The sequence below is a fragment of the Hippopotamus amphibius genome, chromosome 7 (assembly GCF_030028045.1).
Source record: "Hippopotamus amphibius kiboko isolate mHipAmp2 chromosome 7, mHipAmp2.hap2, whole genome shotgun sequence".
Lineage (NCBI taxonomy): Eukaryota > Metazoa > Chordata > Mammalia > Artiodactyla > Hippopotamidae > Hippopotamus > Hippopotamus amphibius.
In genome coordinates, this window is record NC_080192.1 from 65694452 (window position 1) to 65766540 (window position 72089).

Genomic DNA, 72089 nt, shown 5'->3' on the forward strand with positions numbered 1-72089 from the left:
TCTGCAGTCAGGGAGCACATCCTGTATGTCCCTTTCCTCCTCACCCTTTTGAGATCTGCTTTCGGAAAAAAAAAAAAAAAAGATCTTACTATGGGTCATTTACAACTGAGATGGGTTGTAAGTCTCAGTCTGTTCACTCTTCCAGAAGAACTGACATTTTTAGCATCATCTCACACTATGGAATGAAAGGTTTTATAAGTTAGCAAGTATCAAGCAACAATGAGCATATGGGAAAGAAATATTTTTGCATTAAGGAAACTTAGCCCATTTTTAGAAATCACAGCGCACCTTGTTTATATGGACAGATGTCCTATTAACAGTAAAAATCTGTTTCACACTTTTAGTTTCAGCAACTTCCTACCTCTGTGCCACTGTAGAATCAGTCCTGAAAATACTGGGAAGCTCAAATTAACCTGCTAGATGCCAACAAGACCATTGCATTGGATCATAGTATTCCAATCATCACTCATCTCGATTCTCAGTAGCAGTCAAAGTGACTACATTACTAGACAGATGTTAAATTTACTAAATGTTTAATATCATGAACTTATTTATCACCATACAGTATCTATTATTCTATTAAGGGCTGAAAGTCCAGCATTAAGAAAGATTAAAATCCATGGAACAACTTATAATAACTGACTAGTAAGTGAATCTGGGTTTGAGTCAAGACAGTCATTCTAGTCCCATGGTATGTGTGATGGAAAGTTTGACTGTATCTTTTTTTAACTATAGGAAATGTTCCCAGTTATTAAAATGTATATCATGCTAGAGCACAATTTGAGCTCCTTTGGTCCAAAATGGAAACCAATCTCTTTGGGTCCTCAACATATATTGAGCCCTCATGACTTAGACATTCTTTTAAGGACTTTGCATATTTTGTTTCACCCAATTATCAAGATAACAAAATGGAAGTAATCTTACTATCATTATTTTATAAAGAGAGCAACTGAGGTGCAAAGACATTGACAAACTTTCTCAATACAGTGGAGCTGGAATAGGAACCCTGATACCCCTCCCCGAAGCATCTATCTTCTCAGGACAGTCATATGGTAATATTCCTTATTACTCTATACCTTTACTTACAGTTTTTTAAGTATGTAAAATTTCTCTACAACACTTCCACCTATGATTATGTCATAATACCCAATATACAGAGCCTTTCAAAGGGTAAGCTTTTAAGAAAAATGAAGAATGAAAAAAAAAGATAAAAGAGTTAGTAGATATGAGAAACAGTTATTATCAGTGCCTATGGAAGCTGTATGCAAATATAGACTTGGACTAGAAAAGAACATATATAGTTGCTGGTTGGCCAGTGTGTTTCTGGCCATTTATCCTGCTCTGACAATTAGTGAAGTGCATCACAGTTGCCTTGTGCACCAGATGTGACACCGTGAAAGTCTTGGCTTCTTTGTTAAATTATTTCTACATCAAGCAAGTGGAATTACTACTGTGTAATTGTTTATCACATTTGGAAACTTTGGCACAGTAATAGTGTGATTGCAAAATAAACAAATAAACCAACAAACCAGGTGTATTTGGAGTGTCTGTTAAGATGAACTCTATTAAACATATATTCTAAAAACACTGTATTTACATTCTTTCCAACTTCTAACAAATTTTGCCATCTATGCATCCAAAAATCAGAGGATACTGAATGTAAATAGAATTTAAGCCAGTGCATGACAATGTTCTTTATATAATTTCCAAGTCAGATCATTCGTTTCTTACTTTATATCATTCATTCATTCATTCATTTTGTTTTCATGGACCATTTTAAGCATGGAGGTAGAGCATAAAGGTGACATGGTCAGACCATAGCTTACAAAAGTGTGAGAGTTAAGTGAATGGGGCAGGTAATTGACATGTACACTTCAGTAGCAGGTAATGGGTTGTAATTCAAAGTTTCTTAAGCAGGGGAGTTGCACACTGCAATATACACTTTAGCTCTCAGCTTCCCAGGACAGACTTTTCATAAAGAGAGTGAAGGCAAAAGAGAAAATTACTGATGCAAACATAATGCATATGTATTAAGAAGTTTTTAAAAGATCTTTTTCTTCCTTGAAATGGGGTGCCTAACTTTCCAACAATTGCAAATAATTTTAGGCTCAGCAGTGCCCTCCAGGGTAAAAATGCAGCAGTCCACATGGCAGCCTTGTGGAGGCCAAAGGAGAGCAATTTATCACTTACTGATCCAAGAGGTAAATAGAGGTTATAATCAATCTGTACCTTTCAGCACACTTCAGGGCATTAGAATTCATCCCAAAAAGGAATATGCTACAGATGACTGCTCTTTAAAACAATCATGAGGTAGAATTCCATCTGGAAATAAAAGTAACTGCAAAAAGGATGGGGAGTGATTGTAAGGATACATTTGTTTCCATTACAATAGTGAGCAGGTATTTATGTGTGTGTGTATATATATATATATTTTACTATAGAATAACACACAGAGGAATTGGTTTTATTACCTGAAAAATAAGATCATTTCAGAATCCATGACAAAGACTAATAAGAAGGGGTAATTTGGATGACATTCAGAAATGTCCTCAAGCTCTAGTCTACATGTATAACTTCTATGTAGCTATACTTACAGTGATGGATATACATTGAGAATATTAACAGGAGAAAACACCTATCATACAATTTTCATCATTTTAGTCACCGGGTAGCATGTCTTAGAGTATACCATGCATGAATCCATATTTTTTCAGAATCCTGTTCTGATCTTCTTTCAGACTTCAATCATCTTTTGGCTCTTCTTTTTCTTTGATTTATCTTATCCACGTTCCCTCCACACACTTAAAAGTTTCTTCTGGAACTTCTTAAAAAATAAAGAGGCCCCGAAACTGTATGGAGGAGGAGGATTAGAATGAATCAGAAAGGATAATCAATACGAAGGCAGCCCAGAGATAGAAGTGTGCAGAGCATCTGATGCAGAAGTGCTGCCACAGAAGCAAGGCTTCCAGAGGATTTGAGAGAAGTAACCGTAGTACCAGTATAGAACCTTGAAAGTCACACAGAGGTAAAGACTAAGTGGGTCAGAAAATAAAGGACCCAAGAGAGCAATCATTCTTGGCAGGCACCATGAAGAAGCATTAGCAAATGAGATCCACCGAGCTCTGTTCTCAACATTTCTAGTTTTGAGTGGGGACAATACTTGGTTTCTGCTTCAGAGCTGCCTCTAAGAAGGTAAACTGGGGGTCAGCTATAGGACCCTTTGGGATAGTGTCTCGAGCTTTAATGTGAATGTCAAATTGCCTGGAAATCTTGGTAAAGTGCACATTCAGATTAATTGTAAGTGAAGCAGTATCTGAGGTTCTGAATATCCAACAATATTCCAAGGCAAAACCACAGGACTACATTTTGAGTAACAAGGCTCTGAGAAGATGAATTTCATTTTCAGGGTTTTAATAAAAAAGTGGATAATATACACTAAAGCTGAGATCATCAAACCATTTCTTAAAATGTTTAAAAATAATTGAAAATCTATTTAAATATTTATTTGCCTTCATTTTGTCCAACGAGGAGAATTAATATTTATTGATACTATCATACACTAGAGACTATGAACATATTATTTTACATAAACACACAATAACACTAGGAAGCTTTGCTTATTTTACTGGTGAAGCAACTAGACATTCAATGGTTAAGATTATGGCATCAGATAAGGCAACCAAGGGATATATATTAGGAGAAACTTAGTAGTCCCTTTAATTCGCACCTCTGGTGACACACTCATGTCTAGCAATAACCAGTTTCTGGTGAGAGTCTCCATGCAGAGGAAAAGCTATCTGAGGGTTTCAGGGAAAGTAATGCCTTTAACTTTCTTCAAAACAAGGCTGCATTTAGAATCAGGCTGTTAGAGAAGATTAATTTTTCAGGTGCCTATTTATAATTCATTAAATGTTCCCTTACATGGGAGGAGTCGAATTTGCTGGCCAACAGAATATTGTCAATAAAGTATGTTTGAGAGGTAAAGCCTCAGTGAATCATGTTACATGTCACAAACTTCCCCCCTCATTTATTTAACATAGGGAAATGGGGAAAAAGCTAAGAACACAAGGTGAATTTCATGATTTAACCATTTTGTGCCATTATCAGGAGGCATGCTGAAGTCATCAGGCCTTTCTTCAATTCCTCAAATGCACCAACTTCTTCCAGCCTCAGGTCATGGGTAACTGTTCTCTCCCCTGGAAATTTCTCCATATCTCCTTTTCTACTCCCACTCTCCACTGCTTAAATGTTTTTCTCATCGGTCAGAACTTAGTTACTATTTTAACTTCTCAAGGAAGCCATCTCTGGCTCTCTCTACCAAATGAAGTCATGAAGGCACTCTATAGTTTGGTTTTTATACAATTATACTTAGGATCTTGATTCCTTAAGAAATTTTCTAATATTATCTGAAATATTAATTTAAATATCCACTTAAACCTGAGATTTCTTTAAACACCCACCTTTAATGTGAAAATAACCCTTAAAACAGTGGTTGTATACTAGTGGTCCATGGTCCAGCTGAAGTAGGCAGATGTATGTGTTAGGCTCACGCAGTGTTTAAAAAATATATAATTAGTTTCCAGTATGCAAACAACTGAAGGCTATACATAAAAATCATAATTTCCTCTCCTGAAATTCAGAAGAGTCCATCTGAGATACATCTAGAGTCCACTTTCCTGACTAAAAATAATCAACTAAAAACATGTGGCTTCTATACCATTTGACACAGGACATTTATAAGATATATTTCTCACTCACCACTACTCCTGGCTGGTTTTATATCTGACTTTCTTTTCATATTCACATTGTTTTCCTGTCTCTTGTAGGTATTTGAATAACCAATTCAGGCTGGGAGGGTTGCATCTGAAATCATCTACCATTAACCCCCTAGAACCACTGCTACTCAAACTTTTATGTGCATATGAATACAAAAGGATCTTATTAAATGCAGATTCTGCTTCAGTACATGGAGGTGGAAGGCTCTAAGTGAATTTCTAAGAATCTCCCAGTTGATGTCAAAGTTGTTGAAAAGTGGACCACATGTTGAATAGGAAGGCAGAATTACACCTACCTAGATGAAAAAGAGGTCAGGTGGAACTGCTAACAGAATAGGCTGTCTGGATCTAAGTAAAAAAATGAAGTTGGGGTCACATGTCTTGATTCAAGGAGATAGGAATGTTCTGCAGCAAAGGGCACTGAGCAATGTGAATGGAACCCTGAAAGTGAGTGTTAGCAAAGGAAAGAGTGCCCTTAGGTACTGACAGTAGACCCAGCCTAGTTCACAGACCTGCCATCTGTCTTGACAATGTGGGTGGCACTAAAAGGTCTGGGTTTTTCAGAAAGCTGTAGAATCCATGGCACAGGTCAGGTTATAGGAAGTGGTAAATTGTGCCCTAAATTGTATAACTAGATTCCTCCGATAGAGACATAGAGAAGGTATATAAGCATATTTTCTCTGTTTTTCTGACTAATCACTTTATAATTTATAGAGCATATAAAAACCAATTATTACTTCTTTGTATGTTGTATGATTATTTTTAAAAGAATCCTGAGTCTAGTTAGTGGCAGTATAATTTTGCTCCCATGAGTAGAGGAACTATTTTAAAGCATGGGGACATTTTTGGTGGTTACTTTTTGCATGCTGTCAAGGACTGCAGTGTTTGTAGGAGGAGGGAGAGGAAGGTGGAGGATGTTGATGAAAAGGTGTGGTACCTGTACTATAGCTAGAAAAGGCTCGGTGACTCACAGGATCAAAAGAGTGACTCACAGGATCATCCCCTTTTCCCAATCTCCGCACCTCATTTGTTTGTTGCCTAAACTGATTTAACATAAGAAACAGTTGAGAAATAATGTCTCCTGAAGGTCCTGGTAAAAGGAAAAAAGGAAAGAGAAAAATAAAAAAATAATAAATAGTTGAATTTAGGTTAACAAAAAACAATAAATGGAGATTATGAAGAGGGTTATCTGTCACAATTAGTAGGGCGTTAGGGCATAGATTAAAAACTTAATTGTTAATTGTGTTTTGGACAATAATCACTGCTTCCAGCTTTGCTCTTCAGAGGATTTCATTAGCTGTAACCTAGTTTTTCATTGTTTTGGAGCTAGAATTGTTTGTCTTCAAATTATAACTATGCCATTATAAAACTTAAAGGAGGGGCAATATAACAATTTTATTATTTTTATACCTAAATATATTCCTATATATTTTAAATGCAAAATAAATTTACTATTTAGTCACTGATCCAGGTTAATATTTTTTCATAGCTCTGGTAAGATTATGTAATAGCTAATTTTTTATGTGCAACCTAAGATACTTGGGTTAAAGTTTAAAAATAAATGAAATTATTCTTAAACATTGAGACCCTTAATCCCTCAATATTCATGGTATTTTTACCATCACAAGCGATTTCTTGATTGTGTATACCTGACATTGATATGCCTGTCTCAAATCTACATCATAGGGGCTGGTGTTCAATTTGCTACATGTAGTAGTAGTAAATGTTTGATTTCATATTGGGAATGTCTAGAGGTAACGAATAAACCAGTTACAAAACTAGTTCATAAATGCCCTACAGAATATAGAAAGGATGTATAAAAATGACCTATTTCTGAAATACCAAAAGATTAAGAAAAAAAAGTCAATGTACAGATTCCAGACAAATCAAGTTTTAATTCTTATTGATAATGAGAGAAAAATGAATATTTGAAATAAGAGAAGATACACAAATACATATACGCACAGTTTTAGATATGAAATATCTAGAAAGTAAAATAACACTTGCTGTTTTGCATGATTAAGCTTTTACTCAACATATCCTCCTTTAGAGAAAGTTGAGCAGAGATCATAGAAATATTTAAAGGAAATTTACCTCAATAATTGCTAGAATATCTAAAGGGCTATTGCCTGTCCCACCTGCATTGTCTAATCCCTGTTGGCTTTGTCATCTCTGCTTTCTTCCCTAGTTCATTCAAGACCTCTACCTAGCTGCTCTGCCTGCCCCTCTGCAGAAACCAGACTCAATAGAGAAAGACAGTATAGCCTCAGCTTTGCACTGCACAGAACGTAGAACTCAGCTCCTTATCCAACTTATTCCTCAAGACAAGAATCGAGCCTGGTCCATGGTAAGTGATCAGTAAGTATTTATTGAAAGAATAAATGATAGATAAATGAATTTTTTTTCCAGCATCATTTTGTTTTTGAGTATCCTTTGCTGCCAATTAGACCCGGATTCCTCCAAGGCCCTCAAACTGACTTCCAGGCTCCTAAGTTGCTCCCAAATCAGAGTTTTCCATCTTGCCTGCCTTGGGCCTGAAACTCACAGTCAGACCCACCAGTATGACCACTTGCTCTTCCAACTCAAGATATCAAACGCTGAATCAACCCCTTCGTGTTATTTTAGATTTTGTACTTCCTCTCTCACCCCATCAGAGTCATCCTCAAAAGCTTGAACAATTTATCTCTAACTTTTCTTCCAACTTGATAGTAAGAACATGTTTTTTTTTCATTCTGGTCTATACTATGCTTTGACCTTAGGTCTTATTAATGAGCCTGGAACCAAGGAAGAGTGGGAAAGGTAAACTGCTTCAGATTGTCCACAGATTTCAAAACCATCAGCATCCACTTGTGGAGAGATTGAGTTTTTGCGGTTATGTGAAGGAAATTTGCAAATATAAAATCATAAGTCAAATGGAACAAAAAACAACAAAAACTTTACAACTTATGGAGAAACACATTAAAATCAAATGCATTAACTCCTTTTGAAAATTTTATTAAATATTTTGTTAGTGCAGATAACCTTTATGAGGCTGGAGAGAGATGTGAAAATCTATGAAAAGTGCATGGTTCTTTGCACTTCTTTTGTCTGTAAGATTCAAGCACTTTGGGGTGTTTTTTACTGAATCTCTCCCACAAAAGACAGGCCAAGGCTCCCATCACTGCCATTTATTCAGTGATCATTTATTCTGCAGTGTGTCTACCCTCTCCATTTCAATGTTATCACTGTTGAGTAAATTTTCCTAAGGCAACAATATGTAATTTACCAAAGACAACTCAACCCTCTCAAACTCTTATAGTGAATAGCTGTAGCACTACAGAATGTAATTTGCAAAATGACATCCTGGGACCCTGAAATCTTTCATTCACTTCACATGTTAAGTCATTTATCTGGGAGTGGTTATGTCATCATTGCATTACATTGTGGCAGAGGGCCAAGGGCAGATCCTTTTAGCTAGTTGAGGTCATTTGGCAAGCCTGCTGACAATTTCTGGCCATGGTGAGGTTCACCCGAGTGAAAATATAAATCTTCATTTGGCAAAATAAAGACATTGTGCCCTGTTGTCTAGGCGATATTAAAACAGTCTTACTATCTATATAGACTTCTATGATAAGATAGATTTAATTTTTATATCACAGAATTATCATATAAATATTAAATGAATGATTCATTAAATCATTTATTCCCCAAATCAAACTTACAGAGTACTTTCTATGGCACTCTATTGGTATAAAGGGGGAACATTAATGAACCAATATGAGACAGATTTCTTGCCTGTCAAAAGTTACATAAGAAATTTGGAGGGCTATTTAACAAGAAATACAAAAGAATACCTATGAAACTATTTAATTACAGGTCAGCAAGCATACAGGTCCCAGAATTTTAAAATACATGCTTAATGGGGTATTTGGAAGAATCAAGTTGTAAAATAGGAGCTGGTGCAGAAGACATACTGGGAGAGAGAGAGAAAGGATGAATGAATGAGTAAGATTAGACTGCGGGGATAGCTAGACATCTTCAATGTCAATCTACCTGAAGACACGAACAATCGAAACAAAAGGTGGTAGAGAAGACGTCACTTGGTTAGAAGTTAGACAAATCTTGATAAGTCAAGACACTTCCCATTTGGGAAAGCTGTTTTGCCTCCATGAACTTCAGTTTCCTGATGTCTAAAATAGTGATAAGTTGTTATGAGATTAGATTAGATCGTATATGTGGAGCTCTGTGTGTTCCTAACAGACACCAGGCAAACATCAGAACTCCCTCCAGTTCCCCTGAACGTAGACGGCTTGCTGTTATCTGCTCCTGAGGCAGTAATCAATGCAAGGCCTACCAAAATAATCCTTTTCCCTTTGCTCCTAGAAACCAAATGTATACAATTCTAAGCTGAATTCACCATGGGAATAAGGTAAAAATCCTTGCACTTAATATAACAACTTCTAAAATGTGTTTTTATAAATCTAGTTTTTCTGTATACTTTCTGTGTGTTTGTACTGGGAGAACAGTGATGTGAGGAGTCATACTGGAGCCCAGGGCAAAAGGAAAAAATCAATAATATGGATCATAACTCCATTTTAAAGTTTGATCTATTGCTCATTATAATTCTTGCAATAATTTGGATTTTTTAAAAAAATATTGCATTAAGTATTATTATCTTGATGACAGTTCTTTTGGAACTTCCTTACATTGTGCATCTGAGGCAAATATCTCACTTGCCTTACCCTAGGCCTTGCCCTGTGGGAATTTTTTTAGATGTTGATGCAGAGATTTTGTTTTGTATCCCTTTATAATACATTTCAGCGTGAACCTCACCACAGTATATTCTGTCAAATTAGCAACAAGGATTGAAAGGAAAGAATCACCAACAGAATAAGAGTGGGATTAGTATACCCCAAACAAGGAGATGGGATCCCCTAAATTTTCCTCCTTTACTTTCAATTTTAAGTGTGACTCCTTTATGGCCTGCAGTCCAGTGATTGAAGGCCCCCGAGAGGTGTGTGGCATGAAGTTAGTGTCACTGAACAACTAGGCATCTTCTCTTTTTGTTAATGATACCCCTGATGATAAATTATGATTCACTGAACACTTACACTGCACCAGGCACTGAAATATGTACTCATGTTTGTTTCTATCTTGTTTAATTTTCTCAAAGAAGCCAATAGGAAATTATTAATTAATAACATTTCCCAGGTATAGAACCTAAAATCCACAGACATGGACCAACCCATCAAAAGCTTGTTCTCTGAATCAAGTCTCAAATATGACAGCCTTCCTCAAGATTAAAATAAAAAATTTAAAAACTTGAAAAATAAAAAAAGGAAGGGATTACACAAATTATAGTTTAACTTGACCTCTGAACTCCGGGAATAAAAATTAGACTAGAGACTACTCTGCCCAGAGTTGAAAAATCTTTATGATCTGCATAATACTAGAAACAAAATCTTCATTAGCATAATATAACATTGAAAATAGTCATCAAAGAAAGAACAAAACACACAAAAAGTAAAAATGCAAGCTCTGTAAATAGAAAAAAAAAGATATGATGCAAGGGTATTGTTATATAAGAGAAAAATTGGCAAGGCTCTATTGGTAGAGTTTGGGAAAAAGAACACTATGATTAGTCTAGAGAAGTAAGATACAGGTCATTAATCAAATAGAACTTGCTCTTTGCTTATTAAAAACCAAATATAAAGAAGGAGCATAATTATCAGAACGTTAGTGAATGACAAACCATCCTCATTTACCTGGGACGGAGACAATTTCCCAAGATACAGGTTATAAAGTGCTGAATGTAGAACAGTCCCAGAAAACTGGGACAGTGCTAGGCCATCCAGGATAGTTGGTCACTCTAGAGTAGATTGGAGGTTCAAAGTCTTACCTAGAACTGGTTGAACTCGATGAGACAAGCAAAGTCTAGTGTGCGAATTTGGAGACAGAGGGGTAGGCAAGTCAGTGGTGGGATCGGCCAGATTCAGACATGTAAGCGTAGGCAAGAGAGTCAAAGGTCTCAGTCACTCAAAAATCTATGAGAATAATCGAGTAGATCATACATATACATGATGTTGCAAAGTAAAAGATAATAAATTTCATAACTGAGAAATATAACAAATGTTATTGGAATTCAGAGAGGGTAGAGAACATCCAATTTCAGTGATATGAGAGAGGAGGCATTACAACTGAGATTGATTTGTCGTTAAGAAAAAAGTCAGAAGATGTAACATCAGAATGTACATAAGATGTACAGTTTATACATCAGATCTGCCCTTCTACTTGAATGGAATTTGAAGGCGAAAGAGAGTTGTAGAAGGCAGAGTTTGGAATTAACTTTAGGATTGGTCTTTAATGTCAGGTTAAATATTCCAGGTTGTAGCCATCAAACATCAATGAACTAACAACTGAAAAGAGTTTGATCAGGGAAATGGGCAATGAAGCTGAACTATGCATCAAAGGAATTACATAGACAATGGTAAACATATAGTTTTGAGATGGGGAGTCACCTGATATAGACAGTTATTGTAAAGAACAATAATAGCTATACTGAAATGAGGAGAAACAAAGGCTTGAGGAAATCAGAGGAAGATGAAGGAATGAGATAGTGAGAAGATTAGAATTCAGGGCAGTGTAGTGAAATGGGATAAACTCAGGCTTTAGAGACAGACGGACCTCCACTGATTTTCCTGATCTTCAGCTTACTGAGAATGTGATTCTAAGAAGAATTATCAACCTTTTTCAAGCCTTGGATCTCATCTCTAAAATAATGATATTAATACCCATATCAGGTGCTTGCTACAAATTATCAAAATTTGACAATAGATGTAAAGTCTATCTTGCAATGCTCAGTACCTAAACCTTTAGTGAACTGTAAATTAACAGAAATTGACAACTGATCACAGTCAACAGTAAATGGCTTAGAAATGTCAAAGATATCTTCAAAATTTTATTTTAGAGTTATACGAGATTCCTCAAAAGTTCATGATATAGCTATCAAGGGTCTCCTTTCATAGTTATAAATAATTTATCTGGCTTCAAGTTCCTGTCTTTGGTACATTCTAATGCCCAATAGACTTGAAAATTCACCTAATTATTACAGTTATTATATGCAGCATACATGCACACACACACACACACACACATATTTTTCTTTCATTGACTGATAAATAGCCTACAGAATACTTACATTCTTAAATTTTTCTTGAGGACTAGATATTGGTGTTTGGCATGTCAAACAAACAAAAAACCCAAAACAACAAAAGAATTCACTCTCTAAAGAAACTGACTCTCAATTATTTCCAACATAAAATAGGTGATAAGGTTCTTATGTATTGCCTGACTGAATGGTACAGAGTTAAAATCTAGGTGATGCTCAGAGAAGGAAGATTGCATTGTGTGATGCGTAATCCCATGGGCAAATGCGTGGAGGATGAGGGAGTTGTGCAGCAGTGTATAGAAGGATGTATTTGATGGGATTCTTGAATAGGAATCAGAACAGTTTTTGCAATATTCCTACTTGTTCCATCAGAGTGAAAATGCCTTGGTCTGTGCTAAATCCCCCTGGAGTCTCTTCCTTTTCCAAATTCATAAGCTAATTCTTCTTACTGCTTGGAGATCCTGATGATGGAGATTTGCATGTTAAGGTGTAAAGTGGGACCAAGAATTTTCTAGGAGCAGTCGCCCAGCACAAAGTTATAAAAATGTCTTGAGTGATGACAACTTAGAAGACCTAATGATCCAAGCTAAATGAAAAATAAACCTAAATGTAGTGCAGAACCATTCTCAAGAAATGTTGACTTTGAAAGGAGTTCATTTTGCATGCCACAGTGGTCCTTTCTGAAGATGATTTTTTTTTTAAAGAGGCAAACTGAAGGCATTCTGTACTCCCCATGCAGCCCATAGTAAAATATGAGAATACCAGTGCTCACATTGGAATTTCCATAATGACTAGAGAATATATATCCATATGGCTTAGGACTGTCCCTGAGCCAATAACTCTTAGAAGGAAATTATAAGTGCACTAAGGGACATCATTAACAATGATGTTCTCTTAACCTTACAGCAATGTATTTCAGTTTATGGAACTTATACTAGCATTTACAGACCTTTGGGGAAAGTACTGAATGTGGGTTTAATCACCATGGTTAAAGATGTGAATGTCCAGGATGGTGAAACTGTTTCTGCAAGCATGTGTCTTCTTTCCATTTCCACAGGTGTTGAGAAAGATGAATCTGTATGGAATATCAATGTCCTTGTGTAAATACATTTATCTAGTAAAGAAAATGAAAGGGGCTTCTGTAAGAATCCATTATCAATATGGGCACATTAAGAAAACTAAATTGTTGGTTGCTAGCATAAAATCAATTGTGCTTTGTTAGGAAAAGCTGAATCCACGAAACAACTCTGAAGATATCCACAGGACTGTAGGCATTTCTGAGCTAGAACGGCTCAAGCTAACACACTTTTTATAAGAGGTAGATACGATTCAATCATTTGATGGTAAGTAATATTCCCTTCCCTCTCTCTGCTGATGAAACTGTTGCCTTAGCAACACAGGTGCCCAGATGACTCATCATGAATATTGTTTCCTCTTTTCCTCAGCTTTGGTCTGCTCTCTAATATGTGAGGTTTGAAAAAAAAAAAGAAAGAAAAGAGAGAGAGAGAGAGAGAGACTTTAGAAAGTGCTTTGAGGATATTCATCAAGAAAAGTCTTAGGAAAGGCGAGTTTTAGACACTTTTTCCCCCACCACCGTGCACTTATTTATGTTGTTGTGATGTGTGATGTGGGCATCCTTCCTGCTCCTCTGTAAAGTTTCCCTGGCACCACGCTCACTCAAATCTCTTCTGCCCCTGAAGTTCTGTAACAATTTGCATGGGGATCCTTCATTCGGCTGCCCTGTCCTGTGGTTCTTGTTTTTGGTATGATAATGCTGAATAGGTAGGGCTCCAATAGGAATAAACCTCATGTTTCCTATGACCCAGTTGACCAAAACTCACCCCATGCCCTGGAAGAGCCATCACAGGAGAAAGGAAACAAGCCATTATTGCCCTGCTCCCTTTCATGAGCAAAAGATGGTCATGCTGATAATTTTCCTTGCTAGCAGACAGAAATGGTATCTAACATGTAGGCACATAGGTCTAAATAATTTCCCCAGAGGTTATTGCCACAGAAGGATTATGGGGCCTGGATTTTACCTATACTTGCTATGTACACAGACTGAATTAACTAATTAATTGTCCTGCACGTATGTTTCAAAGAATCTACACTTAATAGAGATCTACATCACTTCTTCCCCACAAAGCTGCTGCAGTACTTTCAGGGATTTTAAATATGGCCATGTCCTATGCATTTTCCCATTAGCAACACATTGTCTGAACCACATCCCTCATTCCCTGATGCTTTATGACTGCATCATCCCCAGAGGGCATTTAATCTTCACCACAGTGGTATGATGCTATTTGTTGATCATATTAAATGCATTCTCTCTCAAACATAGCACTTTTGTATTGCCGGGATCAACTCGGCGACTCGAGGTGAGTGACGGGTGCCGCAAGCTTGAAGAAGACACAGACACAGACTGAAGAGAAAAGTGGGACCGGGGGGCTCAAGACCTCTCGGATCAAGAGCCTCGCTGATTGATCCCACGTTGCTTTTATTGAGTTCTCGGCATAGCCTAAGGGTCTGACACTCCCAGGTTAATCCCATAAACAATCAAAGGCCTCACATGACTGGGGGCAATGATCTTTGTTTGCCTCCTGGGTCCTGATTTGAGCAGGGTGTGGATTTGAGCTGGGTGTGGCATGGGTTTGAGCTGGGCGTGGAGAGCAAAGCAGCCCTGGGGGCAGGAGACCTCTCTCAGAAGGATTAAGGGTCTGTGCCCCACCCGTGTTGGCCCCTCTGCGACTGTGCCTGTCTTAGGTTGTTCCTCCCTTGAGGAATCTTACCCGTCTCTGGCTAACCAGTCATCCTCCAGGGCCAAACACGGTGATATAAGGAAGGCTCTATGCACCACCCCTGCTGGCCCCTCTGCGGCTGTGCCTGTCTTAGGTTGTTCCTCCTCTGAGGAATCTTACCCGTCTTTGGCTAACCAGCCATCCCTCAGGACCAAACAGGGTGATATTAGTCTCCACGCCCCGCACCCTCAGCTCCTCCACTGCTCAAGCAGGACATTCTGAATCCCATCGATCGGCCCACATACTTCAACATTTTCAATGTTTCAAAAAGGTTCCAGAATGTCTTCCCACATTGTATGTAATAAATGTCTAATGGCACAACTGTTAGGACTTATGGAGGGTTTGTGGACAGAGGACTTTTTGCTTCACTCTGAATCCCATAGAGTGAATGGCTTTCTGTGGCACCAAGCTCTCTGTGACTCACCTGGTGGTACAGGTAAAAAATATCAATTGGTTAAGGTGAACTGTTCCTAGGAGAATGGGAATCTGCATGTTTCTGTCTTTTTCTCCCTAAAAAGGATTGCTCCTCTCACATGGACTGGTGAGGTGCCCGCTCCCTAAAAACTGCAAAACTGGCTCAGGGGATTATGACTCCGGATACATTGTGAAATCGCTTGTTAGAAGAGAGGGAAGCAGTGGAGCCTTTTAAATGCTTTTTTTTTTTTTTCTAGTAAGTTAACTGCATGGTGCAGACACGATCATATGGGTCTAGATCTCATTCCTTTGCAATTCAGGACCCATGTGATTCATAAATGTTCCATGAATCTGTTCTAGTAACACCTATAGAGAAACATAAACACTCTGCATAAATCAGCCTGTGAAACAAACTTTTGTAGAAACCATTTTCTCTGTTAAAAAAAAAAAAAAAAAGGTGGGAGGTGGGGGCATGCTGCTCTATTACTGATTCTAACCCTTCCAAATGCCTGAGATTTCACTCCTTGTACAATTTGTCACACTGTCTCACCAATACTCATTTTTGGTATAAAAAGTTCCACACAATTCTTATTGGGATTCTCTTCTGTGACTCTTCATAGGTGTCTTTATGTTTTATTTCCTTTCTGCTTCCTGCAAAATGTGAATCTTAGATCAATGGAAGTGTAAAGTAACCCAATGTTACTTGTCCTTCCTTCTCTCCATCTACCCACAGGAATGTGTTTGTACATCAAATCTGATGTCACTGTGTAGCTCACTAAAAGACAGTGATGCTATAACTTTAGAGTTACAACCCTCTGTATCCCCTCCCTTAGGGCTCTGAAGCATGGAGCAGGTGGTAACAGCAGAGGTAGGCAAAGTGCTAAGAACATGTTACACCAGAAATTATCTGGGCACAACATTGAATCTCTTTGTTAGAAAGGCAGCTTCTTCCCCATTTTCCTTAAACTCCTTTCATTTGCAGGGTAGAAAGACTTAGTGTGTGGCTACTCCATCTTTACTATCTCTCTTTAGTATTACTTGCTAGACAAATCTCTAAGTTATAGTTTCCTTATCCTTAAAGGGATAATAAAGTCTCCAACCTCAAGCAGTTGTTGCCAGCATTAAACATGGCATCACACGCACCTCAAGTATTTAAAAACCAAAATGGCTCACACATGATATATTAGTCATATGTATTAATTGTATTCAATAAGTCATTATTAAAATCATTATTACATTCTGTTACAATAAAAGAAAAAGCAGACTCCTGACTCAGACTCTTAGCTGGGCATTCAGGCATCAGTTTCTTGCTAGAATTCAGAAACTTGCTTTGCTCTCACCTTATGTTATGGTTTCTTACCACTAAAGCATGTCTTCTGTTTGTAGATGTGCTACAGTGGTTTCTTTATGAATAAGTTTATTCAAGGAAAAAAGCAAGTCAATATAAATGAAATGTTAAATAAATCATATTTCAGTTCATCCACTGACATAAAATCTCTGAACAAAATGACTTACACTTGGGATTGCACAATGTACAGTGTGCAGTTTCCCTCTTATCTTCTTATTGTCACATGGTTACCCCGCCCACCAGGTGCCACATTCCTGTCTCTGTCAGTCATGCTCCTGTCCTTCCTAAAATGCTTCCACATTCCCCCTCACAGTTTGGTTCATTTTCTCCAGGAAATCATCTCCAATTACACTGATCTGTAATTATCTTCATTATTTTCTCTGAGTCCAATTTTGTTTTTATAAAAAGAGCTTTGTGGTCAAACAGCATGATGGTCACTCCTGACTCTACACCTTGCTGGGTGTATGACTGCGGGAGTGACACTCCACTTTCTTCTCATTTTCAGTATAAAGAAGATAAAAATAATGACTAGTATTTTAGTGTGAGAGTTAGGTGACATAAAATGTATGAAACTCATAGATGAACCGCTCAAACACAATAAAAGTTCAGTGAGTGATATGATGGCTATAACTGTATTTCAGAAATGCATCTGTTTTTATGTTTCTTCTATTTGCCTGCCTTCCACATTTCCTTCCTTCTTCTTCCTTTTGCAACTATTCTTTGAACCAGAGCCTTTTCTAACTAATATGTCTGTAATATAGACAGGACAGTCTCAGTTCTTATCCCAAGCTCTCTCACCAAAACCATGGTTATTCATTTAATTTTTGTTTATTGAAGCTTTAATTTAGATCTCCTTTAAATGTTTTTGAGTTTGTTTACAATAGAAGACATTTAAAATAAGACCACTTAAATTTACATGTTAAATTTAAATATTATATGGAGGGAATGGGTTATAAATATGTCAAATACTTCAGCTTGTAGAATTACTGTAATTGAACATAAATTCAACTGTGCAGTCTTGGCAGCCTGGGCCTCAGGGGGATTGTAACAGGTTATGAATCTGATGAGTATTTTAAAAGTTTTCCTAGACCTGTTCCTGGCCCTGGAGGCTGAAAGTTGCCTTCAACATGTGAGATCAGGAATAGTTAATCTATAAATTTATTTCCCCAAGTTTTCTTCTGTTGGGGGATATCTGTCATATAAAATGGTAGAATTTCATTAAATATAACTAAGTCAAGCTACATGTTTTGCAGAACATATGTCCAGTTTGACACTGGTTTTTGTTTTCTTATAACACATTAAACTATAAATTAGAATTTGATATATCACCCACCAAGTAACCAAACAATGCATTATGCAGTATTTGGAGCTAATACTTTTTGGATAGCTGGTATATCAACAAACTGATCCTGTCCATTTGTTTAGTATTTTACAGTTTACAGAGTGTTTTGGAATATATTATCACTTTTGGAAGCACAGCTGAAGTGTATTAGAAAGAGCTCTAGGCTTGAAGTTAGATGATTTGTATTCAACTCTGCCCACTGCAGACTTATAACTGTTACCTTATTTTTTAACTTCCCCTTTCCAACTCATCCCTCAAGAATGATTCTTCAGATAGGCACCTCCAAGGTAGCACAAATTTTAATTTTTATAACTTCTTTTATGAAGTTTTTTCCTATGGCACAATGCTAGTATAGACCATTATAAAAAAGAGAACAATTACATTTATAGCCAACCATAAAAATGGTCGAAAATACTTGTACATCTTATTCCCCTGGGTTTCTTTTTGGCCAATGTGCCACTGACTTCATACAGTGGGTTGGAATTCCTTCATCTTCTGACTTTTTCAGTCACCTCCCCTCTTGGAACTCTACCCCTCTGCACTGCTGGCAAGTGGAAAACTTCCCTAGAGCCTGGTGCCCATTGTTAAAAACAATCAGTCAACTCTGGTCTTTTAGATAATATTTGTCACTTCTTTTTAATAAGTTTAATGTTTTATTTTACTAAAACTTTTCTGTCCAGTTTTACTGCATGACCAGTGATAACTTTCCTCCCTTCTCCACAGAGTTAGAGGAGGGACACCAGATGCTAAAGAAAGGGAAAAGTGTGCATGAGCCCCCCGTGGACAGCAGAGACCTTGGAGAAAGGACCAATGTATTCAATGCTGCTGTTTTATCATCTAGGTAACTCCATTTAAAATGGGTTCTCTATAATGTTCAATCAGTAAAAAAAATGAAAACGAGTGAAACAATGAGAGGAGCCGTAAACTTCAGGATAGGAAAAGTAGTTTTCTCAGCTCCTAATTCTAAGAGGACTTTTTGTTTGTTTTCCCCTTCAAGTACACAGCATTGATTTAAATATAATTTTCAGTATGTGGTACAATATGCGCATAGGTACCTGATGCTAATTCAGTCTCTCTATCTTCTGTCTCCATCTCTATGTCTTTATCTCTGTCTGTCTCTATCTCTTTCTCATCTCTATATCTGTCTAGTTTGTTTTTGGTCTTCCTCTCAGATCTTCACCCCATTCATTCCTGACACATACCTGTACAAGCACCAATTGCTTCCACTGGATATTTATAAAATATATGGTGTTAACTAATTATTTTGCTTAATTTACAGGAAGAATATTATGCTATAAATTTTTTCTTCTTACTTTAGTCCCACAATGACTTATTTTTTCCCTGCAATGTCTTTTTAGAACAATGTATCTATGCTGCTCTAGACTATCAGACTCATTTCTTCATAATTATCCATAGATGTATTCCTGAATCTTCTTTGCTATTCCACAGGTGACAGACATTTAGACTGCCTCCAATCCCTTGCTATATTAGGTGCCATATCCCTCCCTGCGTGTATCCCTCACAAATTATGTGAAAGTATTCACTGGGATCACACCTAAGATTGGGACTGCTCTATTATGGGGTGTACATACTCCTCATATGACAAAATGTCACTGGATATCGCTACCATCAGCAGTACACAAGTATGCCTGTTGCTCCAAAGTCTTGCCAGCAATTGGGTATATTAAACTTTCTAATGTTTGTCACTAATGGGTATATAGTATTAGCTCATGCGCATTTTAACTCACATTTGTCTAATGATACGTTAAGTTGAATATTTCATATTCCCCAATGCCCAAAACTAAATTCTTAAAGACTATGTGCTAGAGTTTTCAATTTACAATAAAATTGAGGTAAATGTAAAGGAATTTTCCATATACTCCCTGCCCCACACATTCATAGCCTTTTCCCTTATCAACATCCCCCACCAGAATGGTATGTTTGTTATAACTGATAAACCTACACTGACACATCATTATCATTCAAAGTCCATAGTTTACATCACAGTTCACTTTTGGTTTTGTGCAATTTATGGGTTTGGACAAATGTATGATGACATATATCCATCATTATAATATCAAATAGGGTACTTTCACTGTCCTAAAATTTCTCTGTGTTTGGAGAAAAAGATGGCAGTGAAGTAGAGAGATGTGGAGTGCATCCCTCTCCACAGATGCATTGGGAATGCATGGAAGGACGCAGTAATTCCCACAGAGAACCAGCTGAACACCAGCAGACGGCCTCGGACACCAGAAAGGGCTGCGGGGAGCCCGACATAGCCGGTAGGGAGGCATCTACGAGGGCTCAAAGAGGGTGAAGCGGCGGAGCTGTGGCAGACGGGAGGGAGTGAGAAACATATGGAGGCTCCGCAGCGCAGCTCAGCATTCCCGGAGCGAGACATTGATCCGCGGCTGAACGGAGGGTCCAGGAGCGGGAGCGTGGGAACCAGAGAGCTGGTTCAGGGGGAGAAACATTGTTGCCAGTAGGGTGACGGACCGAGAGCACAGGAGGGAGGAGGTCCGCGGAGAGGAGTGCCCGTCCCTGAGAGCTGCCCTGCCATGATGGCGGCTGGAGGCTGCAGGCTCATGGGCGGGGGGGAGGAGCCGAGCGCTTAACCTCTCCCTCTCTTTCGGTGCCTCTGCAACAGGCAGTGGAGAGACGCCCTTCAGGCCACCTAAGGCGCTCAGGGATAACAAGCACCCTCAGGCACTCGGGCGGGGTTAGATTAAAACCCCTTGCAATGCCAGCAGCAGGGAGGCTGCCGAGAGAAAAAAAAAAAAAAAAAAAACAGCATCAATAAGAAAAAAACCCCGAGAGAGGCCCAACTCTAAGACTTTCTGTTTACGCCTGAGCCACCAGCGTCCCTCTGCAACAGGCACCTCCAAGCCTGACTGAAACAACAGTGCACTGCTCACTCACTCCCAGGAGAAGGAGCCACTATTGTACCCTCTCCCTCCCCACACACCGAGGCTTACAGACGAACAATAAAGGAACCTCTGCTGGTCACAGAATAACGCAAAAAAAAAAAAAAAAAAAACCAAGGCAAGGAGAAGGACACTTACAGCTGAGACACTAAGGAAACAGAAATAGTAGTATCAATACCTATTGAACTGGTCCATTCTGGGATCAGTTCTGGATTTTTTTTTTTTTTTCTTTCTCTCTCTCTCTTTTTTTTTTTTTTTTTTTTTTGGATTTATTAAATACGATCTTAGCCCTAAGGGATCTACAAGTATAACATAATTTTTTAATGATATTTTTTATTCTTTTTTTTTGCCTTTTTATATACTTTTATATCTAGCTAAGTTTTTGGTAGTATGGACAAAGTATCTCTCATACTTTCCTCTCATCCCTATTTTTTATACATTTCTATTCCTTTCTTTTTATTTGCATATTTCCAACCACAGTATGCTCTTCTGTTCCCCTTTCTTCCAGCCTTTTTAAGTTTATTTTATCTTAACATACTTATAAGCAAAACTATCGGTCTGCTCAGACTCCTTGCTCTATTCTCCAGATGACGCACTGCCTTGGTATTTAATATTAGGCTTTAGTCTTTATCTTAGTTCTTAGTACAGTTGTCTAATTACATTCTGAGAATCTCCATTCTCTCTGTGGTACTCCAGCTCTTTTCTATATTTGATCCTAGCTTACAAAATCTCCCTGGATTGATGTTTGTATGTGTAGGGTGTTATTTGTTGTTTGTTTGCTTTTGCTTTTGTCTCTGATTTGTTCTGTTTCAGTTGTCAATTTCTGTTGGGTTTCTCTTTGAATATCTGATAGCACACTCGGGTTCTGTCAGGTCTTTCTAGAGCCTTATGTCCTAACGGATTCAGTAATTGTGTGTCTTATATATGTATGTGTTTCCTAGACTTAATATTCGTTTAATCCAATACTTGGACATTAGTCTGAGGCTTGGACAGTCTTCTATAAACACCTCTATCGCCAGGACAAGTAACCCCAAAAGTTTGGACAACCATAAGGAAACAAAGAAACACCATGCAGGCAAAGGAGCAGGAAAAAAACCCACAAGACCAAATAAATGAAGAGGAAATAGGAAAAATCCCTGAAAAAGAATTTAGAGTAATGATAGTAAAAACGATACAAAATCTCAATAACAAAATAGAGAAAGTACAAGAAACAGTTCATAAGAACTCAGAAAAACAAACAGCAATGGATAACAAAATAACTGAAATTAAAAATACTCTAGATGCTATAACCAGCAGAATGACAGAGGCAAAAGAACGAATAAGTGAGTTGGAAGATAGAATGGGGGAAATAACTGCCACAGAGCAGGAAAAAGAAAAAAGAATAAAAAGATTAGAAGACAGTCTCAGAGACCTCAGTGATAACCTTAAACGTACCAACATTCGAATTATAGGCATCCCAGAAGAAGAAGAAAACAAGAAAGGGTCTGAGAAAATATTTGAAGAGGTTCTAGTGGAAAACTTCCCCAACATGGGAAAGGAAATAATTCACCAAGTCCAAGAAGCACAGAGAGTCCCATACAGAATAAACCCAAGGAGAAATACACCAAGACACATATTAATCAAACTAACGACAATTAAACACAAAGAAAAACTATTAAAAGCAGCAAGAGAAAAGCAACAAATAACATATAAGGGAAAACCCATAAGGATAACAGCTGACCTCTCTACAGAAACTCTGCAGGCCAGAAGGGAATGGCAGGATATACTGAAAGTCCTGAAAGAGAGACACATACAGCCAAGAATACTCTACCCAGCAAGAATCTCATTCAGATTTGAGGGAGAAATCAAAAGCTTTCCAGACAAGCAAAAGTTAAGAGAATTCAGCACCACCAAACCAGCCTTACAACAAGTGCTAAAGGAACTTCTCTAAGTAGGAAACACAAGAAAAGGAAAATACCTACAAATACAAACCCAAAACAATTCAGAAAATGGTCATTGGAACACACATGTCAATAATCACTTTAAATGTAAATGGATTAAATGCTCCAACCAAAAGACATAGACTGGCTGAATGGATACAAAAACAAGACCCTTCTATATGCTGCCTACAAGAAACCCACTTCAGACCAAGGGATACGTATAGACTGAAAGGAAAGGGATGGAAAAAGGTATTCCATGCAAATGGAAGTCAAAAGAAAGCTGGAGTAGCAATACTCATATCAGACAAATGAGACTTGAAAGTAAAGACTATTACAAGAGACAAGGAAGGACACTACATAATGATCAAGTGATCCATTCAAGAAGAACATATCACAATGGTAAATATCTATGCCCCCAATATAGGTGCACCTCAATACATAAGGCAAATGCTAACAGCCAGAAAAGGGGACATTGACAGTAACACAATAATAGTGGGAGACTTGAACACCCCACTTACATCAATGGACAGATCATCCAAACAAAAAATAAACAAAGACACACAAGCTTTAAATGACACATTAGACCATCTCGACTTAATTGATATTTATAGGACATTCCATCCAAAAACGACAGAATACACTTTCTTCTCAAGTGCACATGGAACATTTTCCATGATAGATCACATCTTGGGTCACAAATCAAACCTTGGCAAATTCAAGAAAATTGAAATCCTATCAAGCATCTTCTCTGACCACAATGCCATGAGACTAGATATGAATTACAGGGAAAAAAAACTGCAAAAAATACAAACACATGGAGGCTAACCAATTCAGTCTTAAACAAAAAAGAAATCACTAAAGAAGTCAAAGAGGAAATCAAAAATATCTAGAAACAAATGACAACAAAAACAAAACAACCCAAAACCTATGGGATGCAGCAAAAGCAGTTCTAAGAGGGAAGTTTATAGCAATACAGTCCTACCATAAGAAACAAGAAAATAATCGAATAAACAACCTAACCTTACACCTAAAACAACTAGAGAAAGAAGAACAAAGAAACCCCAAAGTGAGCAGAAGGAAAGAAATCATAAAGATCAGAGCAGAAATAAATGAAAAAGAAAGGAAAGAAACCATAAGAAAAATAAATAAAACTAAAAGCTGGTTCTTTGAGAAGATTAACAAAATTGATAAACCGTTAGCCAGACTCATCAAGAAACAAAGGGAGAAGGCGCAAATCAACAGAATTAGAAATGAAAAAAGGAGACATAACAACGGACACCTCAGAAATACAAAACATCATGAGAGACCACTACAAGCAACTATATGCCTATAAATTGGATAACCTGGAAGAAATGGATACATTCTTAGAAAAATACAATCTTCCAAGACTGAACCAGGAAGAAATAGAAACCACGAACAGACCAATCACAAGTACGGAAATTGAGGTAGTGATTAAAATCTCCCAACACACAAAAGCCCAGGACCAGATGGGTTCATGGGCGAGTTCTATCAAACATTTCGAGAAGAGTTAACAGCTATCCTTCTCAAACTCTTCCAAAATATTGCAGAAGGCGGAACACTCCCAAACTCATTCTACGAGGCCAGCATCACCCTGATACCAAAACCAGGCAAAGATGTCACAAAAAAAGAAAACTACAGACCAATATCACTGATGAATATAGATGCAAAAATCCTCAACAAAATACTAGCTAACAGACTGCAACAGCACATTAAAAAAATCATACACCATGATCAAGTGGGGTTTATCCCTGGGATGCAAGGATTCTTCAATATACGCAAATCAATCAATGTGATACATCATATCAACAACTTGAAGGATAAAAACCATATGATCATTTCAATAGATGCAGAAAAAGCTTTTGACAAAGTTCAACATCCATTTATGATAAAAGCTCTCCAGAAAAAGGACATAGAAGGAAATTACCTCAACATAATAAAAGCCATATATGACAAACCAAAAGCCAACATTGTTCTCAATGGGGAAAAACTGGAAGAATTCCCTCTAAGAACAGGCACAAGACAAGGGTGTCCACTCTCACCACTATTATTCAACATAGTTTTGGAAGTTTTAGCCACAGCAATCAGAGAAGAAAAAGAAATCAAAGGAATCCAAATTGGAAAAGAAGAAGTAAAATTGTCACTCTTTGCAGATGACATGATATTATACAGAGAAAACCAAAAAGACTCTACCTGAAAACTGCTAGCACTAATTGATGAGTTTAGTAAAGTAGCAGGATACAAAATGAATGCACAGAAATCTCTTGCATTCCTATACACTAACAATGGAAGAGCAGAAAGAGAAATTAAGGAAACTCTCCCATTCACCATTGCAACCAAAATAATAAAATACCTAGGAATAAACCTGCCTAAGGAGGCAAAAGATCTGTATGCAGAAAACTTTAAGACATTGATGAAAGAAATCAAAGACGACACAAACAGATGGAGGGAAATACCATGTTCATGGATTGGAAGAATCAACATCGTGAAAATGTCTGTACTACCCAAAGCAATTTACAGATTCAATGCAATCCCAATCAAATTACCAATGGCATTTTTCACAGAACTAGAGCAAGAAATCTTACGATTTGTATGGAAACGCAAAAGACCCCGAATAGCCAAAGCAATCTTGAGAAGGAAAAATGGAGTTAGTGGAATCAGGCTTCCTGACTTCAAACTATACTACAAGGCCATAGTGATCAAGACAGTATGGTACTGGCACAAAAATAGAAAGGACGATCAATGGAATAGAATAGAGAACTCACAAGTAAGCCCAAACACATATGGGCACCTTATCTTTGACAAAGGAGGCACAAGTATACAATGGAAAAAAGACAGCCTCTTCAATAAGTGGTGCTGGGAAAATTGGACAGCAACATGTAAAAGAATGAAATTAAAACACTTCCTAACACCATACATAAAAATAAACTCCAAATGGATTAAAGACCTACATGTAAGGCCAGACACTATAAAACTCCGAGAGGAAAACAAAGGCAGAACACTCTATGACATACATCAAAGCAAGATCCTTTTTGACCCACCTCCTAGAATCAGGGAAATAAAATCAAGAATAAACAAATGGCACCTCATGGAACTTAAAAGCTTTTGCACAGCAAAAGAAACCATAAACAAGACTAAAAGGCAACCCTCAGAATGGGAAAAAATAATTGCCTATGAAACAACGGACAAAGGATTAACCTCCAAAATATACAAGCAGCTCATGAAGCTTAACACCAAAAAAGCAAATAACCCAATCCACAAATGGGCAGAAGACCTAAATAGACATTTCTCCAAAGAAGACATACAGATGGCCAACAAACACATGAAAAGATGCTCAACATCACTCATCATCAGAGAAATGCAAGTCAAAGCCACAATGAGGTATCACCTCACACCAATCAGAATGGCCATCATCACAAAGTCTGGAAACCACAAATGCTGGAGAGGTGTGGAGAAAAGGGAACTCTCCTGCACTGTTGGTGGGAATGTAAATTGGTGCAGCCACTATGGAAAACAATTTGGAGGTTCCTTAAAAAACTACAAATAGAACTACCATATGATCCAGTCATCCCACTCCTGGGCATATACCCAAAGAAAACCATAATCCCAAAAGAAATATGTACCATAATGTTTATTGCAGCACTATTTACAATAGCCAGGACATGGAAGCAACCTAAATGCCCATCAACAAATGAATGGATACAGAAGATGTGGCATATATATACAATGGAATATTACTCAGCTATAAAAAGGGATGAGATGGAGCTATATGTAATGAGGTGGATAGAACTACAATCTGTCATACAAAGTGAAGTAAGTCAGAAAGAGAAGGACAAATATTGTATGCTAACTCACATATACAGAATCTAAAAATGGTACTGATGAACTCAGTGACAAGAATAAGGATGCAGATACAGAGAATGGACTGGAGAACTCGAGGTATGGGAGGGGGCGCGGGGTGAAGGGGAAGCTGAGACGAAGCGAGAGAGTAGCACAGACATATATATACTACCAACTGTAAAATAGTCAGTGGGATGTTGTTGTATACAAAGGGAGCCCAACTCGAGGATGGAAGATGCCTTAGAGGACTGGGGCAGGGAGGGTGGCGGTGACTCTAGGGGGGGGAGTCAAGGAAGGGAGGGAATACGGGGATATGTATATAAAAACAGATGATTGAACCTGATGTACCCCCCCAAAAAAAAATTCTCTGTGTTCTACCTATTCATCTCTCCCTTCCCCACCCCTGGCATCCACTTTTCTTTGTCTCCATATTTTAGCCTTCTCCAGAGTGTCAAATGTTGAAATCATGCAGTATGTAGACTTTCATAAATTGACTCCTTTCATTTATTATTATGTGTTTAAGGTTTCTCCACATCTTCTCATGGCTTCATACCTTATTTCTTTTTAGTGCTGAATACCATTCCATTGTCTGGATGTACCACACTTTATCAATTCATCTACTGAAGAACATTTTAACTGCCTCCAAGTTTAGTCAATATGAATAAATCTGCTCTAAACACCCATGTGCAGATTTTTGTGTTAACATAAGTTTTCAACTTCTCTGGGTAAATACCAAGGAGAGCAATTGCTAGATCATATGGTGAGAGTGTGCATAATTTTGTAAAAAAAAAAAGAAAAAGCCAAATTGTCTTCCAAAGTGGTTGTATACCATTCTGCATTCCCACCAGCAGTGAATGAGAGTTCCTATTGCTCCACAACCTCATCAGTGTTTGGTATTATCAGTGTGCTCGATTTTGGCCAATCTAATAGGTGTGTGGTGGCATCTTACTGTTTTAATTTACATTTCCCTAATAGCACATGGCATAGAACAGCTATTCATATGCTTACTTGTCATCTGTATATCTTCTTTGATGAAGTATCTGTTAAGTATTTGGCCCATTTTTTAAAATGAGTTGTCTGTGTTCTTATTCTGAGTTTTGAGTTCTTTGTATATTTTGGATATCAGTCCTCCATCAGATGTATCATTTGCAAATATTTTCACTCAGTCTGTGCCTTGTCTCCTAATTCTCTGGATATTACCTTTGGCAGAATGGAAGCTTTTATTCTTAATAAAGTCACCTTATCAATTATTTCTTTCCTGGCTCTCGCCTTAGGTGTTGTATCTAAAAAGGCACCACAATATCCAAGGCCATCTAGGTTTTCCACAGTGTTATCTTCTAGGCATTTTACAGCTTTCCATTTTCCATTTTAATCTGTGATCCACTTTTAGTTAGTTTTTGGCAAGGTCTGTATCTTGATTCACTTTTTTGCATGAAGATGTATAGTTGTTCCAGCACCATTTCTTCAAAGGACTATATTTGCTTCATTATATTGCCTTTGCTCCTTTGTCAAAAATCAATCAATTATATTTATGAGGATCTATTGCTGGGATTTCTATTCTATTCCATTGCTCTATTTGTCTATTATTTTGCCAATACCACACTGTCTTGATTACTGCAGCTTTATATTAATTCTTGAAGTTTGGTAGCATCAATTCTCCGACTTTGTTCTTGTCATTTAACTTTGTATTGACTATTCTGGGTATTTTGTTTCTCCATATAAACTTTATCTTATTTATTTATTTATTTATTTACTTTTTTGGTAGCACTGGGTCTTAGTTGCAGCAGGTGGGCTCCTTAGTTGTGGCTTGTGGGCTCCTTAGTTATGGCATTCAAACTCTTAGCTGTGGCATGCACGTGGGATCTAGTTCCATGACCAGGGATCAAATCCAGGCCCTCTGCATTGGGCGTGTGGAGTCTTAACCATTGCACCACCAGGGAAATCCCTCCATATAAACTTTAGAATCAGTTTATCAATATCCATCCACAAAATAACTTGCTCAGATTTTGACTGGGATTTCATTGACTCTACAGATCAAGTTGAGAAGAACTGACTTCTCAACTATATTGAGTCGACTATATATCTATCTCTTGCCAATGTTTATAACAGCTCTATTTACAGTAGTTAATACATAGAAATTACCCAAGCGCCCATCAACAGACTACTTTTTAATCAAGGTGACTGATACTATGAGGGCTACTTATTTTATTTTCCCTTCTGTAAATTTCCTATTTAAACTCTTCCACTCTTTTTACATTGGATTTTTTGTCTTTCTTTCTTGTTGATTTTGGGAGTTTACTGTAAATTCTAGATGTTAATTTTTATTGGTTTTAGACACAAATATGTTCATCTACTCTGTGAACTGTCTGTAATCTTGTCATTTGCCAAAGAGACATCTTAATTTCACATGAGTCTTTATCTAGGCATAACAAAATGGTAAATAATATTTTCAAAGCTACTTTGGCAAAAAAGTGTTAAAACATTCTTCATATTCCTGATTCAAACATGACCCTTAAATTATGAAAGCACAGAGCTAGGTTCTAGGTAAAAGAAAGGGCAGGCTAAATTTGTTTGTTTTGATAGTTGATTGCTAGATTTATTAACATTTCTACACCCACCGTCTAATGTATGCTAATGTTATTCTACTGCTGTAGTGATTGTTATAGTTTCTGTTTCTTCAATAACTTTGCCAAAACCCATAAAATAAAATCCATAAAATAATTATAAAAGAAACAGAGCTGAAACTTAAAAAGGTCTATAAAAACAGACATGGAAAATCATGAAAAGATATATGAAACAATAACCTAAGCCAAAGCAAAGTCATCTTATTTCTAAAAAAAATTTCTCACAGAATATGGCTGATTAAGTTATCTTTAGAAGACAGAATACACATTAAAGAGTTTTAAGTTTTAGCCTTGAATATTGCTTTCCAGTGGCCAATAAACAAAGTTATCCCTTTGGACTCTTTAGACTTTCTGACCATATGTTATTTTTTCCAGTTCAATAATCTCCAAAATATTTGAAAAACTTAATTTACCTCTTCCCTTGATAATTCCATGGCATGTAAGGCTCTACTCAAATTTTAAGTCTTTTCAGAGTGATGTTTCCATTAGGCAGGAGTTCTGAAGAAGGAAACATACTCATCCCAAGAACCAATAGGGTCATATCCACATGATACCAAAATAATAAATTGATTTTAAAAATATTGGTGAGGAGTCTGTCAGTCTGGATTTTAGTGTCATATTAAACCCAGGAAAATATTAACAGACAGTATGTAGATGATAACACGACATTTCCATCAATTATTTAAAAAACTCTCAAGCATGGCAATTTGACTTGTTCTAAATTGCCTCAGAGGAAAGAACTAGATACAGGCAGTCAAATTTTAGCTTAATTTAATAAATTATATTGTAACGATGAAGTCATTCAACAATGAAATAGACTGACTCAAAAGACACGGAGTCCGTTACAAAAATTAAGCTGACCCTGAAATCTTAGCAGCAAGATATGGAAAGGAGAAGAAAATGGTGATTAGAAAAGAAACAAAATCAGATATTTGGTAATTTTCTTTTCCAAGTGCAGCCTTTTTTTTTTTTTTTTTTTTTTTTGGAGAGGTGACGAGGTAGGAAAAATTGTCTTGTTTAAAATCACGTATAATGCTATGATCTGCATATTCTTTACCTCTCCTCCTGTTCTTTCTTCAAAATACAGGAAACCAAGTGTCCTCTGCTCTATTCTCCCTTCTCCTTTCAATTAATCCCATGCTTATAAAATAATCTGAAATTAAATACACAAAGTTCTTTAAAAATAATTGCATTTTAACCAAGATGGATGTTTCACATGAAATTAATGTAATGTAATGTTGAAATTTCTGGCATCGTTCATTGAGATTAGAACCATTAAAAGAGCCCAAATAGCCAGAATCAAAGCTTAGAGCATTTAATAATGGAAGCACAGTTCTAAATGTTAACAGATTGATCACTAGTGAAATTGTCTTCAGCCTTGTTAGGGCATGTTTACGCACTCCCTGTTTAACACACACATGTGGATACACACACATTCACACCGCATTCTCACAGAAATTCTGTTCTTTGTGTCTAATATATAGTTACCAAGAAATAAAAAATAATATCTGAGCCACAACTGCCTGTTTAAATTCCCCAATTTTAGGGGTTATTAAGGAATCAGTATATGCCATTAGTCCACATCTCTCAAATAGAAAGGCTTGGGTCATGTCAGAACCTTCACTATATCCAAATTTAAGATCCATTATTCATATTCAAATGCCGTTGTTTCTGGAAACCCATATATCTAATCTTTGGTTCCCTTTGGCTCTGTGATGACTTACCCCTTAATGTGATTTTGTTTCCAGAAAATCTAGTATGGGAAAACTAGAAAACTAGTTCATTTATATGAAGTAGTTTTGAGTCATCTTTAACTCTATTTTCTGGAGTTAAATCCCGACAATATACTTTTGCTTAATGGGCCTCAGAATATTATCCTAAAGGTGTTAAGGAACCAAATTCAGCTGAAGGGGGAGCGAATGTGAATTATGGGAAAGGGCCTGAGCATCTCTTTACATACTTAAAAAAAAACGTCAAGTTCAAATAAGATCCTAGACAACCTGAACCTAGGGAAAGATACAAACCCAATAGGCAGGCAGTCTAAGAGCAGGAAAACATATAGGTGTGGGGATATTAAAAGCTGATGGGACAATCAAGTTCAAACTCAAGAAACCATTAGAAAATATAAATAAAGCACATATAATAAAGAACCTAATCCAAAGGAAAGAACTGGAATAAATAGGTAAGAACACAGCACACAGGCATTTGGCTCTGTGTAGAGAAGAGCTTTTTCAGAGAACCCGTTTATGGAATGGGAAGGAACAGACAAAAGGACCTGGATTTCTAAGAGGCACAGGCTTAAAAAAAGCAGGTGGTAACACTTGGCTACAGCATGGGATACACTGGGAAGACCTCCAGCAGACATTTCTTAAAGTGCTCAATACAGCTGTCCAGGAAGATGTCCTAATCAAATACTGGCACCATGGGGGCTAATCAACGCCTCTTGTTCCGAGAGGGGAAGGTTAGTCTGCAGAGACCTGGGTGCTCCTTGGATAGGCACAGGATGGATCTACACTGAGGAAAGAATATATGTTCTCTTTGTGCTACTTTATAGGGACACTTTTTCACAATCCTTATAAACTTACTTTCTTTACATATGTACTATTATAAAGCATATTTTTGCCCTATGTAAAATCTTTTAATTTTAATCTTTTAATTTTAGCTTGTACTATTAACCTCATATGATTTCACAGGGAATGAAGCTTAAGCTTTGTCAGTAAGCCTTCCTGTGTGTTCACCAGGTTAATAAACTGGAAAAAATAAAATTTCTGTTGGCCAACATTGCTTCCCTTCCTTTGACTAATGGAAGTTGAAACTACTCAGTGGCTAAGAATCGTTTGACTTTATTTAGTCACAAAATCACTGAAATATTGATTTCCTTTTTTCTCAAGACATGAAGAATGTTGCCATGGTTATCTTTTAATTTTTTAAGCATTATCTAAATTACCATCCACTCAAAATAAGTTGTGATCAGGAGCCTATAATCATCAATTTTCCAGAATATATACATCAACATAACACTTTTGGGGAAAATTATTTTGAGGTTGGAATTGCAAAATCTGGGAATATAACTGGTTAGAAATGGATAAGAAATAAAAAATATAAACAATATGACAAGCTTATTTTGAAAAAAGTAAATAAATACATAAGTTTTTTATTGGCTTTCTTGGCTGCTGTGACTTTGGCTCCAAAACAGAGTCACTTCTAAGAATAAATGTGTTTCCCTGCTGTCACTTTTGTTCCCAAATTGTGTGAGTCCAGTGCTCCCCAGGTGGACTTGAAAAAGAGATGATGAAAGACTGAATCAAAATAATCTTCTTTGAATTTTCTTATTGTTAGTTCTGTTGTCAGGAGATGGTCTAGGGAGCAGGAATCATTGTGGTCCTTATTTCTACTAATGAGGCTTCTTCCCCTTTACCCAAAATCAATATTTTAGAGTCATCTTGATATTTCTTTCTTGCTCCTCTCTCCACATGTCAGCAAGTTGTATTTTTTGTTCTCCTTCAATAATCTCTCTCATAAATGTCCCCCTTTCTCACCACACCAAATAACAGAAATAATAAAATCATATTAATGATTAACTATTGAGCACTTGTTAAGTGCCAGGCAGGCAGCTAAGTAATTCACATCCATTGTCCCAATGAATCATTACAGTGATGTTGGTCTCTTCTGCATTTTACTAGTAAAGAACATGAAGCTTAGCATACACAAACAAATTGCTCCACATCACACAGCAAGAAAGTAGATTAGGATTTGAATCAAGAAAAGGCTGGGCTTTTGAGCACTGCCCCACTGTTCTTCTTTCGAGGTCACACCTGCTGCAGACACTTCCTAGTTTAAATTTTCCTCAGTACTGCCACCTGTTTTAATCTTCGTAATATGCCATATCCATGCCAGTCTCCTTTACAATGATTGTTCCCATTTACTGCAGTGATTTAGAGCCTGGGCTCTGGCAGTTGACTGGGTTTGAAATTTTGTTAAAGTACATCAAAGCCCCTAATGTCCTCTTTGTTGAATTTTAAGCTTTTTAAGTTTAAGACTGAGCCTTATTGATCTGCACATCTGTGATAAGTACCTGAGCTTAACTTAAGAGAGGTGAACATTTTTTAAAAACATATAATTTTGATTACATAAAAGAGGCTAATGTTGCCACTTTTTGAATGCTCTTGGCATCCATGAGATAAGAGTATTGAGCTCTTTGTTACATGGTGTAAGAGAAGAATACAAATAACAAATATATAATGATGCAGTAAAATGATCACAAAGACACAAAGTAAGGTCAGTCTCTAATTTTGCTGTGAAGGAGTATAGTTTGTTGGATAATTTAATGAGCCCTGTGCCCTAATCAAGATCATCATTTGAGCAGGATTTTCTCCCTTTGAATACCCTATCTCCTAGCACCCTCTCACTCTAGCCTATGTCCCATTGCAATCATTCAGTCTAGTTTATGACTTCTAGGATCTTCTAAATCAGAAAACTATTTTAGGTCTTCCAGAATCTTCTCTACTTTTTGGATTCTGGCAGTAAAGGAGGGATTGTCTTATCCCTTTGCTCCAAAAAAACTAGAAATTGTTACTGAAGAACATAGTCCTGTTTCACAGATTTATCACACTGTGCCACCATTAAAATTTCTTGAGACTGAGAAACCCCATAATGTATAATCTGGATAACTTATTTCTCACATATAAAGCATAGGACAAATTATTTCTTAAGGGGAATCTACTTTATATTCAAGAATGCATGAATGTTCTAGGAATCTTGCAAATGTTGAAATAATATTAATCTGCAAGAGTGGGTCTGTGAACATCTTTGCAGAGTACTTAAATCTAGGGAGCTGAAACTAGACTGCTTCAGCTAAAATCACCAACTACCACTTACAATCTGTACGATATTGAAAAACATATTTAATCTCTCTGTTCCTCCATCTGTAATATGGAACTAATAATAGCACTCACATGATAAAATTGTTTTGAAGATTCATGAGAAATTAATTGTGAGCAATATCTCCAAACACATAAAAAGTAGGCAATAGAATAAACATCATACGTTAAGTTAGTTTTTGTTATTATTAAAAAGTATTACCATGTTGTTATTCTAAGCTTGACTTTACACAGAGTGAGTGAGACTAAGACACTTCTAATGGTATTTTCAAGGATATGAAAAAACCTCTGCCTTCTATAACTAGTGCTAGTACAACGCATTGGTTAGTTTAAGTTGTACAGAGGAAGCATCAGAAAGGAAAGATCTGACTCACAGAGAAGACGTAGGGTAAAGTGTCACAAGGGAGAAATCAGTTATTTAAATCATTTAATTATATGTATATACACATATTTATGTGTATATGTGTGTGTGTGTGTGTGTGAAGAGAGAGGACCAAAAATGTGCCAGGTTTTATGCAAGATGCTGTGGGACTGTGTATTCACTATTAAACCATCTACCTTAGCATACTCAAGGAACATACACTCCCCCCCTAGAGAAAGACAAGCAAGAAAGCAATTGCACAAGTGCCCTAAACTATATAAATGCAAGATCTGTAGAAAATGAATGCCTAATATTTTCCAGGGAAGGTGAGAATGGTTTGCAGGGAAGGTGACATTGTCTATGTAAACTGATGCTTAAGAGTCAGTTTGTCAGGCAAACAAAAGGAATCAGTATGTGCAGATATAAAGAAAATGCAAGAGATCTCTGGAGATTCAAAAATAGTTTGGTTTAGCTAAAATATAGTGTATGGTATAGGGTAAATGGAATCCAGGGGCTTTAGCAAGAGGAGAGACTGAAACTAGAAACTGGGCTTTATTATTAGAGATCTTATACAGGAAGAAGTTTGTTCTTAATTCTGCCTGAGAATTGCAAGAAAGGGGCTGATATTCTCAGAGTTCACAAATTACTTCTGTCTGGTAAGTATGAGGAGTGTGGGTGAGGGAAGAGAACAGAGCCTGGAGTTCTAGAGTGGCTGTTCTCCAAATGTGGTTTCCAGACCAGAAGTATCAACATCACCTGGAAACTTGTTAGAAATGCAAATTCTCAGTCTCCAGCTCAAAGCTCCTGAATCAGAAACTCTGGGGCAGAGTCCAGTCATGGGTGTTTGAACAAGCTCTATGGGTAATTCAGGCATTCACTAACATTTGAGAACTATGATTCCAGATGAATCTGTTGTCTTCCTTCAGGGAGAGTTATGTGCTGTTTCCTATCAGCAGAGACAACAAAAATGACAGTTGGGAAATAGCCGAGTGTAACATGGGCTATAATTGGGAATTTCCTGGTGGTCCAGCAGTTAGGACTCTGTGAGCTCTCACTGCTGAGGGCCCAGGTTCAATCCCTGGTCAGGGAACTAAGATCCCACAAGCCATGTGGCATAGGCAAAAAAAAAAAAAAAAAATGAATAAAGAAAATTTTTTTAAAAATGTGCACTATAATTGAGGGACCAGGTGACACAAGTTGGTGAGAGGGAGACGCTGAGAATGAATTTGGTTGGGATATTAAGTCTATAAAGACTAAAAATGCAATAAGGAATATAAAGTGAAGCCGTGGGGCAATCTGGAATGGAAAGGAGTTTTAGAGACCTGTAGTACCAAAATAGTACAGTCTGAATCTTGAACATCTTGCAGAAAAAAGTACCTACTGCAGTCATTTGGGATAAAGGAGAAAAACAGCTTCGTCTACATCTTGGATTTTGTCTAATTTTATCTACATTCCTCAAGAACTTTCATGGTTTTGGTATTAGTCTGTATGAAAATAATGATTATGATTTTTAGTAGGGTAGGGTCAGAGCTGGAGAGGAATTTGTGGAGCTGTATTACATTCATTGAAATCTTGGCAAGTAATAAACACAATTTCCATTCTCTTTCCCACATTACTGCTAAAAAATTTTTGAATCCTATCTTCCACCAATTTACTCAAACTCAGATATTTGTGAACTCCACACACTTCAGACTGAAGCTCTTTGTTTCTGCCTCTTAGGCCCTTGCCAATTCTCAGTTTGACAGTGTTCTTTTTCCAAGCAATTTGAACCAATTTTATACGTGAAACTTCATAAGACACTTCAACAAATTCTTTGCTTCAGCCCAGTTATACAGCATCCATTGCATACTCTCAGGCACTGATCTTATAATTCTGTCTCAGTGAGTGTGACTGGCAGGGTGTCCTCTCTCCTCCAGTTTCATGTAAACCCCATGTGAAATCCTGGCCTCAAGAACAGTGGGCAGTAGAATGGGGAGCAGGCAAAAGAAGCCAGAACAATAATTAAGGTGAGCAGCTGGGGGACACAGGAGAATCTAGAGCAGCTATAAAGGGAAATAATGCTAATGAATGGTTATGCAGAGTGGAGAAAGGAGGAAAAGATCTAGCACTGCTTTCACAAGATGAGTGAATACATAAAGAGTATGTATGTTTCTTTTTTGCAAATAAATAATTTATTTTTTATTTTATTATTTGGTTGCATTGTGTCTTCGTTGCTGCATGCAGGCTTTCTCTAGTCTCCGGGAGCGGGAGCTACTCTTTGTTGCGGTGAGCAGGCTTCTCAATGCAGTGGCTTCTCTTGTTGTAGAGCATGGGCTCTAGATGTGTGGGCTTCAGTGGTTGTGGCATGTGGACTCATGGGTTGTTGCTCACGGGCTCTAGAGTGCAGGCTCAGTAATTATGGCGCACGAGCTTAGTTGCTCCGCATTATGTGGGATCTTCCCAGACAAGGGATCGAACCTGTGTCCCCTGAATTGGCAGGTGGATTCTTAACCACTGCACCACCAGGGAAGTCCCAAGAATACGCACGTTTCTGTGGTCAACGCCAGGGGTTATAATGGAAAGGTAGTCTCTTGTTTGCAGTGATCTCTTTTTTTTTTTTAGTAAACAAGCTTATTTATTTATATTAATAAGAAAAGATGTGATCATATCAAAGTTATTAATGATCAGTGAATCACTGTCTTAGCCATTTTTCCTTCCTTTAATATATGTATTAAAACTACTAATGCATGCACATATGAAATGTTATACATACAGTGAATTTGGGTATAATAGATTGGTGTATATTTCCTAATATGAGTTTCATCTTAAATAGTTTGATATATGCACAAATTTTTAAAAAGTGTTGGATACATATAAATTAACACGTTGGCCCTAAAATCAATAACAATGGTTTCAGATTTAGGTATGAACTCATCAGTGATCTCCTTTAAGCCACAAGAATACAAGAGACATTTTTCTCTTTTTCACCACTCTGCCCTAAATGCTTATTGCAGACCTTGTCACAAATTAGGCCCTCTTAAGTGATTTATGGAAACACATTAATGAATCCACCTTCATAGATTCCCAGCTCCATCTCCTCCTAGCCCTGGTATTCTACCTAATATCCACAGCATCACTGTGATGTGTGTGTTGCCTGCTGGATACTTCTGATGACCCACTACCTTACCTGGGGCTGGAAATCTTGCCACTGCATCTGAAAGCTAGAATGAGACAGGTTGTTCATTCTAAAGTACAAGGTGCTCAGTTATTTTCAAGTGATTCAAGAGAGAGCAATAAAGTCTACAGGTTGCCAAGGGTCATCATATTTCTCCAAAGGGATAGAAAGTAAATATTTTAGTGTTTACAGTCCACACAATCTCTGTTGCAACTGCTCAGTTTTGCAATTGTAGCACAAAGGCAGCCACAGATAATAAACAAATAGACATGGTTGTGTCCCAATAAAACTTTATTTACAAAGACAGATATTGGGGCAGACTTAACCCCAGAGCTGCCTCCAGGGATAGACAAAGTCTTTGTTGCCTATGTACCTGAGCAGTTCTGACACTGTTGCAGAACATGGTATCAAAATATTAGTATCCATGCTCCAAATGAATATTGAAACAAGCAGAAGTATTTGAGGCTAAAGTATGGATTGTGAAAACATGAATTTGAAAGCTAGACTGCCTGATTTTATACCCAGCTTTTCTGTTTATTACATGCCCTTGGATAGCAGACATACTTTCTCTCGCCTCGGTTTTCCTGTCCACAGAATGAGAAAACACCATGTCCTATATTTAAAATAATCCATGTCAAACATGGAAGGAAGTGACTGGAACAGAGTAATAACTCAAGGGGAAGAGTGCTGGAAAACAAATTAAAGCTCACAATCAAGTGATTTGCTTAAGTTTCAACAGCTTTTGACAGGTGATGGTCATTTAACCACCATCATGCTTTTCCTCCAGGAAATGGTGCAACTGTGCCCTGCAGTTTCAGAGGACAGAGAAATGTGTTTGCCCTTTCTGGTACATTGACATGTACCAATACAACTGAATCTATTCCAGAAATATGGTGTGCTGATGGATGAAGATATCCATTTAATCACTGATGACAATTTGCTACAATATTGTGATGTCTTTCTAGCTAATGATCAATACCAGGCAGCATATTCTTGTGTTTTTTTATCATCTGCTTTCACACTGGCTAAGGATATGTCCCATTTCCATCATTTTATGAAAAAAGTTAATGGAACAAGAATGGGGACAAACAAAATTGCTGAGTCATCATGGAGCCAACAAACTGCATGCATTATTTTGCTCCCCGCACCACAGTGACTCAGAATTCACTATTTAGTTCCTATGTAACCCGACCTTCCAAGACAGCTGATGAGAGATATCAATTTCAGCTTGATTTGGGGGAACAGAGTAATATGTTGCAGTGCGTGCATGGTCATATTGTAAAAGGTAAGGTGCAATTAAGTCTGACAGAGTCGCCAATTTATTGCCAAATGCAATTGACATGTTACATGCAACATACCTGATACAAGACTGGAATGAGGGAAAAAAAAACAAAAACTACTGTTAAATGGAAGAAAAGCATCCTTTATTCACATAAGCTCATATTAAAATGTTTTTAAAAAGTGTTTGATGGAATCATCAACTATTAAGAGTTAGCAGAGATTTGGTCTTATACATAACTGCAAAGCAGGTCATATACCTCCTGGTCTGTATTTTGTCTGTTAAACTACACCATCATAGAAATCATATACATCTAACACATGTATATACTTATTCGATATAAGAAAAACTTTAAACATTATTCATCCTCTGTTGAATTATATCAACAAAAGTCTAAATTAGTGAACTATTCAAGATCATTTTCATATATGGAAAGTTTTTTAGTGTCTTAACAATACCACTCTGACTCTAAGTATTGCACACCCTCTTCAATAATTGAATTGTTTTCTCAGAGCCTTAGGCTCCAAGACTGAGCTATCACCCTAGGAAGGAGAACAAAGAGGTTACTATGCAGTTGACTTATTTGTCTGCTTTTAGGAAAATTACAGTTTTTTTTTTTTAATGCCAGCATTTTACAGTAAGAGAACAAATATTAAATTTGAATACTACTTAATGCCACAAAACCCAGGGCATATTAGGCCTTGGAGTTTACACCTGCCAGGTGATGACTTGGAATATAAGAAGAATCTGCCTTTTCTAGGTCAGAGATTTGAGGGAAAAAGAAAGAGAGGTAGGCACACATAACTGGGCATGCCCCTCTTTCCTCTGGGAAAGGTGGGAGGGAGAGCCACATGGCTGTGGGAAGTCTGAGACCAAAGCACCGGAGTCTTAAGAGGAAGCCTGCTAGTGATTACTTCAAGGAGGTGAGGGGCAGTGGCAGGGACTGGAGATGTGACATGTCTGCATAGATGAGTCTGATGAGTTTTTCCTGGCTTCTCCTCAGCTACCTGGGCAGTGCGGGCCCCAGGTGTTCCTGTTTGCTTTGGTGAGTGCCAGTCTGAGGCTCAGTTTCTGGTCCCAGGGACCAGAGTGTCTGTGGTGTAGGAGAGAAAAAAAATCTCCTCTACCTTCTTTAGGTCTCTCGGCTATTCCCAAGAATTAAACTGATGTAAGAAATTACCAAGAAAAAGCATACAAATTAAATTAAAATTTTACATGTACGTGGGAGACTTCACAAGAGAATGAAGATCCAGGAAGCTTTTATACCTTTTAGGCAAAGAAACAATAAATTTGTAAAGAATTGACAAACAAAGGAGGTTTGGGCTGGGGTAATAAATGGTGGAAAAGGTAAATAGGAAAACAAAGATTAGTTTAGTAAAGTTTGTATAGATTTCTTGGCCCCAAATTCCCTGTCTCTGGTGATAAGAATGTCTGGTACAAGGAGTATATATTTCACACTGGAGTTTTATCTCCTGCTTTCAGAAAGACAAAGGAGGGTCAGAATGTCCTTCTTATACCTGCTGTTTCTTAAGTGCCATTATTTCAAAATAATCATTATGCCAAAGTGACATTTTGTGGTGACATATCTTAACCCCTTCAGTGGCTTAGCAAGCATGAGAATCTGCTTGGACCAAGTACTCCAGCATGTCACCTTGCAATGTTACCTCAGCTATCACCTCTGAAAGAGAGCCTTCACTTAGTCAATATGCAACAGAGAACAATGAAGACCCAGGAAATATTGCACTCTTGTAAGAGCCCCTTCTCACAACTACAAAATACATCAAATCCCTGTATATGTTCAGATTCCATGATTCCATGAAGGGGATTCAAAGTAGAGGACAGAACTCGGGGGTGAATAATTTTTCTAAATGCATTGAATCACCTAAAAGTGATTATTTAAGCTATGTATGATAAGGGACATTTCAATATTTAAAATATTATTAAATATTTAGAATATTTAGGTAAATACTTAAACTGAAGAGATTTTCTTTCTAAACTGGAACGAATGAGATGTTTAGATTGGGAAATATAACTTTCTCAGCTAATCTGTGGGAAAGGGTTCACAAGGAAGGGAAGATCAGTTCTAGAAATAAATAAAAGAATGTGGTAGATTCTAGTAACTCAAAGGAACCACATGAGCTTGATATAGTCATTTTGAAAGACTGGAGGTTTTATAAGGCCTAACTTGTTCCACAAACTGATAGTTTAATTAGGGGAGGATAAAAGGGATAAAACTCATGACATCATTTCTATGAAATAGATACTGTTAGCATGTATTTTAAGTAATAAGATTATCATTTCTATTTTATCAATATATAGGAGGGAACTAAGTCTCAAAGAGGTTAAACAATGTTATCAGGACCACCTGTCAGTGACTTGACTTATTTGACTGCTTGAGACAACTGTAGATCATTTGACAGTGTAAATCTCAAGAATCTCTCTAAGTCTCTTCTCAATAAAAGTTCTTAAAAACAAATAAAAGAACCTCTCTAAGTCTCTGTTTTTTGGGGGTATCCACACCAACCAAATAATCAAATATACACTTGATTATTTATAATATATATTTATGCTCATATCAAAAGAAATTGGGTTTTAGATGGTTCAACCTGAGTTAATATAAGTGAATATATATAATCGAACTAATGTGTCAATTTCTGAAAAGATTCTTCACTTTAAAAAAATGTGTGTCTGTGTGTGTGTGTGTGTTCTAATGCCCAAGAAAGTGACAGGAGAATAAATTGATAGAACTCATCAATCAACCTTCAAATGTAGCCCCAAAACCTCTAGGCTAACATGTTTTTCAAAGACCTTAGATGTTTGTGGATACTTCTTCTAAAATAAAGTCCCAGAGGTACTGGAAGACGGACCCCGTGGCCAACAAACTTCTCTGCAAACTTTCTGGGAGAAATTAGAAGTAGAAAATATGATAAGGTGATGATGACCACAGTTTAGTTTCTTTAATCACAGAGAAAATCTGGGGAGAAAAATAAACCTGCTCTAGGATAGTAAAAGATAATCAAACTTAAAGGGAAACATTGTACTTTAATTTACAAGTTATTTCAGGTTACAAAATATTAAGGTCTTTTTTAAGTTCTTCTACTCTATCTCTTCAGACTTAGATTTAATCTTTCAACCTCAGGAAATACCAATTTGTATTAATTCAATAACATTTGCTCTTTTTTGGGGGGAGGTATGGGGGGCAACCTCAAGGTTAGCAATTTGGAACTTCTGTATTAGTCCATCATGATTTTTGTTTCCTGACCTCTACAGTAATGCTATCATATTCTACATAGAATTCTTAATGCAAGGTCAAATATTCAGAAAATATGCCTTTTCATTTAATTTTTATCTCTTTCATGAAATACTATTGACCGTTTACTCTTTATATTGTACTGACCCTTTTGAATCAATATTCTGCCAAGTAGTTGTCCTATTGGCTGATATTCATCATGTACAAGATGTTTGCAGGTAAGAGCAAAATCTTCTTCGGAAAACGTGTAACTGAATACTACAGAGAGGGAACCTGTTACTCTCATAAAGAGTATCCGCATGTATTAATAGGATTATCACTAATTCCATGATTATCTTTCGGTAGAAGCAAAGAAAAACAGTCAATTCCAGAGACACAAACCGAAAAAGGCCAATATCTGGTTTAATTTGCATATTTTAAATAAATCAAGTTAATTATAATTATAAAATGCTAAATTCTATAAATGTCTTAGCTTTTCAGGATTTAAAAAGAATTCCCAAAAACCTCAATTGAGGTTTTTTTTGAATTATACTTTAAGAAGTTAATATCCACCTATTAGAAGATATATATAGATTAGACACATTATGTTCTTTAGCTCACACCAGAAAATGAATATTTGAAGGATAAGAAATAAAAGACTCAGTTATACACTTAATCAAGCAAGGTACAAGGAGAGCGCTGTTCCCCATGGACAGAACAGTTCACCTACCTTCTGAGATTTTAAGGCATGAATCAAAGAAATCCTATTTTTAAAAATTGAAATCTGAGTCAATCAAGCAAAAATGTAAAAGGTGAACTTTCAAGAAAACATGCAAGTTCTGGGAACAGAGGTACTTTTACAGGGCTATTTTTTTTCCTGCTTAACTAGCTGTGTGACCTTGGACAATTTAATTAAGCTCTCAGGCTCTCAGTTTCCCATTGGATAACATTCTAAACATATAAAATATATTTTTACTATAACAAAAGGAAACAATGTGAATACCTATTTAAAATGTTGTCAGTTTTTAATTACCTTTATATGGATTGTTTTATTATAATATTATGTACATTATTATATTACATAAATCATACTAATTCATGTTCCAGATTAGTTCATAAAGACACTTAACCTGTCATCCACTTACTCTGAGTTTTTTTCTGTTTGTCACTTATTAACCCCACACACTAAAATGTATAGTCCATTAGAGCAAGAACATTGTGGGTTTTTATGTTTTTTAAACATTAAAGCCTTTTTTAATGTTTTTTCTTTTGTGCCGACTGATGTATATAAAATATTATTAATGGTAATTAATGGTATGTCATTCAGAATTCCCTAGGTTATAATGCATTAACTAAAACCCTCAAATCTTAGTCATTCAACAGGCACAAAAGTGTATTAACGTTTTGTTACACTACCTGTCCATGATGAGTAAGCAAACGGGTTTGCCTAAAAGTAGTGTTACTGGCTGTGCTGTTTCCCCTCCAAGTTCATATGTTGATATACTAAACCTCAGCACCTTGCACTGCAACTGCATTTGAAGGTAGGGACTTTAAAGAGGCTCTCTTCGTTTTTAAGATTTTTTTTCTATGTACTAGCAATGAACAAACCAATAATAAAATCAAGAAAATAAATGTATGTATAAGAGCATCAGAAAGAATAAAGTACTTAGGTATAAATTTAACAAAAAAAAGTTCAAGACATACACTGAAAAATACAAAACATTATTAAAAGAAACTGGAAAAGACTTAGATAAATGGAAAAACACCCTGTATTTATGGACTGAAAGCCTAAACTTGCAGTATGATGTATTCCCTAAGTTGATTTATAGACTCAGTTTAATTCTATCAAAATCCCAGCTACCATTTCTTTCCAGAAATTTATAAGCTGATTCTAAAATTTGTATAGGGGACCTGGAAAAGCCAAAACAATCTTGGAAAGAACAGTGCTGGAGGACTCTCATGTTCCAATTCCGAAACTTACTAAAAAGTTATGTAATCAAAATAATGTGGTACTGGCATAAGGAGAGACATATAGAACAGCAGAATAGAACTGAAAGTCCAGAAGTAAACATACAAACGTTTGTCCAACAAGGTTGTAAAGAAAATTTACTATCCATTGAATGCTGTGTCTCTTCAAAATTTACATGCTGAAACCTAATGCCTACTGAGATGGCATTTGGCAGCATGGCCTTTGGGAAGTGATTAGATTCTGAGGACAGAGCCCTCATGAATGGGACCAGTGCAAGAGAGCTCTCTTGCCCCTTCCACCATATGAGGTTACAGGGGACAATGGCCATCTATGATCCAGGGAGCTGCCTCTCACCAGACATTGAAATCTGTTGGCCTCATTACTTTGGACTTCCCATCCTCCAGCATTGTGGATAATACATTTCTATAAGCCACCCAGTCTATGGTATTCTGTCATAGCAGTCCAAACAGCCTAAGACAAAATTTAATGGCAAAAAATAGTCTTTTTAACAAATGTGTGCTAGGACAACTGGATATCCACTTGCTAAAGAATGAAGTCGGATTCCTACCTCACAACACATACAATTCAAGTAAATATGAATCAAAGAACTACATTTAAGAGATAAAACTATGAAATTCTTAGAAAAATACATATATATCTTCATGAATTTGGATTATGCAATAGTTTCTTAAATATAACATAAAAACAAAAGCAACCAAAGAAAAAAATAGATAAATTAGAGATGATTACATTGATTTTTTTTTTCTTTTTCAAAAGATAGTATAAAGAAAGTGAAAAGATAACTCCGGGAATTGAAGAAATACGTGCAAATCATGTATCTGTTAAAGATCTGGCACCCATAGTATATAAAGAAGTGTTACAACACAATAATAAAAAGACAAATAACCTTATTCAAAATGGATTTGAATAGTCATTTCTCCAGAGAAGATACACAGATGGCAATTAAGTACATGCAAAGATGCTCAATGTCCTTCATCAATAGGGAAATATAAATCAAAAGCACAATGTTCTACCACTTCACATACGCTGGGACAGCTATTACCAAAAGGCAAACAATAACAAGTCTTGGGTGTAGAGAAACAGGGACCTTAACATACTGCTGGTGAGCATGTAAAATGATTTATCCATTTTGGAAAAAAGCCTGATAATTCCTCAAAAGATGAAACCGAGTTACTATATGACCTAGTGATTCTATTCCTAGGTACATACACGAGATATGAAAGCATATGCACACACAAAAAATGTTCATAAGAGCATTACTCATGATAGCCAAAATGTGGAAACAACCCAGACGTTCAACTGCTGAATGGCTAAACAAATGTGTTATACAGTGGAATATTACTCGGCTATACAAAGGGAAATAAAATACTAACTCATGCAAGAACACGCATGAACCTTTAAAGAATTATGCACAGTGAAAGAAGCCAGACAAAAAAGGCCATGTATTGTGTGGTCCCAATTATATGAAATGTATAATATAGGAAAAGCCATAGAAAGAGCTAATAATTATCTGTTTTTTGTCTCTCTATCATCATAAAATGAACAATGATCAGGAATAGTCACCATTAGAGGTTTTGAACTGGGAAGTCTCATGGAGACATGTCACATAAGGCTTTTTTTAAAAATTGTATATGCTATGGACAATTTCAGATGAAGATGGCAATTCATTCAAAGAACACAAAAGGAACTAGATTAGTGGAGATTCTCAACTTTTAGTTAGCTAACTAGTTACCTCAGATATTGGAAGTTTAAAAGATGCAGGTACCTAGATTTAACTCAAGAATTAATGAATTACAACCCATGTAAGAAGTTATGATGGGAGAGTCCTAGGGGTCTCTATTTCTGAAAATGCTTGCCAGGTATTTCTAATGCTCAGTGACATATAGGAACCACTCCTATATCCAGTCTCCTGGAGGGCAGGAACCAGGCTTCACTTATATGTTTATCTTTTGAACCAAGTCCAGAGCAGTTTTTCAATAGAATATGAACTGAAGTTCTCACCATAACTTAATATACACATGAACAGGTAAAAGTAACTTACCCATTATTTAAACAGCAAGGCCAAATTATATCAAAGACTTTGGCCAGAAATAATTCCTTAACAATCAAGTTACTAAATGGATAGCCAATTGCAAAATTCCCATTGATCTTGACAAGTGGTTTTATTTTTAACCAGTAAACTCTACTGGTTTGGCTTTTTTTTTTCAGATCTGAGTCTGAGCATCTGTATACCTTATTAATGCCATTAGCTCCCATATTTCAATGCAAGGCATTTTATGGGAAACTGTCATTAACAGTATAAAAAACTAATTGCAAATTGCATGCTACATTAATTTCCCCCATAAACAAACATCCGAGAAGTAAAACATATGCTAATCGAGAACTGGTAATTTTCTCTACATACCTGCCAAGACAGATGGAAGGCACCTCAGACAGAATTTTGATAAGTGGAGGACTGAAAGCCAAAACCTTCTTTTCCAAGGTCTTGACAAGTTCTATGTAATCTGTTTTCAGAGTTACAACATCAAGTGCCATTTTTCCTACAGCTTATCTTTATTTTTGAACTCCTACTGCATTATCATCTGATGAAATATGGACATTTTAAGTAAAGGACAGGCCTGTGTGATGACTGCAATGCAACTCAAACAAATAGCTTTGATTCTTACACTCGTGGGCTAATAGTTGCCTTAAGACATCACCTGTCCTTCCTCCTGGCTTCACACTGGTGAAAGTCTAGGTCAGCTGGGATAGGTCATTCTCTCTTTTCTTCAGTTAATTAAAACACACATTCTTTGAGTGTTCTTCTGGAGGGTTCTCCAAGAATAAAATCTCATATACAACCTGACTCACATAAAGGGACTTGCTGATAAGTGAATACCCATACACATTTTCCAGGCCATGTTAGAGCAAACAGAATGATAAATCTCCTCTTTGTTGATGGAAAAGAAGAACAATAGTTGGGTATGCCACTGTTTCCATTTTTATCATTGGAAACTCTAAGAAGGTAATACGAAGCTAAATCTATACACATTTTTAGGTTGATTCTTATTTCCCTTTCAAATAACTGTTTACAGTTTTGACTGCTATTTCCTCCCCACCCCCCAACAGGATTGAACAATTTAGGAAAAAATGGCTAAACTGGCTTTTGGTATTCATACAAAGTTGCAATAGTGAAAGATAAAGGAGGAAAGAGGAACTTTACAGATTTTATTTAATCTTTCTAAAATAGCTGCCATTGAAAAGAAATACTCTAACTATAAGTAAGTACTGAGAGCTGGATCAGCAATTAGCTGCATGCTATAGAATGTAAGTATACCTACCCAGTGGTAGCCAGACATACATGTGCTTTACCTCAATGCCCAGTATTCTTGCAGTCGCATGTCCATGTGCCCAGCTCTTGCCAACTAACTCAAGAGAAAGGGACAAGGATCTATTCCAGGCCAGAACAGAGAGAAAGGTGTGATTTCTCTAGACACTTTCTTCTCTTCCTCCTGTCACCTTGGACACACACATTGAGACTGCAGGACCCTGAATGGTACATGTCATAAATAGCCATGTGCTAAGCTCCTGAGACTTGGGGGTTATTTTTTTACTTTAGCAGAACCTCGTTTATCTGGATTGACACCAATGAATAACAAATTTGGAATTAAAAAAAAAAAGCTGAGTTTGAGTCTAACTTCCTTATAATCTTTATGATACTAATAGCATCAGGCAACTCAGATTAAACTTCTCGATAGAAGTTAATGCTCACTAAAGATCTACTTTTTTCTCCTATATTTCTCACCTAAATTATACTTAATGTGCAGCCGTATGACTAATTCTGCTAAATGGACTGAGAACAGCAATGGCATGCATTCTTTATCATCAGAAGCAATAAAGAACTGCTGTTCTTCCTCCATCTCTCTTTCCCTCTGCCACGAGGATCCAAAAGCCAAGTGTTCCAAGTGGTATGAACTATAAGACAGAGGACCATGGCTGGAAACACAATGGATTCTGAATGGCTGAGAAATCATCATTCAAAATTAGTTTAAGCCGTTAAGATTTTATGGCTTATTTTTAAGCTCAGCGTAGACTGGCCTATCCTCATCAATCAAATGGTCTTTTTTAATGTCATTCTTTGATTCCCTTAGTCACCACCATATTTTCTAGAGCAATGGTATTCTAAGTGTGATCTGATCTGCAGACTTGGGTTTAATCAAAAACCATGTGTTACCAGTTAGAAATTAGATAAGTATGGAAACTGAGTGTAAGACTAGACATTTTTATAGCAATTGAGTATTTCCATGATACCTAAGTATTTGTGATCATGGTTTCAGCGACTCATTTATAATGTATTTCGCATATGTGATATACTTCATTCTATTGCATTTGGTCCATGACAGGTTTAAGGAACAATAAGGAAACTGGCCTCTATAACATACTAGACATTTGAAAATGTTGAATGAATAAATTAAAATGCTTGTGTTCCTCAAATACAGAGACACAGTTTGGCACGATTTAAACTGAGATTTATCATTTTTGGTAAATGTGATATGTACTCAGATAATGTAAATAACATACCAGAAAGCACAGAGAAGAAAGCAAAGCAAAGCAAGCAAGCAAGCAAGCAAGCAAGAAAGAAAGTGAAAGAAGAAAGCAAGCAAGTAAGCAAAAGTCATCAAAATTTCATTACCATTAACATTTTAGTGAATTCTTGTAACACACACACACACACACAAAGTACAGCCTTTCAAGTATAGGCTTGATTGTACCATAATAGACAATTTATGCAATATGCCTTTTCAGTCAAATATATATCATGGACAAATTTATCTGTCAAAAACTTCAATTTTAGTCAACATTATTGACACATATCTAGTTTTTTTTTATTGTATGTATGTACCATAGTGTATTTATCCAGTCCCTCAATGATTCAGATTTTGGTTATTTTCAACCATTTGTCATCCCTAACAGATGGTAAACTTCCATAAACATACTTACGAATACATATTTTCACATGCAAATGATGTTTCTGGGGGTAAATTACACAGAATCCCTGAAAATGGGCACATCTATCTAACATACCCTATTTATTTATGGCCCTTTTGAACAAAACCCATTTCTCGACTGTTTTTTCAAATTAAGAATTTTACATATATATTCCTCACATTTGGCATATCAGGAATCCATTTTCTTTATCTATTCATAGACAAAATATAGTTCTTAGGGCCTGCATACAGGTGATACCTAATGGTCAGCAATTACTATAATTGACTTTTATACTATTGGGAACAAGCCAAGGACAAACCCAGCTGGCCAGCAAGGCCTGCAGAAACATTCTCTTGGATGGATATAACTCTATGAACTGGATAGAGGCTGTTTTGTATCTCTCCCTTGGCCAGCAGGTGTAATGGGATGAGACTAAATGTTCCTCGGTGAGCCCATACTTTTATGACCCATCTGTTCAAGTAGGAAGGAATGAGGCAGGTGGGATTCTTCATGTTACAATAGGGCTTAGATAGAAGCAAACGGAAACAATGATTTTAATCATCTTTGCAGAGTTATAACTCATATTTTGTAATTCATATTAAAATTACACTTACATTGCCATGAAAGCAATAACTCATAAAGAATGAACTTTTAAAAAATTCTTTTTCTTTAATTTGACATACTTTTTCATGACACTTTACATCCAGTGGAGGCCGAGGTCCGGGGCGAGCCTACCTAGCACAGCAGTGCTGGAGGGCGGCAGCTTGTGGGCACTACAGCCTTGGCAGAGACCAGGTGCAGCAGCTACCATGTGAATTAGGAGACTGTGAGGCCCTCCTAGAGGTCAAGAACATCCACTGCAGCTGCGACAGCCTGGAGAACGTGGAGCAGGTGCTGGCAGAATTCTGGGCCCTGACCAGCCTCAAGCGGCGCCACCAGAGCCTCGTGCAGCTTGAGTGTGTCACACAGTGCAACAGACCAGCACGCACATGAGCAGTGGTCATGAGAGCACGTGGCTTTATCTGGGCCTGTTGAAGACCTCCCTCAAAGGAGGAACGATCCTGGGTTATGCTGAGGGGCCTGGCTACCCTTACTTTGTCATACACTTGTGTGAAGGTGGAGACCTGAATCAGTCTGCCCTGTCCTGGAGGCCGGACACAGCCACCGACAAAGCTTCATGCTACCGCTCTGGAGGGCCAGTGCCTTCAGACTACATCATGAGTAGGGACAAAGCAGGAGGACAAGCTCAACACGGAGAGGTCTGGCATCCCCCCCACCCATCCTCAAGGTGGCAGACTTTGAACTAAGCAAAGCCTGTGGTGGGCTTCCCTCTTCCCCCCAGCTCCCCAAAGCAAAGAGGTCAATCAAGACAACACAGATGTGAATGTGAGTAAATACTGGCCTCCCTCAGCCTGAAGCTCAGACTTGTAAATAACTCCCTGAACTCTGGGAAGGATGCCACACAGCCATGGCCAACATCTTTGCCCTGGGCATTATCATCTGGGCAATGACAGAAAGAATTACTTTCATTGACTCTGAGACCAAGAAGGAGCTCCTGGGGTCCTGGCCAAGATCTCCCTGTTGGTGAAGTGCTGCTAGAAAACGCAAAGATGGAGTTGCATATCCCCTAGAAAGGCGGGATTTCCATATCTAAGGGAACTAAGCAGCTCTTAAAAGAAGTCAGCTGATAAACCAGGGACCTGTCTGATTCCTTTGAACTTGACACCAGCATGGACCAAGCCACATGTGCCACTTAAAATTCAGGGCAGCGCATCCTGGGTGTTTTTAAAGTAGGTGAGTGTACTTTTTGTTCTTTATCCTGGGCCTTGGGCTGGGCCCTGTGTAGTTGGGAGGAAATGTAGGGTTGAAGGGAAAAGTGCTTGTTGTTAACAGTGTCCCACCTTTCAATGAGAGGATATGTGGAGTTGTTTGAGTATGAGTTGGAAAGTCTAGAGAAGTCTTCTGAGTGGAGGTTGCACTTGAGCTGAGTCTTTTTTTTGGGGGGAGGGGGAGAAACACTTTATGTAATAATTAATTAATGTTTACTGTAGAAAATGCAAAAACTAAAAAGATTGGTTAGTTCGTTTGACCTGTAGAGCAAATTGTAAGTTAAAATGATGCTGTATTATTATCCTCTTTAAATGAAAGAGGACTTTCATTTCCCCTAGTTCCATAGCATGTAAGTGGTACTTTGATTTCTTTCCTTCAAATTTCAGACAGCTTTCTAATGCCTCTTTTTATTATATATACACAAATGTTCTATATCAGCCCATTATTTCAGTGGTATCTGGAAAAAAAGGAAAGAGAAGTAAAAAAAAAAGAAAAAGACTTGATCTTAATAGGCAACACCAGAAATAGGAAATGCATTCCATAGGAAGGAAGCACTTATTGGCTAAAGACCCATTTTGCAGCTGTGGAAATAATTATGGGAGGAATATATATGGAGGAATATAGGAGCCTGCCAGGAGTTATAATTGTAAGGATTGAGAGCTCTTATCTGGAACTTGGAGTCTTACTGTCGAACTGCCTGCTAGTTGAACATTAATCAGAGAACTCTGGTTTATCTTGATGGATGTCTAAGAAGCATACAAACAGGAATACAAATGTCATCTATCTCAGAAGTAGACAAGGATTCTCCAAGACAAAAAGAAAATGAGGTCATTTCTCTTGTAACAGTGTCATTGCATTTCCAGCCTTAGTGCCTCTGTGTGTGTGTACGTGTGTGTGTGTGTGTGTGTGTGTGTGTGTGTGTGTGTAATTCACACCTTTGGCACTGGAACTAGGCCTGGGGTGGAGACTGTAGGACCACAGAGACTGGACACATTTTTAGGAAAAATGAAGTCTACTTGTCACTATAACTGTCATATATAGCACAGTGGTGCTTGTTCAGGAAGATCATTTCCAAATTGAAGTGGCTGATATAAATATTAAGGATCCAGTTTTCTAGAAGAGGATCTGAGATCCCAGCATTCTTTGAGTCAGTGTGAAGTCCATACAAAGATGTTTAGTTGACTCACCCTTTTCAGGGACCCAGAAAGTTTTTTTTTTTTTTTTTTTTTTGCCAGCTTTATAGAAATATAATTAACATTGTGTAAATTTAAGGTGTACAATGTGATTTGATACATGCATATACTGTGAAATAGTTAGGATGGTAAGGTTAGTTAGCACTTCCATCAACTCATATAATTACCTGTGTGTGTGTGTGTGTGTGTGTATGTGAACATTTAAGATCTACTCTCTTAGCAACTTTCAAGTATATAATACACTGTTATTAACTATGGTCACCATGCTGCACATTACATCCCCAGAACTTTTTCGTCATGTAACTGGAAGTTTGTACTCTTTGATCAATTATCTCCCCATTTCCTCCACCCCTCAGTTTCTAACAACCACCATTCTACTTGTGAGTTCAGCTTTTTTAGATACCACATATAAGTGAGGTAATACAGTATTTCTTCTCTGACTTATTTGACTTAGTATAGTGTCCTGAAGTCCATCTATATGGTCACAAAAAAGCAAAATTTCCTTCTTTTTATGGCAGAATAACATGCCATCGTGTGTACTTATATCTATATCTAGATAAAGATATACATAGAGAGAGAGATATTTCTCATTTTCTTTGTCCATTCATCTGTCCACGGACACTTAGGTTGTTTACATGTCTTAACTATTGTGACTAATACCGCAATGAACTTCGGGGTGCAGATATCTCTTCTGGATCCTGATTTCATTTCCTTTGGGTATATAACCAGAATGTGATTACTGGATCATATAGCGGTTGTGTGTTTGGTTTTTGAGGAAACTTCATACTGCTTTCTAGCGTGGCTACACTAATTTACATCTCCACCAACAGTGCATAAAGGTTCCCTTTTCTCTGCATCCTTGCCAAACCTTGTTATCTCTCTTCTTTTTATAATAACCATCCTAACAGATGTGAGGTGATATCTCATGGTTTTCGTTTGCATTTCCCGATTAGCGGTGTTGAGCACCTTTTCCTGTATCTGTTTGCTATTTGCATGTTTTATTTAGAAAAATGCCTATTTAAGTCCTCTACCCATTTTTAAATAGGATTACTTTATTTATTTATGTATTTATTTATTTGATATTGAATTGTATGAGTTCATTATATATTTCAGATATATGACTTGAAAATATTTCTTCCCATTCAGTGCGTTGCGTCTTAATTCTATTGTTTATTTTGCTTTGCAGAAAACTTTTAGTTTGACATAGTTCCTTTGTTTATTTTTGCTTTTGATGCTGGCACTTTTAGTGTCATATCTGAAAAATCATTGCTGATCCCAATGTTGAAAACTTTTTCCTACATTTTCTTCTAGAAGTTTAACAGTTTCAGATTTATGTTTGTCTTTAGCCCATCTTGAGTTAATTTTCATTAATGATGTAAATTGTGGTCCAGTTTCATTCTTCCACATGTGATTATCCAGTTTTGCCAACACCATTTATTGAAGGGACTAGCCCTTCCCTGTTGTATATTTTTGGCTCTTTTGTCAAAACTTAATTGACCATATATGCAGGGTTTATTTCCAGTGTCTCAATCCATTCCACTGGTCTATGTGTCTGTTTTTATGCCAATACCATACTGTCTTGATTACTCTAGGTCTCCACAGCATTTGGGTCTGCAAGGCAGACTGGAAGGTGAGAGTGCAGGTTGGGAGCCTCAGTTTTTGAGTGCCAGCCTGGAGCTTGAGATCAATGGAAAACAGCCGAGCTCTGGGGTGGGCCGGGTGCCTGCATCTTCTGGAGCCAGTGTGGAGGCTGGGTCTATGAGGACTGGCCTAGCACTGAAACAGAGGAGGATTCTGGGTCTGGAGGAGGTGGTCTAGAGACCATGTCCATGGAGGCTGATCTGGTCCTGGGGTAGGCTATGAGTCTAGGACCACAGGCCCTGGGGCTATGGGAGCCTGCCTGGTGTTGGGGTGGGTTGGGAGCCTGGCATCACAGGAGCCACTGGTGCTGGTGCAGGCCTGGTGCTGGGTTCCCTGCAGTGAGGTCAAGTGGAAAGTGCCTCTCTCCACGCTGGGCTGACTGGGTCTGGAGCGGGGCTCACAGGGGTAATGTGAACATGTCTTTGCTACTTTCTTTGATGTGTCCTTTATCTGTGCTTCACCCAAGTGCTGTAATCCCTAACTCCTGAAATCCTTAGTGCCTGTGAAGGCATTTTCATGGGCAAATGTATGTTCAATGATATTTCTAGGAGGAAACAAGTACTAGAAATTTCTATACCGCTATCTTGCTGCCCCCAGAAATGTTTTTTTTTTCTTTTTCCCAACCAAGTCATGAACTCATTCACACTGCCCTTGCCCCTTCTTGTTTTCTTTTATGCTGGGAACATCTTAGATACTTAGATGCATATTTTACCATTCATGGCTTGCCTCCATGCCCTGCATCTATAGAGCAGAAAACACTGTATTAAGTTGATCATAATATCAGTTAATAAAAGATTAATGTATAATATTCAACCACAATAGGGATTTCAGATTATCACTACATGACAATGCTTATTAGGTACAAGTGTGGTGGCTTGAGGGGAGGAAGAGGGCTCATGGGGAATCCATGCTGAAGCATGAAACTTTGACTTGATGAAAATAATTGCTCAAAAGAAATTCTAAAATAGTAACAAACCAAGACAAGTTATTCTTAATAATTTATAATGTCAGCCTGAACTCTCTGTGTGATAAATTTTAAGTGTGTAACTGCTGTTTGGTAGAGCATATAATTTAAGTAAAACCTATATCCTTTAAGTATTAATAGCTATGCATCCCTTTCTCTGACTCCCTATCATGTCTTTAAGACTTTCATGATGCTATGTCCATACTCATCATCTCCTTCATAATTTTATAAACTTTGATATTTCCTCTTTCCAGAATGGATAGTAACAACTTCTCAGTCTAAGTAGAATCATGTCCTGTCTTCATCACTACAATAAAAACACCAGAATTCTCCATTTTCATATGCTTTTACTATTGCCTCACATAGAACCTGAGAATGGTAGATTCAGCAACAGGTGTCCTTAACAACTTCCTGGTCTTGCATAACAAAACTTTTTAAAAAATTCATAAATTGAATCTATACTATATCATGTGGTTGCTGACTAAGCTGGGACTGAATTTTGAGGTCTGGAAAGGGTTCCTTTCTCTTCCTTTTCTTAAATCGGTTGGGACTAAGAAGAGATCAGAGTAAGCATTAAATCACAGGATTCTTCAATTCAACCCTAGCTCTCTGTTTTCCAGGAATAGCTTTTTTGAAGAAATACTGCTGTTTTGGATTCTGCATCCAGATGGCAATGAAAAACGAGAACTTGTCTGATCATCTCAGAATCTTTCCAAATGTTTGTTTTCAGTACTAAGAAATAACTTTTAAGGCAGAACATGTGGTGGTGGAGAAGGCACAGGCAGCTTTTCTAAATTGATTCTCACTCACATAAGACAAATTTGTTTGCCACGTGACTTTTAAAGCCATTCAGTGATTTTATAAAGCAAATATTTCTATTACCAAGAAAGGATTGCTCATCATGCTGTGATCATAAGTGTGTAATCTCCTCAAATTACTCTTCACCTGCTGAATTTAGGTGTTAGGAACACACATAGGCATTGTATATTAATTTGGAAGTCAGTTCTTAAAGATCTTAAATGGATAAATCCCTACCCCTCCCTCTTGGTTTGAATGATATCTCTTAATCTGGCACCAAAAGCCAATATCCTATAAGAGAAATGATCACATTATCAAATTCCATAGACTGTATCAGATTAGCATATATGGCAATGTTTATTTGTGCTTATTGAGGACACAGGTTTGACATCTAAATAGCCAAAAATATTGCATCCTGTATCTCTGACTTTAAATAATTACTGCAATTTCAGGGTGAATCTATCTTCGCTCCTACTCCTTTAAAAATTTTTTTAGTTATAAAATTGTCATTAGAGTCTTTAATAACTCTTCAGTGGTATCAAATTATTTCTTCTTCAACTGTAATATGGGTTATTAAGCCCAGCAGGACACTTTTATTCTTTCTTTGAAAATAAATTATAAATATGATGGTTATTGAATCTGGTCTCTCAAACTCAAAGAAGCCAACTAAATGCCAGGGAGACAGGAGAAGTTTGGGTAATTAGAGGTGAGCAATGACTCTTTGATTAGAAAGGAAATGGCACCCATAGGCAATATGTACCCATGGCATTGGGTGATGGTAGTGTGTGTGTGTGTGTGTGTGTGTGTGTGTGAGAGAGAGAGAGAGAGAGAGATTAGTTTATTATACAGCAAATATTCGTCTCATTGTTGACCACAATGGAAGGTATACTTGCCTTTGCTTTTGATTTCAGGTTTTCCATTAACTTACTTTAGCTAATGGAATGGACAACAAAGAGAAGATCCAAATGGCTGTGCAGCTGTGTTTAATTTTTCAAGCTATCTGAAAAGTAGCTTATTCTTATGGTGAATAAGAAGAATAGGCTTCAAGTAAGGGCTGGTTTAAAAAGGATAAGAGTTACATAAAGCAGATTGTGAGCTAACATGAAACTTGGAAACTAGCAAAGTTGAGTTCTGCTTAAATCAGTCATATTCCAGATGATCCACAGACACACAAGTGTAATGTTTATTGCTGTATATCACGAAATTTGTAGAGTTCTTCTTATGCAGAATTATTGTGAAAATAGCTAATATGATGAACATGTGTTTATTTTTAATGTCCTCCTTCCAATAGAATTTTCTCTGATTATAATAGTGATGTGAACATCAACTAAGACTCAAATAATAATCTATGAGGAGCAAGAATCTTATTAGTTTCTATGGGACTTTGAAGCTTAACCTGCATTAGGTTAGAGTTCTAATTCACAAAATTCTGATAGTGATACCTACCCTATGGAGCATTTCTGTGTTAAATTTGACAATATATGTCAACTGTGAACAAAATATCTGAAACATATGATGCAATGCATAGTTGTCATTCTTATTTTGATTACTTATACTGAGTTCATAAGCATATGGTATTAAAATGTATTTATTTTAATGTAGCATTACACTTAAGGCCAAATGCTCTGAGCTCTCAGTTACCTATCTACTGAGTGAGCCATTTGTGTGCAAATATACATCAACTGGTAGATTGACTTCAATTGCAAGTTTAAGGCCCAGGAGGGATTAATGTGCATTAAAGGACCACTTCTAGCAAGTTCAGTTCATTTGCATAGCAGCGAACATGCCAGACCCGGACAATTTTGCTGTCATAATATTTAGGCATCAAGTCCCTTCACAAGATTAGTAAGTGACATCACCGTATCTCAAGTATAAATGTTGCACTGAAAATATATTCAAAATATGTATTTATTCTTAGTAGAAGAAGCAAATCAATATTTAAATTTTTCTGGTATCTTGTTAACAAATGTTGAAGGGATAATTTATAATATTTTGTTTAGTCTTACAGGGTTACTATTATTAAAATTACTAACTTTTTTCCATAGAATTACCTTTGCCCTTTCATCAAATATAAGTTGACTATATTTGTGTGATTCTATTTCTGGACCCCCATTCTGTGCCATTGATCTATTAGTCTATTCTTTCAACATTGCCACAGTCTTGATCACTGCAGCTTTATGGTAAGTCTTGAATTCGTTCAGTCTGTATTGTCTTGGCCTTTCTGGGTTTTTGCTTTTCCACATAAGATTGGGAATTAGTTTATTAGTATTCACAAAATAACTTGCTAGGATTTTGATTGGGATTGTATTGGATGTATAGATCAAGTTAGGAACAATAGACTCCTTAATAATGTATCTATATCCACGATCATGGAATATTTCTCCATTTATTTAGATCTTTGAATTATTTCACCAGAGTTTTGTAGTTTTCCTTATACAGATCTGTGATTTGTCCATGTATTGCTAGAATTATATCTATCTCAATTTTTTGTTATTGTTAATGAAATCAGTGTTGTGTTTTTAATTGCAATTTCAATTGTTCATTGCTGCCATATAAGAAACAAATTGACTTTTTATATATTGACCTTATATCTTGCAACTATGCTATAGCTGCTTATTAGCTCCAGTAGGTATTGTTTTGTGTGTCTGTGTGTGTGTGAATTATTTGGGATTTTTTTTTTTACATAAACAATCGTATCATCTGTGAAGAAAAGCAGATTTATTTCTTCCTTCCCAGCATGTATGTCTTTTATTTCCTTTTCTGGTCCTATTGAATCAGCTAGGATTATAGGGGGAAAAAAATGTTAGCTCTAGGTTTTCTTGTAGATGCTCTTTATCCAGTTGAAAAAGTTCCTTCCATTCCTGGTTTGCTAGAATTGTTATCATGAGTAAACATTTGATATGTCACAGGCTTTTTCTGCATCACTGATATCACCATATGATTTTTCATATTTAGACTGTTGATTTGATGGATTACATAAATTGATTTTCAAATATTAAACCAGTCTTGCATACCTGAAATGAATTCCACTTGGACATGGTAGTGTGAGGGTGAGTCAAAAATTATCTGCACTCTGGCTGTAGAGTTTATTTTAATCAACTTTTAGAAAAGACAAATACATCACTTTTCAACATAATCTCCTTGCTTTTCAACACACTTTGTCCATCTGTCAACAAGCTTTCATATTCCCTCATTAAAAAATGTTATAGGCTGTGTTGCAAGCCATAAATGCACCACTATCTTCACATCTTCAGCAGAAGTGAATATTCATCCTCGTAGGGCTGCTTTCAGGAAACCAAACAGGTGAAAGTCCAATAGAGCAAGATCAGGACTATGGGGAGGATGCTTTAACACCTCAAAACAAAGCTTTTGCGCAGTGTCAACAGTGTGGGCAGAAGTGTGTGGCAGGAACACCCTCAGACCACAAAAAATGAATCTGCACGCTGCTCTTCTTTCGTCCAAATCACAAGTGGGGCATCTGTATTTTTGCTTGCACCACAGTTACAAATGAACTGATGTAACACATTCACACCTGCACAGCAGTGACTGGAGAGACAGTAGCCTTGAATGGAAAGCTCTAATAAGACAGTGCAGCCAACAGAAGTTTTAATGTAACCAAGAGTGTGGATAATATTTGACTCACCTTTGTAATATTTCCTATATATTGTTGGATTCATTTGCTAATATTTTGTTGAGGATGTTTACATCTATGTATATGAGTGGTATTACTCCATAACCTTCCTCCCTAGTAATGTCTTTGTATGGATTTGGTGCTAGAGTAATGCTGGTCTCCTGGAACATGTTATGAAGTATTTCCTCTATTTTCTGGACAAGATTATAGAGAATTGGAATTGTTCCTTAAATGTTTGGTTTCTACCAGGGTGAAACCATTTGGGCCTGGTTCTTTTGTTTGTGGAAGATTATTACTTGTTGCTTTAATATCTTTGATATATATAGGCATATTTGAATTATCTATTTATTCTTGTGTCCATTTTGGTGGATTATATCTTTCAAAGAACTGGTCCATTTCATCTAACTTATCAAATTTGGAATAGGGAGTTGTTCATAATATACCTTTATTATCATTTTAATGACCAGGATATGATTTTTGTTGGTCCCAACTTCATTTCTGATAATTTGTATCTTCTTCTTTTTTTTTCCTGTTTATCTTGGCTAAAGTTTTACGAATTCTGTTTCTCTTTTCTGTGACCAGCTTTCGATTTCATTGATTTTCTTAATTTTCTGTTTGCAATTTCATTGATTTGTATTACTCTTTTGCTTACTTTGGATTCAACTTGCTCTATATTTTCATATTTCTTAATGTTGAAGTTAAGATTTTCATATTTTATGATATACATACTTGATATTATAAGTTTATCTCTGTCTAATTTTCATGCATCACACAAAATTTGAAAAGTTCTATTTTCATTTTCATTTAATTCAAAATACTTTTTAAAGTTTCCTTGGTACATCCTCCTTTACCCATATATTACTTCAATGTATGCTGTTTCATATCCAAATATTTTGGTATTTTCTAGCTTCATTCTACTATAGATTTTTAGTTTAATTCTGTTGTCATCTGAGAATATACTTTATATGATTCCTACTCTTTTAAGTATGGTAAGATGTGTTTTATGATTCAGGATGTAGTCTATTTGGGGGAATATTTCATATAAGCTTAAGAAGAATGTGTATTTTGATGAAATATTTTATAAATGTCAATTAGATTCAGTTGATTGTTGGTGTTGTTCATTTCAACTGTATAGTTAATGTTTTTCTGCCCTCAGATCTGTCAGTTTCTGATATCAGTGCTTAAAGTCTCCAACTATAATAATGGATTTGTGTGTTTCTCCTTTCAGTTCTATCAGTTTTTTCCTCATTCATTTTGATGTACAGTTGCTGAGCACACACACATTAAGTATTGTATACCTGCTTGAAGAATTAACCCCTTTATCCATATGTGATGCCCTCTTTATATCTGATATTTTTTCTAACACTAAAATCTGCTTTGGCTGAAATTAATATAGCTATTCCTGATTTCTTTTGACTAGTGTTACTACAGTATATTTTCTATCCCTGTGTTTAAAATTAAAATAGGTTTACTGTAGACAACATACACATTTTTGTTTTGTTAATCCATTCTGATAGTCTTTATATGTATATTAAGACCATTTATTTTTTAAATGATTATAGAATAAGTTGCTTTAATATTTACCATATTTATTACTATTTTCTATTTGTTACCCCGTCTTCAATTTGTTTTGTTTCTTATTCTTTTTTCCACATTCTCCCTTTCTAATTGAGCATTTTATATGACTCAAACTTCTCACTTCTCTTAGCATATTAATTATATGTCTTTTAAAATTTTGTTACTGGTTGCCCTAGAGTTTACAATATACATCTACAGCTAATTTAATTCTACTTTTCAAATAAAACTCTACCACTTCATGATTAGTTCAGGGACCTTATTTCAAATTTCTTCCACCTATTCCTTATAATATTGTTGCCGTATGTTTCATATAACCATAAGGTATAATCATCCAAAATATTATTACAGTTATTATTTTGAACAAACTGTTATCTGATAGAGCATTTATGAATAAGAAAATTGAAAAGATTTTATTTTACCTTTATTCATTCTCAATTTTGGAAGGTAATTTTGCTGAATCTTGATTTCTATGACTATTTATTCTTTTCACACTTTAGTATTTCACTCCACTCTCTTCTTGCTTGAGTAGTGCCTAAAGAGAAGCCTGGTGAAACTCTTATTCTTGTTTCTCTATAGATAAGGTATTTATTGCTCCTGCCCCCATCCTGGCTTCTTTAAATATTTTCCTTATCTTTAATATTCTGATGTTCGACTTTAAAATACCTAGATGTATATTTTTTAGTATTTATCTCACTTGGTGTTCTTGGAGCTTCTTGGCTTTGTGTCTATCAAAAATTTAGCCAGAAAGAGAAAAATGTATACTGTATGCTAATGCATATATATGGAATCAAAAAAAAAAAATGGTACTGATGAACCCAGTGGCAGGGCAAGAATAAAGGTGCAGATGTAGAGAACAGGTTTGAAGACACGGGGGGTGGGGGGCAAAGGGGAAGCTGGGACGAAGTGAGAGAGTAGCATTGACATATATACACTACCAAATGTAAAATGGATAACTAGTGGGAAGCTGCTGCATAACACAGGGAGATCAACTCGAGGATGGATGATGACTTAGAGAGGTGGGTTAGGGAGGGTGGGAAGGAATTGCGGGAGGGAAGGGCTATGGAAATATATGTAAAAATGCAGCTGATTCACTTTGTTGTAACAGCAGAAACTGGTACAACAGTACAAAGTGATTATCCTCCAATAAAGAGCTTAAAATTTTTTTTAGAAAATTCTTAGACAGTATGACTTCAAATATTTCTTCTGTTTCTTCTTATCTTTCTTCCTCTTCTTCTGGTATTTCCATCATATGTACATTTCAGCATGTGCAATTGTTCCAGTGTTCTTAGATATTCTGTTCCATCTTTTCCATTATTTTTTTTTCTCTTTGCATTTCCCTTTGAGAAGCTTCTGCTCTTATATGTTCAAGTTCACTGTTTCTTTTCCTGCCTGTATCCAATCTATTGATGAGCCCATCAAAGGCATTCTTTATTTCTGTTACAGTAGTTTTGATTTCTAGGAGTTTTTTATGATACTGTGTTAAAGTTTGCATCTCTCTACTTACATTACTCATCCGTTCTTGCACATCATCCACTTTTTGTGTTAGAGCCTTTAGCATATTAATCATGGTTATTTTATGTTGTTGGTCTGATAATTTTAAAATCTCTGTCATATCTGGCTCTGGTTCTGATGTATGCCCTGTATCTTCAGACTGATTTTTGTCTATTAGCATGACTTGTAATTTTTATTGAAAGCCAGATATAGCAGGTAAAGGGAAACAAGGTAAGTTGGTCTTTACTGTGTGTTTTTATGTTTATCTGGCTGGGAGACAGGCTCTGTTTATTGTTTGCTGTATTCATAAGTGTGAAAGCCTAAAGTTTTCTCTGGTGACCTAGTTTTTTTTTTTCCCCTGCCATCTTTATGTTTCCCCAGAGACTTCATAAATAGCGTCTAAGTTGAATTTTTTTTCAGCTTCAATCTCCAGTTGTTATGCAGGAGCCTTATTATTGTGATAGTAAGATGTAGGGATAAAGGAGATAGTCTATTATCAGATCACCTGTGCTGTGACCTTTCTAAGTGCTTGTCAGCTGTCTACTGCGCTCCTTAGATAAGACAGGAGTACTAGAAGAGGCTGGACTTGGATAATTCCATTACCTCACATTGGTTAGGTTTTATAAAATAGTTTCCCTTAATGGCAAGCATTTATTAAAGAGGACAGAAAGGTTTAGGCTTAATTCATAATGGCTACTTTTCCCTTCTTCCAGCTAGAAGCAAGAGGGAATTTTTCTCCAATCTTTACAGAATCTGTTAGAACTCTTGGAGGTAAAAATCACAAATGTGTGGGGATGCCTCCAAGGTCAGGCCTCCATAAAATTTTGTCTCTCAAGCTAGTCCATATTCAATATCCAGCAGTTAGTCAACTACTCTTTAAATATCCCTCCAGCAGTGGTTTCCGCTCTTTGTAAAATGTAATTTTCTATACCTGCCTATCTCTCCAGTTTTCAGTCACATGTTCTATGACCATAATTCTCTTTTGGATCTAAGAAGAGTTGTTGATTTTTAGTTTTTCAGGTTTTTTTTGTTATTGTTGTTGTTTTTTGGGGGACGGAAGCTCCTTTTTGTTGTTGTTGTTGTTTTTTTTTTGTTTGTTTGTTTTTTGGTGAGGATCCAAGGTGTTTATATGTTAGACTGGAAATTAGAAGTCCATTTTTTTTAAATATATAAAAAGAAAACTCTCAAAAAAAATGCACTTGAAAAAGGTATGGAACAGCATTTTAGAGAAATAAATAAATAAATAAAAATCACTTCCTACAATTTTATACCCAACAAATGTATCTTCTAAAATGAAGGCAAAATAGCAACTTATGAAGAAAAAGAAGCACTAGGGATATGGAGAATCACATGGATACACAAAAAAGCCTATGGCAGAGAGGGTAAATACGATAATTTAAATGTCTGAGTGAGAAGAAAGGCACTCAATCTGTTGATGTTCTGGGTCAGATCAGAACATATGCACTGATGTAAATCTTTTCCAGCTCCATCACTTACTTGTGGCACCTGTCACTGTCCATTAATGGACAAGAACTCAAGTCATATGGCTCATCTGTCATGCGGGGATGACAGTCCAAATTTGTCACTTACCAAAAAAAGTGCTGGTCTGGCATGTTCACATGCAGGTCTCTGTTTGGAGGGATGCTGGTGACCAAAAGATTGAAAAATGAATAGTAACATGATGCATATGCAAAGAAAGTTTAATTACCAAATTATTTCTACATAAAATGAAAATTATTTCCCTACCCAGCTCAGATTCATAGGAATTAAACAGTAGGCTCTATTTTTAAATCCTGAAGCAATTTGGTTATCGAAGCTGATATCATTGAATAGAGATGGAAAGAAACAATGATTGGAATTTCACATAACTTCAAATCAAATAATATATATAAGGTATCCTACCTCACTTGCATTACTTTTCTACAATAGGAATTTCGAGTTTTAGAGTTTAGAGGTTAAATTGGAGTGGGAATAGATTATTAAGGAGACTCAAAAGAACAGGGAGATAAAGAAGGTGTGAGTACCAATCAAGCTGAGCTTCACTTAGAAATCTACCCAGCGCACATGCACTACTTTGTAAGGACTCCCCACACCTAGCTCAGTCCTGGTTCATGTACTGATTTTGGAAAGCCATGTTAGTATTAGGTGACCCTACTCTGTAACTACCAGTGGTTATGTCAGTGGTAGATACATGACCCCATCTGAGGAAGGGATTCTTATTTCCCTAACTCCCTGTGACCCTATGGTCAGGTTGCCTGAGCTACTATCCAGCAACACAAAGATAACTGTAGGTTTATGTTTCAAGAAATGAGAATAAGACCTTGTCAGGGATCCCATTTGGTAACCTGTGGCCAATATATATAGTTCTCGATAGATACAGTGACAAACAGAGATGAGATAGGATAGAGACAGAGACAAAGATAGAGATATACGTCTATATAGATGTACATATATGTCTATATATGCAGATCTAGAGAAACAAATTTGTATTACTGTTTTTAGAGTAGAAGAAATTCACCTTTTTAAACATTTATTCAGATAAAATTAACATACATATGCTAAATAAATTTGAAATATGTAATACAGGTAGACACATATATATACATATTTGTCTCTCAAGAGTGGAATTGGACATCATCCTCATTCACCTTGGGACCTTTCTGTACTTCTACCTATTGGCTCCCATGAGATTTTTTTTATTCTTTTATATAAATATATATATATACACACATATATATATTATGATAAATTAAATTATATGTAAGCTACCGGGACAGAAGGTAAGATTTCTACCTTCTGGTACGAAGAATTTTTTTCAAAATCTTTCTCATCACTTTTCTCCTGCCATGAGGAGGTCTGTAATTATTTTTCAACAACATGATTCCACAATCATGTTTGCTTTGTCTTAGACAAACAGCTACATGTTTATTTCAACTATATTTCAGCCTTCTTGGAGCTAAGGTTTTAGATTAAGATGAGAATGTTCTAAATTTAAGTGCTGTAATAATTTACAGTCTTTAGAAACACAGTTCAGGTTCACATATACTATCTGTGATAGATGACTGGCTAATTTCTTCTTCAATACACCCAGAACCTAAAATCTAAAGATTTGAAGCCACTATATCAAAAATCTGTGTGTTCAATTAATGTGGTACCTTAATTACTGCAAATACTTTTTATTTTGTGTTAAAATTTATCTCTGTGTAAATTTTATTCATCAGTCTTACTCATATTCCCTTGGAATATCACAAAATATAGCAGAGGTTAAATAACAAATGTGGACCCTGACTAAGTGAGGGTAGCAATTAAGTAATGTAGGTAATTTTTTTTTTTTGATCACCCTCTTTTCTAAGCTTGTGTCTCTGCTTCAGATTGATAATCGGAAATGTTTGTTGTTGTTGTTGTTTTGGTAGAAGTTTTATTTTAATAACTCTAATTTGATAGCTAGTTTGAAAAGACAATCTTGTGTTTCATTCCTCAACTGAAGCTGAAAGTCTTCAAGTTATCTTTGGACCTCTTGATCTGTATTCCAAGGAGCAAATGCCCTGAGTATAACGACTCAGAACCTGTTTGTCCAAGTTGGTGGTAAGAATTCGAGGCCAGATGGCTTCTCGTTTGACACTGTTGGTCCCTTTCGTTCCCTACTGCATGATCTCTCCTTCCTCAGTTGGTCCTGCACTGGGGTTTTAATGGGACCCTTGCTTATGAGGAAGGTGAGGCAGGCTGTGTAAGCAAAGGAGCATGTTCACAATTAGAGGAGGCTTATCTAACTTCCCTTCCCAGTTAAAGACTGTAGTCTCCAGGTTACTAGGCATTTACATCAGGAAGGATTTGACAGATGTGTGATTGAATGGGGCAGCACAAATATCATTTTTGATCAAGAAGCAGGCCTGGGGCAAGAACTGCTTTGAATTTTTATTATACCTTTTTGTTGTTGTTTATTTAGATCAACCTAAGCCTCTTATTTTGGTGCCAAGCAACAAAGAAATAACTGAAATATCATTTGCCTGTAAAGCAGGCCAGTCAGCACAATTTACCACCAGGACGATCAGAAGTACTACCACGTTTACACCTACTCTGAATTCCGTAAAGAAAGCCCATGGTTACTGAGTAGAAATGTTACTAAGGATTTTATTCAAATCTTTCTCATCAGTTTTCTCCTGCCGTGACGAGGTCTATGTTATCTTTCAACAGCATGATTCCACAGTCATGTTTGCTTTGTCTCAGACAAACAGCTACGTGTTTCTTTCAACTATATTAAATTTGAATGCACATGTTCTGGTGGGTACTTTATTATTTTTTTAATAAATGTATTTATTTATTTATGTATTTATGTATTTATTTATTGACCGTGTTGGGTCTTTGTTGCTGTACGCAGGCTTCTCTAGTTGCAGTGAGCAGGGGCTTCTCTTAGTTGCAGGGTGCGGGCTTTTCATTGAAGTGGTTTCTCTTGCTGTGGAACACAGGCTCTAGGCACGCAAGCTTCAGTAGTTGTGGCTCGTGGGCTGTATAGCACAGGCTTAGTAGTTGTGGCACATGGACTTAGTTGCTCCGCGGCATGTGGGATCTTCCCGGGCCAGGGATCAAACCTGTGTCCCCTGCATTGGCAGACAGATTCTTAACCACCACGCCATCGGGGAAGTCCTGGTGGGTACTTTATAGGTCCATGACTACACAAGAAATGTTACCACATAAAAGAGATTCTCCCAACTTTAAGTATATCTCAAGATTTATTGTCCTATAAATAAAGAGCTAATTACATGCATAGAATCCCCTTGACATGAAAGACATTCTTACTTATACTTAAATCTGTTAACCATATCTTCTCCATTCTTTACTAAATGTAACAACCAGAGTGTCCTGTTTACCTCACCTAGATAGCCATTTTGCATTTTTTATCATAAAATGGATAATGTGCAGTGAAATAGTGCTTGCCAGGAATTCAGCCACATACCATACTGGATGCATTGCTATATAGGAGTTTAACCACAGAACAATTTCAAATTTCATTTCCTTTACTGTCTTCCCATCCAGATACTGGACTTAAAAGAATCTCACTGCTTGAGCTGAAGATGGCTGCTTTAGTAATCCACAGCACACTCATGAGTAGGTGAAACTTGGTGAGGTCACATATGTCATGCTCTGTCATCCCTGAGGCTTATACATGAATATTTAGGCAATAATGGACCTTCGTGTAATTGTTAGAGCTCTCCAGTGTTCAAGCATTTCCAATTATCTGTAATTATATAATTGAGTTGCCTGTTCCTTCTCTAAAGGTCAAGCCTCTATTCCTTCAAGAAATCTATACAAGCTCTCATCTTCTTAACCTGACCTTCAATTTTGTTTTACAGCATTCTGTGTACTCTGGTATTATGTTCATTAACTGAGTTTCTAACACGTCAGCTGCTGGATATAGAGCATGGGCAGGACAGATGAAGTGAGCAATTGTCATTATGGGACTTACATTCCACATTATCATATACCCATAATGTAATATCCAGGAATACCTTAATTTTTAAGAAAAACTGTAAACATATACAGGGCTGGTAAAGGTATGACCTAAGAGAGCATATGACTGTTAAGTTTATGAGCCAGTACAGTGAGCAAGCAGCAGAGGAAACACCCGACATTCACATGAGTTGGAACCAAGACCATATAGTACATGCAGAGATATGAAATTCAGAGGCAAATCAGAATAATTCATCAATGGTTATTTATTCTTTCACTTATGCATTAATTTAACAATAATATGTTTATCAACAATGCTACATCAGAAACTTTACTAGGAGCTGCAGTTTTTAAAAACATATTGTTTCTTGTTGACAGTAAGATAAAAGTAGAAGAACCTGTGAACGTCATCATGTGTGATAAACACAAAATGCTATGAGTGAATGAAAAAGAGGAACCCAGACTAAACCTTCAGATTCATCAATACTGCTCCCTCAAGAAGCTAAGTGTGTCTTGAAGGATAGAAGATTTTTTACAGGTGGGAAGAAAGTTCTGGTCGGAGCTAATGAAATATGGAAATCCACAACTTAAATATAGGTATCAGAGGCAAGAAACAAGCCCAAGTCCCAGGAATAAATGAGGGAGGGATTAAAGAAGAAAATCCCTATCTCACAAATGAAATTAAGCATGACACACCTCAGACAAATTTTACAAAATATTTGGGCAATATGTCAGTTAAATTTGGTCTCTTGACATCTTAAAAGTCATCTTTCAATATTTGGCAGTTAAAGCAGCCAAATCTTTCACTGCTTTTTGAAAACATGAGGAAGAGCAATAGACTGTCCAATGTTAAAATTTAACTCCTCTGCTTACACTTTGAGTGGTTGTGAGTTCTGGTCCTCCAAGAAGGAGTTGCTAAGAAGAGAGCAGATGTGTAAGAGATGCATTGGGGAAACACCTGCGACAGACAAGGGGGGGACAGGGAGGTATCCTTTAGACCATGATGCGAATCTGACACTTGTAAGTAGAACAGGAAGGAAAGATTAGGTAGAAAGAGCCTCAGACTGTTGATCCGTTCTGAAAAAGCTTTGGCTAGGCCAATGGAGAGTCTTTGAGCCAAAGCTGTCCATTAGAGGAGTCCTGTCCTATAGGAATGGTCTAACACTCATACTTCCACTGCCCTCTGTTTTTGCATGGGGGCAACTAGGAGAAGCATGGCCTTGATGGCAACACAGGTGTGAACCAAGGGAGTGGCAGATGGGGCTGTCAGTCCACGAAGCCCCCGCCCCCTCTGCAGGTGATCCCAGTGCTGCATTCTCAATTCTGTCACAGAGACTGGAAATTATAACTCTTGTAAGACCAACTTTATAGTGGATACAATAAAGATAGAAGCACTGCCATCCTTCTGAGACTATAGTAAGGATCACTGAGATAATGTTCATAAAATGATTAGTTTACTGCTTCACATAGAGGAATCATTGAAACTATTCTGTTTTCTAAAATGCTGTATACCTTTTACAGCATACAAAGAAGGACATCTTCATGTTTTTTATTTACCAAAGAGCACTATTGAACTCATATAATAAGTGCTCAATGAAAAATTGTCAGTGCCTACTTGCCATTGACCACCAAGAACACACTCATCAGTAAACAAAGCAGTTTATTCATCACTTTGGAAAAGAAGATGGTGCACCTTGCAAAACTGATGGCTGTCTCAGTTAGACAGTGTCAGGAGGTGTTAGTGATAGAATTTGGGTCTGTGATAGGTAATTTTGAGAAGGCATCAGAGAAGCAGGTCTTTCCTCTGATTTGGATGCCATTAGAAAGAGAGGGTCATTCTATAATTGGGTGTATCGATAATTTGTATTGAGGAACAAGAGGCGCAGTTGAGAACTTAGGCCATAATGATAAAGAAGAAATGGTCACTTACTCTGGTTGGGAGAGGGGGATTTTGATCACTTTGTGGCTTCTGCTGTGCTTGTTTGTGCTGTGCTCGCACGTGATCGTGGTTGTGCTATTTGGTCTTAGCCCATCACAGTGCAGAGTCACTCTGTCTGATGCTGGTGTTCTGTGAGTTGTGCTGTTGGGTAAGGAGCACCACAGCTGAACTCAGAGGGCCAGGCCAGCCACCAGCTGGCAGCTCTGGGAATTGGTCACATCAGAGGGAGAAGCCACGGTACTCATCCAGGGAACTGAAATTCAGGAGAGCACTGAGGCAACCATATAGGCTAAAATGAGATATGCAAACACAGCTTGGGAAATTTCCAGAATGTCCAGTCAGATTCAACAAGTAACTAACTGTTTTCAGACTGCTTCAGTTTGGTAAATAATTAAAAGCAGCTCTTCTGGGTTTATTTCTAGATCTTTTTAATGGGCCAGTGCTACCTTTAGTAATGCAGTTGTTATACAACATTCTTATTCTGTGGCTCACAATCAAAGTCAGACCTTCAGGTGGATTAAACACCTGGTTTTTTTAATTGAAATACGGTTGATATATGATGTCGTGTCAGATTCAGGTATACAACAAAATGATTCCGTTTATATATATATATATTTTTTTTTCAGATTCATTTCCCTTATACGTTATTACGAAATATTGAGTATAGTTCCCTGTGCTATACAGTAAGTTCTTGTTGGTTATCTATTTTGTATGTAATAGTATGGGAAATATCTGCTTTTTAAATCATCCAGGCATCTAGTCAGTCAATTTTATTCTCGATACATGTGACATTCATTACTCCAAATCTTGAGAAACAGGAAAAATATCTATATGACAGATAACATATCAGTTTCTCATTTAGTTGTTGTGTCTACATCTGTGTAAAGTTCTAATTAATATCTTTGATCATGTGCTTTTGAAAAACCTAATGTAAATTACTCTTAAATTAGTGCAATATTTCTACTCATTTGGCCTCTAAAACAATGAGATAAATTGGTTGACAGTGCTTGAGTTTATAATCATTTGGCAGCTAATTCAAAATGTAATCTGTGTCCTTTATGCTATTTTTCTAAATCCATTCACTCCCTTCAAAATGTCACAGCTAATCACACTGCATCTCCAGCCTCTGGGGAGCAGAAACTTCACACCAGCTCTCTTTCTTCAGTTATGGGGTTCCACAGAGTCAGGCATATAATGAGTCTTTTGTTAAATACTTTGAAAATTTCCAAGCCAAAACCAAAGGATAACCCAGACAAATAAAAGATCTTTAGAAAAATGAAGTTTCCATTCAAATGCATCATCCCGTTCTACATGTTCTTCCAGCCTCACGCCTTCCCTTTCTCTAACTGAAAGTCTGAGGTTAGCACACGTCTGTTTTTGGTTGTTTCCCGCAGCAGCACTTCATCTACTGGATTAAGTTTGACAACAATTCCTGCCCAGTCTATGGTAGGATGATGTGAATGACAAGTGATAATGGACAAATGACTTCAGCAGAGAGACAGTGCCCATAAATAACAGGCCCGGTTCCAAATGAAGTCCAAAAGGATTATCATTAGCTAGTAACACCTGTAGTGTTCATGTTTGACTTCTTGGGGTCCTTACTTTAACAGGATCTTAGCTGCTCAGAAAAAAAGTACTTAAAACTTAATAATTTTAAGATTGAATAAAAACACTGAATTCTTCACTTCCAACATTTTAACTACAAAGTATTCTTATTGTAACTCCAGCTGAATTATAACTCTAGTCATATTAAGTAATTAAATAAATATGAGACCCTGATTTAGGCCCTTAAGACTTCCCAGATCAATCCCTGATCATCGCTTTGCACTGCCCCCTGTTAAAACCCCTATATATGTGTCACTCTTCCATTTCCCTCTGTTTCCCAGACAGCTTATGTATAACTTCTTCAATAGCTGGAAGACAACCATTTTATCTCAAAAGTATTCCATCCATGAGTCAACTACAGTTTCTTTCCCACACAAAAAGGATCTTGCTAAATGTCTGAGCTAAGAAAAAAAAAAAAAAAAGATCAACTTTGAATTGGGAGAACATATTGATGAAAACAACATGTTTATTCTGGATCATTCATTATGTAAGTGAGACAGAGAATATGAAAATTAAGAAAATAAAATGTATGCCCTCCAGAAATGTAGAATCTGCCACATGACAGATTAAAAATATATCCAAGGCCATAGGACATTTTAAATGGCACAGGCAAGAAACAAACTCCCATGGAGATGCAAAGAAGAGGGTAGTCACATGGAATAGAGGCATTGGAAATGGTTTCAGTGAAAGGCTGATATTTGAGATGAACTTTCAAGGATGGATAGAATTCTGATATGTGGGCAGAAGTGATGAGTAAAACTTCCAGGTGGGAGGGAGAGCCTGAGCTAAAGCGTGAAGATAGAGAGTGTTAAGTGCCTAGGGGAAAGGTTTTTCTAAGTAATTTGTACTGTGGAAGATGAACTTGAGTAGGAAAATAAGTAGGGAAATAAGAAGTAAGGTAAGCAACTGGGAGAATATTGCATTCATTCACATAGAAAATAATGAAGATCAGACCCAGGAT

At 36.8% G+C, this 72089-nt stretch overlaps 1 pseudogene; it reads left to right on the plus strand.

Moving 5' to 3' along the window:
* The first annotated feature begins 5075 nt into the window (after positions 1–5075).
* Positions 5076–50767, plus strand: LOC130857620 (serine/threonine-protein kinase 35-like; annotated as a pseudogene).
* Positions 50768–72089: the final 21322 nt, after the last annotated feature.